General features: G+C 33.8%; 3 protein-coding genes and 1 non-coding gene across 4 annotated transcripts; all 4 read right to left on the bottom strand.

Annotated features, from left to right (window-relative positions):
* Positions 1–8,003: 8,003 nt before the first annotated feature.
* LOC108995542 (cytochrome P450 734A1-like) lies at positions 8,004–11,338 on the bottom strand. The gene is made up of 4 exons (XM_018971120.2): positions 10,850–11,338; positions 10,058–10,302; positions 9,072–9,438; positions 8,004–8,423 (listed from the first exon to the last, which is right to left on the bottom strand). The coding sequence occupies exons 1-4, from the start codon at positions 11,336–11,338 to the stop codon at positions 8,004–8,006; spliced, it is 1,521 nt and encodes a 506-aa protein (XP_018826665.2).
* Positions 11,339–23,655: 12,317 nt separating this feature from the next.
* On the bottom strand, positions 23,656–28,950 carry LOC108995527 (cytochrome P450 734A1-like). Its single transcript, XM_018971105.2, has 4 exons — positions 28,372–28,950; positions 27,599–27,843; positions 25,539–25,899; positions 23,656–24,388 (listed from the first exon to the last, which is right to left on the bottom strand). The coding sequence occupies exons 1-4, from the start codon at positions 28,861–28,863 to the stop codon at positions 23,969–23,971; spliced, it is 1,518 nt and encodes a 505-aa protein (XP_018826650.1). The 5' UTR covers positions 28,864–28,950; the 3' UTR covers positions 23,656–23,968.
* Positions 28,951–56,080: 27,130 nt separating this feature from the next.
* Positions 56,081–59,283, bottom strand: LOC108995564 (zinc finger protein GAI-ASSOCIATED FACTOR 1-like). Its single transcript, XM_018971148.2, has 4 exons — positions 58,658–59,283; positions 58,133–58,529; positions 57,812–58,008; positions 56,081–57,132 (listed from the first exon to the last, which is right to left on the bottom strand). The coding sequence occupies exons 1-4, from the start codon at positions 58,785–58,787 to the stop codon at positions 56,351–56,353; spliced, it is 1,506 nt and encodes a 501-aa protein (XP_018826693.1). The 5' UTR covers positions 58,788–59,283; the 3' UTR covers positions 56,081–56,350.
* A 565-nt stretch (positions 59,284–59,848) lies between these two features.
* Positions 59,849–59,951, bottom strand: LOC118348805. The gene has a single exon (XR_004801812.1). It is a non-coding gene; the product is annotated as a U6 spliceosomal RNA (small nuclear RNA).
* Positions 59,952–72,089: the final 12,138 nt, after the last annotated feature.

A 72,089-nucleotide genomic window follows, 5' to 3' on the forward strand; every position in this document is an offset into this window, starting at 1 on the left:
ATTGAAGTCAATTTTGAAACAAGCATGGAAAATACATCCTGAGATGAAGAATAAAAGTATTAAGTATTTTATTTACATAGGTGACAGTACAATACATTTTTTTTTATAAATTATTCTATACTATTTTTTTTTAAATATTAATCATTTTCAAGGATGCCACCAAAATGATAATGAAGAAATGTGCATCTTCCCCCAAGTCTCGAACTCGTTCACAACTCCCCATCCGCTCTTAAATAAGTTGATACACAAGAGATATACAGTTAGTCAACACCTACCAATAAGGAAATTTTGTTGATAATTAATTATATTTCAATACTTTGGGGCGTGTATTTAATAATCTTAAAAATATTAGCTGATGCCATATTACATCGCGGATGTGGCTTAAGACGTGGCCTTTCTTTGGAAAGAAATAGAAGGCACAAAAAAATCAAGGTCAACATTCCTGATAACTTCACTGGAGGAGTGGATGATAGTGCAACATCGCTTTCCTCCTATGTCGATACACTAGTCTGAACTTATACCCCATTCTATATTTAATCATGGAGAGATATTCCGAATGAGGTTAAGGATCACATTTGGAGTCGTTTACTGGCGAGTTGATATACGAAAGTAAATTTTTTTAGAGATGTTTTGATTTCATATTTTTCACTCAATTCACTTCTTAGGATAAATTTGACCTCAATTTTGGTTGTAGCGAGGATGTGAGAGCTGTGAATGAGTTGATGGCTACATTATTTCAGCGTCACAAGGGATGATGTCATAATCACTTCAAGAAATGAAGTTAAACGATCGGAGGAAGTGTTGTGATCTTTTCACAAGTCCAGATTAACAAGTATTCTATATTTATTCCATATAACTTATTTACATCTATATTGATTTCAAATATTATATTTAACATTGTTAATTTCTCCTACAGCACTTAAGTTCTATCATTGTACATAATAGAATGGCTTTGACAATCCACCATAGCACCAGTTCAAGGTCTTTCGACCGTCTTGCCTATAAAATGGAAATTAATAACTTAATAAAATTTCCTCATTTTTATCAAATTGTTTTACTTAAGTACTTACATTATTTTTTAAAATTACTAATTTGTGATTTTGAATTGTAAAGAGCATTCAAGTCATAAAATTGTAAGAAGAACTTTCCTCTCTCATCTCCCACGAGTAAAGGTTTGCTTTCCTGATTATTGCAGGTTCATTTTTTCTTTATTCCATGGCAGACGATTTGGAAGCATTGTATGGAAGTTGTCTCTAATGGAGCAGGAGCAAGAAGTTATCTTGGTCGACGATGATGTAGTCCAGGAAAACTTAGTTCGTGGTGGGAAGTGCCAGATAGTACAACTACTTACTACTAAAAATTATAACAATGAGGCTTTCAAATGGGTTCTGAGGAAGATTTGGCGTCCAGTCAAGGCTATGCGGTTGCAGGATTTGGGTTCTAAATTCCTTATTGCTGAGTTTGAGGATGTCAAAGATCAGGAGAGGATCTTACGTGATGGCCCATGGTCTTCTGACAAGCAGCTAGTCTTACTGAAGGAATTTGATGGTTTCCTTCAAACCCATATGATTAATCTAACAGAAGAAGGAGGTTAGGCTTTTGCAATCTGAGGTTCCCGATTCTCAAAAAAGGCACTCCACAACGAAATTGAATGAGGTTCCGACGAACAAGGGGAGGAGCATTTCTAAGGATGTTCAGATTTGTGTTCTTCATGAGGTAACAATTGTGTCAACGACAGAGGCTTGGAACCCACAGGGAATTCGATCTCTTCGTGATTTAATCAGGAGAGAAAGGCTCGAACTATTGTTTTTGCAGGAGACGAAGCTTACAACGCGAGGTATGGAAGCTTGTAAATATAATTTGGGCTTTACAAATTTCTTTTCAGTTGATTCTGTGGGGCGTAGTGTGGGCTTGGGTTTGTTGTGGAATTCTAACCTGGGTGTTGAGATTAAGTCATTTTCGAGATATCATATAGATGCTCATATTAAAATGAAGGATTTAAGGGAGTGGAGATTTACGGGTTTGTATGGTCACCCGGAGGCCTCGAGTAGATTTCCTACCTAGAATCTCATTAGAACACTTAATTCCTTTGAGAAAATTCTTGGTTGATAGGGGGAGATTGTAATGAAGTGTTGCATTTATATGAAAAGCGAGGTGGGAGACCATGATCTGTAACTCAGATTGGGGCTTTTAGGGATGTGTTAACAGATTGCAATTTGAGAGATTTGGGTTTTAGAGGACCCAAGTTTACTTGGTGGAATGGGAGAGAAGGTGATGGTAATATCTCTGAGCGTCTTGATAGGTATTTGGGAAATAATTTGTTCTGTCAATTGTTTCCACAAGTTGTGATTAGACATGGGGCTGTTGCATATTCAGATCATATGCCAGTTTTGTTTGAATCCATATGTTATAGGGATATGCAACAAAAAAAGAAATAATTTCGCTTTGAGGCGATGTGGGTGGGAGAGGAGCGGTGTGAGAAAATTATTGAACAAGTTTGGGGCAATAGGGATAGTAGTCCTAGTATGGAAGGGATTCTTAGTCTCATTAAGGGATGTGGGGAAGAATTGACAATATGGAATAGAGTTTCGTTTGGGCATGTCAGGAAAAAACTTACTAAAGCAAGGAATCAGCTTGAGAAAATGCAGTTTGTTGACTCATGTCATCTAGATCCTTGTGGTCTTAGTCATGCTAGAAGGGAAGTTCAATTGTGGCTTGAAAGAGAAGAGGGATCTCTGGTGCAGTGGTTAAAAGAGGGGGACCAGAACACATGGTTTTTCCATTCTAAGGCATCCATCAAGAAGAAAAGAAATTTAATAGGGGTCTTAAGGATGAGAGGGGAATATGGCATGAGGGTGTACAACGTGATGAGCTGGTTGTTGATTTTTTCAAGAATCTTTTTACTAATTCTGTACAGGGTGATCAGAAGGCTATTTTGTGCTTTGTTGATTGAAGGGTAACTGATGAAATGAATGTTGAGCTCACCAAGCCCATTGTAGCAGATGAAGTAAAGTTAGCTTTGAATCAAATGCATCCAACAAAGGCACCTGGGCCTGATGGCATGTCCACTTTGTTTTTCCAATCATACTGCCACATCGTGGGAGATTCCATTACAAATGAAGTGTTGGATTCTCTTAATACAGGTAAGTTGCCATCTTAACTCAATCATACACTTTTGATTCCTATGAAGAAAACTTGTGAGCTTATTTCTGATTATCAACCAATAAGCATGTGCAATGTGGTTTATAAGCTTGTTTCTACGGTCATCGTCAATAGAATGAAGGGTTTTTTACCTGATATCGTGTCAGACTCTCAGTGTGCTTTTGTGGGGGGAAGACTGATTAGTGACAATGTATTGACAGCTTATGAATTAGTGAATTATCTAAGAAATAAATGGTATATGTCTCTTAAATTAGACATGAGTAAGTCGTACGATAGAGTTGAATGGGGTTTCTTAGAGAGAATCATGCTCAAATTGGGGTTTGTAACCAGATTTGTTAATCTAATTATGGAATGTGTTAAAACTGTCACTTTTTCAGTTTTAATCAATGAGAATGCTCACGGTCCCATTTTACCTACAAGGGGCATTAGGCAAGTGGATCCGCTTTCCACTTACATTTTTCTCTTTTGCACTAAAGGTTTAATAGCCTTACTGAGGGATGCTAAGGTAAAGAGGAATTTGATAAGAGTGAAAATTTGTAGAGGGGCTCCAATGGTAACACACCTCCTCTTTGCTAATGATAACATACTTTTTTGTTTAGCTAATGTTGATACAACCAGATTTATTCAAGGTTTGTTAGATAAATATGAAATGGCTTCTGGGCAAAAGGTGAACAAAGGGAAAACATCCATGGTTTTTTCAAAAAATGTTAATGCTATTAAACAAAGAGAGCTGTTGCAATTATGGGGCATCAATAATTTTTAAAAATGTGACAAATATTTAGGGTTGCCAAATTTTGTTGGGAGATCTAAGGCTCAAGCTTTTGAAGGTATTAAGACAAGGGTGTGGACAAATTTACAGAGCTGGAAAAAAAAACTGCTTTCTTAAGGGGGTAGAGAGATTCTTACAAAAGCAGTGGCCTTATCTATTCCCACTTACTCAATGAGCTATTTTAAATTACTTTTGACTTTGTGCCGGGAACTTGAAATAATGATGGCGAGGTTTTTGTGGGGGCAAAGGAGTAATGAGAGAAAAATTCATTGACTAAGTTGGAAGAAATTATGTATGTCAAAATGTAGAGGTGGGATGGGGTTTCGGGATTTACACATGTTTTATATGTCATTATTGGCTAAGCAAGGGTGGAGGTTGTTACAAAATGAGAATTCATTGATGCAAAGAATTTTTAAGCCAAATATTACCCTAACTGTACTTTTTTCCAAGCTTCTTTAGGCCTTAATACTTCCTATGCTTGGAGGGGCATTTTTTAAGCAAGGAGGTGGATTTTGGAAGGGTGCAGGTGGCGAGTGGGAAATGGTGAAACAGTGACTCTTACAGCCTACTTTGGATAGTAGAAATGGGACAATTGTTGATGAAGAACATACATTGGACAGTTTAATAGATGCTACTACTAAAACATGGAATGCACAGTTGGTTAGAGCTCTCTTTAATCCAAGTACAGCTGATGAGACCCTTAAGATTCAATTGTTACCAACTCAGAGTTTGGATAGGTGGATTTGGGATAAGGAAGCAAATGGCAAGTTCTCTATCAAGAGTGCTTAGATGCTAATCTAGAATTTAATGGCCAGCTGTGATAGGGAAACATCTTTGCAGATGCAAGATAGAGCTCTTTGGAGGAGAATCTGGCACTTGAAAGTTCCTAGAAAGATTAGAACTTTTGCTTGGAAGGCTTGCAATGATATATTGCAAACTCTCACTAATCTCAAGAGGAAAAAGATTGAGGTGTAGACTCAATGTGGCAATGTGGTTTTTGCCATGTTCATGAGGAAGATATTAGCCATGCTATGCTTACTTGTTCTACTAATTATACTTTGTGGCAGAAATACCTCCCAATGTTACAAAATTTTCAATCATCATTGAGTTTTATTGAAACTGTGAGAATGGTTATGATCCAAGGCAGTTAAGCTGAGTTAACTATGTTTTTTATTCTATGTTGGAGCTTATGGTACAGGTGAAATAAGTTGCAGATGGAAAACATTTTGATACAACCTGTTCAAGCAGGTGAACATGCTTTATCACTCGCAAAGCTTTCAATGATGTGCGAGCAACAACAGTAAGGGATTTGCATAAGTTTTCTAAGTGGAAAGCTCCCTCAGATGGTTTTCTCAAAGTAAATTTAAATGGTGTAGTTTTTGTTGATCTAAGGAAAGCTAGAGTTGGGATTGTCCTACGAGATACAAGTAGAGGAACTGAGATGGCTGCAAGCAAGAATGAGTTAGAAATGGATGAGGCAACCACAATTGAATCCATTGTTGTGTTGAGAGGGCTACAGCTATGCCTCCCACTTGGTATTCCAAAATTAATAATTGAAAGTGATTGTCTTAATGTGGTTCAGGAGCTGCAATCCACAGAAGATTTGTATGCAAGTGCTGGTAATTTGATCAATGAAGCCAAGAATCAGATGAGGCGTTTCCAAGAAGTCCGAGTTCAACATGTTAACAGGCTGGGGAATGGGGAAGCTCACTCTTTAGCTAGACATGCTTGGAACGTTGTTGATATCAATGTGTGGTGGGAGCAGATCCCTTCTTTTGTTAATCATGCATTATGGTTTGATACCAATTGATGTATTGTTGCTACTTTCAATTGAATGAAGTTATGTTTATAAAAAAAAAAAAAAAAAAAAATTACTAATGTGGTTTTGTTAGAAACGTCATGATCCTAAAAATTTCTCCCTCATTCATGTCTATCCTACTACTCACACTGATTAGCACAGTGAGTAGGTTGCTCATATCACTAAAGATAATTATGTGAGTGAGATTATTTTCTGTGGATAAATTATGCAGCAAGTGAATTCATATTATATATGATTCCTCATTTCTTTTAATATGTTACTTATTGTGTGTTTTCATTGTAATTGCAGGAAAAAAAGATTGAGATCCAATTAGCCTCTAAGGAATCCTCTCCTAGTGACATAGATATATTCATGCAAGTGCTCGAGACCAAGTCTGGTTTGGTAAGAGGTTTGGGACGTTCTTTCAAGCATATCAATTCATCCTCCATGACCTTGACTTTGGAAGTTAATAATCTTACTAAAGATTTAGATGCAACACGCCAAGAAATTGAGCAGATGAAGTCGAGACAGTAGGAGTTGGAGTCTCTCTTATTGCGACAGTCTAATTTAGAAACGCGTTTGCAAGAGCAACAAAGAGACCAGGTGGAGAGAATACGCATTAAAGTCTAAGAGCAAATACAGAGGGAGATGATGGTCTAGATGGAACGTGTTATATCACTTTAGTAAGATCGTGGTGGGCTAGGAAACAAAAAGAAATGAATATATCATTATCATTATTAGAATCTTTTATTGTCTATTTGTGTAACTCTATAAGACATTATTACTTGTTATATTTATGGTGTAATATGAAACAATTTGTATGCTTTTTAATTTTATGAAATTACTATTTCTGACCAAAACATTCTCATCTAAATAAAAAAATGTTCGAACATAACTTCACGTTCGAACATAATACCACCGAATTCCAACAAAAATTTTGAACGTAAGTCACTACGTTCGTACGTTTCCATGCACAAACGATCTAAGCATTTGAATGATAAGAATAGATACGTGCCAACGACAACCCAACATTCGAACGTTAAAGATTGTACATTCAAACGCTTCTCCATTAACATCCGAATGCTACATTCAAACATCTCCAAAAAAACATTCGAACATAAATTTTAATAATGCGAAGCAAAAACAATAAACATCTAATTTTTTATATTTGAATGTTAATCGGTCGGGTTAACGTTTGAACGACAATTTTTACTTGCGAACGTTACTATCTTTGACAGATTTCAACTGTCACAAATTAAAATCACGTTCAAACATTACATCTCACGGAAGACTTCCAACCATCACAAAAAAAAAAAAAAACTTTTTGTGACGATTGAGAAGTAAATCTTCACAAAATACTTTTTGTGATGCCTTTTAGATCCGTCAAAAAAAAGTATTTATAACGGTTTGCTTATTTTTGTGACGGTTTCGTCCATCACAAAAACCGAAATCTGTTGTAGTGATAAGAACTCAAATGAGTAGCAACACGTATGCATAATTTTAATTTGAATTCCAAATTATATCAATACTTTCTTTTTTAATTTGAATTCCAAATTTAGAATTTTAAAATTCTCACCATTGTCAGTAGCTGACACATCAATACATAAGGTTATATAAGTAAAATTATAAATATAGATAGCATTTTTCAACTTAAGTTGTATTAGGTTATGAAAGTGAGCAAATATATATATATATATATATATATATTGTTATTGGCTTTCTTGAAAGTTTGTATTGACTCGTGTGTTTTTCCACAAAAACTATAAAACAAAACATTTTATTGAAAGATGATCTACGGCCATCATGAGGTGGCTGAGAGCCACCCCCATGGTTGGCAGTCGAATCAGGACCACCTCATGATGGCAACCACCACAAGGTGAGTATTAAGGTATTTTTTTATCAAAAATATTTCATACATCATCCATAAAAACTCAAAAAGATATTTTTTTTTCAGTTTTTATCGACGATGTACAAAATATTTAATCTTACTAATTCTCAATAACTCCCACCACTTTTATAGGACTTTAAAAGCGTTATCTCCAAATATTTTCACACTACCATTTACAAATATTCATTTATTTTCAACACATAACATCCAACCTCATGATAAAGCAACAAACAATATTTGAGGAAATAGAAAACAAACACGTACACACAAACATTTCCAAATTGAGCACTGAACATACATTGTGGCATGCGAGCACAGTGCTACAACCTTTAGGCAATTATCCTCCAAAACGGGAGTTGTGCTACTCCAGGTTGAGGCTGCACGTTTTAGGCACTAATCCTCTTAAATAGGAGTTGTGCACCATATTGAGGTTGCAGGGTTATCGACATCATCGGCGCATGAACATAAGTTGGTGACATGGTAAAAGAATATTGTCGGACAATCATAGCAAGTGCCACCTTTGTCTCAACCAGGGCTAGATTCTGACCTGCACAGATTCTAGGTCCTAATCCAAATGGAAAATACGGGGCTAAATGCTTTCGAGACTCTGAAAAATTCAATGGATTGAATTTATGTGCATCCTTTCCCCATATCTCAGTATCATGATGGACAACTGTCATGAGCAAACAGAGTTGCGTTCCTGTTGGAATGTCCAGTTTCCCTAGCTTAACTCGTTTGGTTGTTTGTCGGAACACAAATGCGGCCACAGGGTAGAGGCGAAGTGCTTCATTCAATATTATACCCACCTGTTGAGAAAACAACAAGACATTCACACTATTTCATGGTTGAGCATAGTTTGCCATCCATTTATGCTAAATTATAACTCCTAGTTCTCAGTCATTGTTGGCAGCAGCTTAGTCATATTTTGGTGCATGTGGTGGTTAATGCATAATCAAGAATAAATAAGGATCAAGGAAAATTATCGTATACGCTAAGAGTCTTTCTAATTATCCGTTCAAACATTTTCTTTGATTTACATAGAGATCAACACAGTATGTGAATCCCAATATATATATAGTTAACGTTGTAGTGTAAAAGGACTATATGGTCGACACATTGTGTCATTCTATCTTCTAATTGCAAAAAGTCTTTTCGACGAATTTATTGGGTCCCAATCGAATTACAATGTCTCTGCTTGCATGTAATTGGTAGACTGGTAGAAAGCAATAACTATGACGTTCTATCCAATGCGAGAGCTAGCAAAAACTATATATATATATATATATATATCCTTTATGCATAATAATATAAAATGAATAAATTCTAATTGAAGATGCAAAAATATAGAGTGTTATCGATATGTTCATCAACTTTAAAATGCTTAACAATGAAATGAAAGCTTGTCGATGCTACAACAATGGGCAGCAAATTAAGTGAGGAATATTTGAACTCACTGTCTTAAGGTCGTTTAAATTCTCAGCTGTGGGAGGTAGATTATCACCAAAAACCTTGAAGACTTCCTCTCGTGCCTTACTTTGCCATTCTTGATGTGACGCTAGAAGGACGAGTGCCCAAGTCAAAAGATTAGCACTTGTTTCCTTTCCTGCAACGTAGAAATTCTTACATTCATCTATGACTTCTGACACCTCTAGTTTCTCTTCTTCACCATTGTGATTCTTGTGAGAAGATAGCGAAAGACCAAGTAAATTTCTTGAACTTTCTTTCCCCTTTCTATTATTGCTCTCTATCAACATCTGAATAGATTTTCGTGATTCCTTCTCAAGTCTCCACCTCTCTCTGTTATTTGTATTGGGCAACAACCTACAAATGTATGTGTGTGTATATATATATATATCATTCACTCAAAAATAAGAAATGATAGTTGCAGTCATGAATGAACAAACACCATGCAATCACTTTGAAAAAAGTGAGTAAATACGGGATCCATATAAAAAAATTAATTTTTTTAATAGTGGACCCCCACTCTTTTTCAAAACGATTACATGATACTTGCGCACTCCACAACTATATGTAGCATTACTCCTCAAAAATAATATTATTCTTTATTTGGATTTTCATCATCCTCAATCACACTAGATAATATAATATCACATATATGTGGTTTTTAATTTGATGGTTGACTTATAAAGCCACTTACGATATCTGTCGCATCAATTAGTGTAATTAAAAATAACAAAATCCAGAATAAAGAGTCTTTTTGTTAATTGAAGGTAAGACAAAAAGTCCATATATAGAACAAAACTCATTTGCCAAAATCACTAGACTTGCAAGATAGTACTCCCGAAGTACATGGAGAGACCATCATTCTCATCTAATGATCATGTTCCTCTGCCAGCTTTTTTGGAAAGCTAAGAATTAATGGTGAAGTATATATTAAGCCTATCGTGATGAGAATCTTGAATATGTAGTACTTCATCACCTGAAACCAGGAAGGTAGACGTTTCTATAAGTTTGGGTGATAAGGCGTAGTTGCTGCTCTTGTAACATGAAGATTCTCTTCCCCTCCTCAAAGCTACTTCCAAATGCAGTTCTAGATATTATGTCTGCTGAAAGGTTATGAAGTTCTTTGTGCACTTCCATCTCGAATTCGTCTCTTCCTCCTCTCTCTTCTTCCCACTTTTGGAGCATCTGTCTAGTACTAGCCACAATCTCTGGCACCCAACCCTGCAATATTACCATTGTGGCATCATTGCCAACAAAATTAAACTAATAAAATTTGAGCTGTACTTAAAAAATTATTTTTATTATAAAATATATATGACGTACCATATGAAATTACGTCAATTTATGGATTAACTTTTGTAGAATCTATTTGTAGCTATATCACTTCTTTCTTATAATAACTAGGATTAGATTGAATGACTTATTGGCTCGTTTGGATAGTGAGAGGAGATCGATGGTTTTAGATGAGTTGAATAAAATATTGTTAGAATATAATTTTTTAATATTATTATTGTTTTGAGATTTGAAGTAGTTAAATTATTTGTTATATTTTGTGTGAGAATTTAAAAAAATTGTAATGATAAAATGAGATGAGGTAAGATAATTTTTATATCCGAGTCTTACGCTTCTACAGTTTTTGTTAGAACTCTAACATTAAATGAATATACAAAGCATAAACTACGTTAACTTTCTACAGTTTTAGTTGAAAAAAAAGATGAAATGAAAACGAATACGAATACGAAGAGTAGTATTGGTATTGAAGACTTACCTTAACTTTCTCCATCTTAAAAGCTTGGTTTGCGATTCTTCTGTGAAGGCTCCATCTCTCACCCTTCAATGCAAATATTCCTTGTCCAAAGAACATCTTAACCGGAGGGCTATGCTCCATCCTCTCAAATGATCCACCGGTGTTCATGAAAACCTCCTTGATCATGTCAGGATCGGCGATAGCCAGCCTGGGCTTAGACCCGAACCAATACAGAAACGTCCTCCCATACACAGCCGACCACTCGGAATGGTATGGAGTCAGCCGGTGAAGGATGTCGTGGTCGTCCCAAGACATGGGCTTCAACTGAGCTTCGGCATACATGCGGCGAATCTCCGGCGTGTTTCCAACAACAGGACGGTAGGGAGGACCTCGTATGCCTTGCCTGCGGAAATGGTCTTGGATTCTCCACGGCAACCATAAAACCGAGTGCAGGAGTTTCAAGAGGAGGAAGAAGATCGTCATCACGATCAGGAGGAGAAGCAGGTTCATTTTATGGGGAGCTTGAGAGAGAGAGAGAGAGAGAGAGAGAGAGAGAGAGAGAGAGACGAGTGTTTTTCTTGATCAAGAATGGTGGTGCTGAAACAGATCGGTGATCATAAGATTAAATAAACAGCCGATCGTACTGATTATTAATAAATGCAGGCCGGAGTATAGTGAAAGAAAGTGACACAAAACCATTGAATATGGGGTGCATGACCATCCAATAATGGACAATTAACGGCCGGCATTTTTATTCATTAGGTATTGGATATAAAATGAATTACGAAGACATAAAAGACATTTTTATTCATCTTATCTAATCTCATCTCAATCTCATCTAGTTTGGATAGTGAGATGAGATTAGATAAGATAAGATGGTTTTAGATGAGTTACATAAATTATTAATAGAATATTATTTTTTAATATTATTATTATTTTAAAATTTGAAAAAAGTTAGCTTATTTATTATATTTTTAAAAAAAATTTAAAAAAATTGTAATGATGAGATGAGATGACGTGAAATAATTTCTGTATCCAAACGAACCAGTCAAAAGCGATTGACTGATATACAAAAAGGTGAAAGTAGGTAGGACTCAACTACCCCAAAAAAATGAAAGAGATTTCTATAAAAGAAGATTTCTATGAATCCAGATTTCTCTACATAAAAAAAATCAAAAAAAAAATATTTATTCTCCTCAATTTCACTCTCTCTAGATCCCTACAAGGACGACATACTCTTCAACCTTTCCCCAACTCTATTTTCTCCACTATATTGAAAGCTATATAAGGCCATGAGAAATAATACAATCGCCAAATATAATAGATTTTGCCCTCAAACAATGTAACGTCCCGATCTCGGATGGGCCAGAGAGTTACTAAGTGCAACCTAAATTCATCTCCCAATCACATAATATATATACTGCAAATTCTCAATAAAACATAAAACTCATTGTTTCAAATTAAATACTCTAGTATAATTAATCTAAGACACAACAAAGTCATCAAAAATATCCCAATAATCCTAGTAAACAAAACAAAACAAATCTACTAAATACAGTTCTCCATTCATCAAAGTATCATCTTTGTACTTAATCCACTATACTCATATAGACTTACCCATACTTCCTATTCTTGATCCTCAGCTGAAACATCCAAAACATTTGAAAAATATTGTGGAGATAAGGGATGAGTTATCAATAACTCAGTAAGCAGAGAACATATACTAGTATATAAACATGAGCCTTTCTACAAAGTTCAAAATACAGAGCAAAACATTTTTAATTTCAGAGTGCGGAACCAAAATATGTTCTGAAAATATGAGAGCGACAGTTTGAAAATATTCGTATTAAAAAATCATTTACATAGCATAACTAAATATCATCATCATATCGTATCAGAGCGTCATATCAGAGCAGAGGCCTTGTTTAACCCCCATGGTAGGGTTGTGATGTTCCCACTGGCCAGACCGGGCAGATACAGAAGTGAATCTTCCTCTTATTATTCTCGGAGTCCAGAGTTTGCATACAGGAAAGACATTATAGACAATCACTTTGTTTCCAAAGTAGGTGCACTCAGAGTCATAGAAGTTGGTAGTAACCAAAACGGAGGCCACAGTTTTAACCCCGTGGTAAGATCAAAGCAGAGCAGGGCAGAAACAGTGCCAGATACAGAATCAGAAGGTATGCCAAAGGTTTTCAGATTCCACATCATATCAAACAAAGTACTGAACAGAATCATATCATTTTCATATAATCAAAACAAATTCAGACCATCTTTCGAAATCATTCCAGAAGTTTTAGATTTCATATTCGTTCTTTTGCACAGTTCAGAAACAGAATACCAAAACTTTGCTCGTGTCTACACTAGTCATGACAAAAATATCACTCTCTTTTTCTATTCAGATACAATGAGTGATGCAGAGCAAAATGACCGGGGTTGTTTTTCAATTTTCTTTTCACAATGAAACATGCATATTTTTCATGAAATAAACCTCAATCCACTCATTTTATACAAAGTCTAGAAACCCCATTTACCTAATTCTTATAGTCTAATGTGTATGCCTTGATTCCGACCTCTAGTAATATATCAACACCTAAACTAGAAAATAATAATATTATAAACTATTTCCGATCTATACAAAAAAAAAATAATGGTGTAAACATTTAGTTCATAAACGATGGCCTAACTCTACTTAATATTAAAACAATCTTGTAACTTATTACTATATTCAAATCTTAATTTAACACTTAATAATATATATTAAAAAACTCTTAAAAATTTTCTTAAAAAATAGGTTTATGTAAAAATAAAGAGTTTAATTAACGTGATGTAACTAAGCCCAACAAAACTCAAAGTTGAAAATGAAATAAATCATCCAAACAAAAACCCAAGCTACAACAGCCTAAGTGCATCTTAATTAGATTATGCAAAAGCTAATCTAATGAGGAGTTTGGCCAATAGACCCCAAAAATAGTCTATATTAGACTATGCAACTTCAAAAGCATATGACTTTTTGCTACAGTAATTTGCGATTGGTGCTTATATTTGGCAGTCACTATAGCTAGACCAAATTGATTAAAATATATTTTCAAGTACTAGTTATTTCCTTTACTTTTCATTTGCACCATTTCTCCATTTCTTATTTCGTTCTTTTGTTTTTCTTCTACACCATTTATTTCTTTTCAAAGTTTTTTTTTTTTTTTGCCAGTTGTTGCTAGGTTCAATCTTTCAGATTTAGGATTTGTTTTTTTTAGGGGAAGGGGGGGATTTCAGATTGTGCTTTGTTTAAGTTCTCCCAGGTTTGGGATTTGAGCTGGAAATAAAAAGAAAATTAATGGGTATTCTTTTAGGTAAAAATGTAATAGACATAGGTTTTTTTTTCAATAGTGTTGTATTAAATATTTAGAATGTATTTGCTGCACTCCAGATATATTGCTCTACACTTATATTAATGTATTTCTATGTAGCTCTTAATTTAAAAAAATAATAGAAAATAAAATTGTAAAAAAAATATATTATTAAATTTATAATATTTCATTATTTTGACTAATAGATAGATAATCCAATGTGAAAATAAGTTTTAAGTGGAATAGTCAAATGGAAAATCATGTCATATTATGCAAATTTTATATTTGCATTTGCATAATCTAAGGCTAATGCTCTAGGCCTAAAAGAACATTTTTAAAATCAAAAGTCAGGAAACACGTGACACCAAAGAAAGGTAGTAAGGTCACGAGGCTTCACAAATCTAGGGTATTCTTTGCTTATTTCGGCTGGCTTAGTCTGGGTACTGAAATATTCTCAGGTATTATGAGAATACCTCATTACTATTCATTATTTTATATTACTATTCATTATTTGATTATCACATTTCAACTACTTTTCATTACAATTTAGTACTATTCAATATTCTATCATTACGTTTTCATTACCTTTTCACTATTATTTATAGAATACCTAAGAATACATCACTACCCAAATGCAAGTAAACAGAAGGCATAAAAGAAGAAAAATAAACAACCTTCACTGAAGGAAGGAGGATCGCACAAAATACTCACCCAGAGAAAAATGAACCGTGCGACGAAGCTAGTGCAATGGAACATCTGGTGGCTGGATAGAATCGAGCTCACTATGGCATTTCTTATGGGTGACCGTAAAGTTCTGAGAGAAAAAGTTGTTTGTGCTTTTAGACTGAGAACATCCAAGAGAAAAAGCAAGTGATCGGTTGTTGGGGTGTGGCACTCCTAGCCCTTGGGATTTCAAGGAAACTGAAACGTCAGGACATGCAACATCAGGGTTACCTGCCCCTCGTACTTGACAAATAAGATACAATACACCTACTGATAACTAACAATATGCAGTATATCGCAGCGAAAAGTCAACTTAAGTCAATTTAAAGGAAACATTAGTCATGGTACCGAAACATAAGATCCCAATACTATTGCATAATTCAAAAAGAGTCATCATAGCTGATATGAGTTTCTAAAGAACTTCCAAAAACACGAGACCAAACATTAAAAGCTAAACAGACGATTCTTTCCCAAAAGTGGAATGGGTCAGAACCAAGGTCCCATCGTCAAGCAGACTTAAGAATATTCCCCTAGACGGGCAAATGTCTATGTCCAAACTCAACTCCATGGCTATCTCTTTAGCCTCTACGGCAGAGTTCTTAGCTTGTTCTAAATGTCTTGACACAAAACTCATATCTTGCTTGAGCCTCAATATCTTCTGAGGGTCAAGTGATGAAATATTGACAACGGACTCATTAACAAAAGCTACTATCTTTTTGAGTCGTTGTGCTGACACCTTAAGCACTTTTAGGGTAAATTGACGGTAAGCCTCCACAGTGACCTCGCCCACAATTATTTCACTGATTCCATCTATACTCAATGGTCTTGAAAACTTGGCAAAACTTCTATCATTCCGAGTGAGGAATGATAGTGGGTAAATACAACAGTTAGATTTCAAGAAATCTCAATAAGTAAACAATTAACGTACAGCAGATATTATAAGCATATGCAGCAAACTTAACAATAAATGCATGGACATGAACTTATACATATGCACTTGACCTTTCAAAGATTTCGTATAAAAACATGACATTTCATAACCTTGGCTTTCATAAATATGCTTTCATCATTTCATACTTGTTCATTAACATACTTATGAGCTCGTAGCATTTCTTGACTTATAACATATCATTGGATAGCTCACGGCTCCCCTATGCACCATGTGTTCCCTGCTAGTTATCGCATCAACAATTGGCCGCTTTGACCAAAGTGACTACGTCTTGACTTTCAAATGCGGCAGCTTGCATTTCGCCGCAGGTGTACCTACTAGCTTTAGGTGCGATCTTGCTCCGGTATCCTTTTATTTTAGGTACCATTCGAGATCCGCCGACAGTACTTCGTCGACCCAGGGGTATCCCTCCATTTTTAACACTTCTAAAAGGACAGAGGAGTTCCACTAGGACATTCACTCGTCCCAGCATTTGGGATCGTGATAAAACTTTACTTTTTAAAAAAGACTACTTTCCTTTCAAAAAAGGTTTTCACAATCCCAATGCATGTGACATGACAATGGATCTTAGAACTTTCATAAGACACATGAAATACCAAAATGATTCATCATAACCATGAGATGCCGAAATGTTTCATCATAAAATAAAACATACATACATGCAATACATATCTCGTTACAACTTGAAAATATTAGAACATGCGAACACGTTCCCTTATAACAATTCAAGGCATGCATATCAATCAAAGGCATACATTCAAAGATTTCATGTAAGAGCAGAAACCTTCAAACCCTAATATAACCAAAAATTGTTCTTATAACATAAAACTCAAAGCACCAATTATCTTACTTCATTTATAAGGTTGGCCGAAAACTTTGTGTGGAGAAACATGCAATCCAATCAACTTTTCATGAACTTGGAATCTTCTAATGTATTGAACAAAAATTTTTAACAAGGGAACCTCATGAGTGCCGAGGCATTTTCTTGTGTGTATGGGTGATCCTTTCATGGTCTTAATCTAAGCCGAAATGGTAAAATACAACATTCATATTCAATCAACATGGAACATGCCAAAAACCTACATGACTTCTTACTTCATCTCTTTCCACATTATACACATCTTCCATAAATTATTTCAATCACACTTTTAAACAATCATATCAAAAGATATTCATTGCACATAGAAGAACAATAATATCATAAAGGACCATACAAAACCGAAACAACGAACAAGTTCACAAGCCATATACATAAAATATCCAAGTACAAGTTAGAGGTATACTTACAAAAATCTGAAATATGTGTTTATAGCAAGCAAGCTGAAAATCACATGTAATACTAGTTAGGATCATTACTCAAGAAAACCCTAACCCTTATGTTCATGTGTAGTTAGGATCTTACACCTTTTTCTTTCCAAGAAACTCCAAGTTTTCGGACTCATCCCTCTTTGAATCCGAAACTTGCCTTCAATCAAAACCCTAGCCACAACTCACTAGTGTCGTGACCCTCTTACCTCAAAACACCATATTTTAGAGCATAAAGACAAGTAGAGTTACATTATCCTTTTTGAAGAAACCCTAATCTAACCATGTGAGTGTAGGCATGGTTCATGTGGAATAACCTTTCAAAACACAAGCTAAATCCTTCTAGCTCAAGTGTGTGTGGATGTTAGAGCATAAGTTCTAGATGAACTATGATTAAACCGAATCTCCCTTTCTCTTCATGAAGCCGTGCGTGTGGTATGTGTAAAGCAAAGAGAAGTTAGCTTCTTACCTCCTTAGTCCCTCCTCTTGAAAGTATCCTCACTATCCTTAAGAGAATGTTTGTATGTGGAAGAGAATATTGAAGTGAGTGTTTGGTTGGTGAGAAAATGATAGAAACTTGAGAGGAAATGTGTGGTGACTGAAACTCACAAGAGAAGCATAAAATGGCCGAAGGTTCTAGGGTTTTCGGTTTGTCCCCTTTTATAGACATTCAAGAAACCTTTTGCATAAAACAAGGCTCATGCATGGATGCCAAGTGGAGTGTAGCCCTAGCACCTTTTCCCTCTAGCTCATCATTAGATTGAGTTGGAAACCCTAAGATATCTCCTTGTATGTGGCGTGCTCTTCCTCCAAGCCGAAACTCACTTCCTCTTTCGCCCTCTCTTTTCATGTCTTGGTCCAATCTACCTTATGGCTAAAAGGTCTTTTACTAAACTCAAATCTCCCTCCATCTCTTACAAGTGTGCATGTGTGCCAAGTGGCATGTGAAAAGTGTGTGCATATACATGGGCTGCCGAAACCCTACACTTTCCTAGGAGATCTTCTTTTTCACCATACCTTTGGACAAACAAGTGAATAGTCCTTTTAGGTACAAAGAACCTTGCCCTTGCCATCCACCTCAAGGGGTTTCTTACACAAAATATCCTTCTAGAAGCCCTTAGTCATGTAACCCCCTTCCAATCTTGATCTTGCTCCTTCCCAATAAAAGCTTTTTACCTACCTTCATGCATGGATGACACAAGGCAAAAAGCAACCTTTTTTTTCTTTTTGATTGTTGCCATCCATGGCCGGCTTTCCTAGTTCCACTTTCCCATATTCCTAATCATTTCCTTCTAGGTTCCTTCCCCCATCGTCACATGTGTCAAAGAATTTCTTCCACAAGCAGAGATCTTCATGCATGTGTGACACATGGCAAAAAGTGCTAAATCTTCTTATGGTGGGTGTGTAAGCCAAAACCTAGCTCCTTCTCACTTATCTTCCCTCATTTCCATCTAGATTCATCAAGTCCTATATATAACCTCATTGGATGACAAGTATTATGCATAAACCTCAAGTTGGGCGTGAGCCCTAATTCCATTGGGTTTCAAAAACCCTAATTTTCTACAAGGGCCGAAACTCTCACGGGCTTAAAAGAAAAAAAATTTACACAAAAGGCTAGAAAGTCTTGGTTGTCAATGGGATGTGGAGCACAACTTGGTGGTTTTTGTCTTGACAATGGGATGTGGAGCACAACTTGGTGGTTTGTGTGCTGCTTGGGGCTATTGAAAGTGGAGGAGCGTGTAAGGTTGTGGTTGCTGGACATGGAGGATGGGAGACGGAAGACGTGCAATGGAGGGACCATCCCTATAGATATATATATATATATATATCTGTGTGTGTGTGTGTGTGTGTGTGTGTGAGCAACCTTTCTGTTTTGGGATTGACGTGGAGGAGAGAGTGCAACGTTTCGGGGTGGTTCAAGCTTGAGCGTGGTTGCTTTTCGATGTTTTGAATGTGGAGGATCTTTATGAGGGTTTGTCCTGACGTGCGCTAGTGCGATGCAACCACAGTGCATCACAGGGACAGGGGTGGCAGTGAAAAAGAATCATGCAGAACGAGGGATGGTGGTCACCGGCGTTGTATGGCAAATAGACATAGGGCTCACGTGGTGGTGGGAGGAGCTCAAGGTGTGGAGGGGGAGTGGTTGTTGCATGGTGCTTGCTACCATTGTGGGTGGTGGTTGGCGATGGAAACTTGAGGGTCAACAAGACTAATTTTATTTGAGAGATAAAAGGATGAGGGAGAGCAGTTGTTGAGAGAAATAAGAACATGGGTAACGGAAGGGAAAATTGTTGAGGAAAAGAAGAACGAGGGGAAGTTGTCGGGGTGGGGAGAGAAGAGAGGGAGAAATAAAAATAAAAATATAATTTATATCAGAAACGACGTTGTTTTCCTTAACTCTTGAGCTTCTCTATGGGCCTGGGTCGAGATTGGGCCCCGGTACTGTTACAAACGAGCTGTGGACATAGGATTTTATGTCAAACTTCGTAAATCTATGTCTTTCCATTTATTTACATTTTATATGTCAAAGCACCGTATCAACGCCTAAGCCATCATCGTGGCCATACGACCATATTGCTAGGCACCGACTCAGCCAATAAATTTAATCTAGCTAAATAAGCAGTTGTGTTTAGGGGTGGCAATTCGTGTTCACAGGTCATATAATGTCATAGACATTCGAGTACTATATGTGTCAACTCAAACACGACCCGTTAAGTTAAACAGATTAGATTTATAAATCTTAAAACGACCTATTTAAATAACTAGTAATACGATATGACCTGTTTTAACCTGTTTAATAACTAATTAGAAATGAGTCAACACGGCACAAGCCATTTCAATCTGTTTTAAGTAAATGAGTTGAAGTGAGCCACATAACCCATTTAACCTGATTCACATTGTCTCACATAAAAGTTAAAATCAATATTTATTAGTAGCTACAATATTTCAAAAAAAATAATAAGATTTTCTAATAACAAAAGAAATATCAATATTTTACAGATTTTAACCCATAATAAAACCAATATTATAATCCGAACAATGACAAATAAGAGTATATGTCAAAATCACAATCACAACTATAAAAAATATAAGCATATGTTAAAATCCGACAATAATAAAATTATAATTTTAAAATAAAATTTAAACGAGTAATTGCGGGTTGACCTTTTATTGACCCATTTATTAATTGTGTCTAACAAGTCAAAAAAAGTTGCAAATTGTAGCTAGGGAAAGGAAAAATGATTTTTGATGATTAGTTTTGAAAATAAGGGTTGAAATGAGTTAAAGTAATTAAATAAATGTATCGAGACTTTTTGGAATATTTATGAAACCAACCATTCACCATGCTTGCAACTGCAAATATAGAGAATGCTGAAATTCCAACGAAACCAATGGCCATGGACATGCACTACAACAAAATTGTCTTTTTTTTTTATGGTTTTTATTTTGTGACGAACATAAAACCATCACAAATGATAGTATTTTGTGATGATTTTTCTAACCATCACTAAAAATTGGAAATTTTTAATAATAAAATTGACATTCGAATAATACTTTTGTGATGCTAACACTACATAATATATTCGAATGTAATTAATTTAGCATCATTTTAGATGCCCCTGCATTCAAAACGTAAAGTACAAATGTTCGATGCAGCCGAAGTTCGAACTTATACTAATATGTTGGGACAAATGTGGAAAGCATTCGGAGATTGAAAGAATGACATTAGACTAGAAGATTCGAAATTTATATATATATATATATATATATATTGTTTGTCTTGAACCTCGTTCAAACAAAAAGAATAATTTGTGACTAAGGTGCTACATATAACATTCAAACATGATGTATTAACGTTCAAACAGCTTGTTAGTGTTACATAGTTCGAATTTTTTTTAACAACAATTATGTTATGTAATATAAATAAATAAATAAAAACATACTATTAAATAACTAGTTTTCCCATTACATTATAAAGCTAAATAGATAAGGGTGGAAAAAAAATACACAAACATGTTTTAAAGGAATGCGCAACTCAATATGTAGCTTTTGAAGTCATAAAACACTAAGGCGTATCAACCTTATCAATTAGGATGACTAAACGATTCCTCCAAAGATATTTGGTGTAACAACCCGCAAGAAAATCAATGGATGAATTTCTTTAGAGTTTAGGAACGACATGAAATCCCATAAAGATTTCACGAGTCGAGTGACCGATTAGGTTTTAGTTTGTCAGCATAGTCGGATTTCTATTCGCTATGGTGACAAATTTGTCGTTTATTTATTTGAGGCACTTAGGAGTATGATTTTAAGAAACAAATTGCACCATTAGTCTGAGACGAATATTTAAGATTTTACGATGCAATATTACGTTTCCATTTCCCAAGTGAATAGTACCCAGGAGTGCCGTTTGATTTAATCGAGGCACTTACGAGTCAAATTTTGTTTCCTGCCAGGTTTGTCTGGACGTCTAGCTATGGCAGCCAAACTTAGCCTATGCCGCACAGAGGAGGTGGCAACCCTCATGCCTACCAACATGAGCCCCTGGGTGTACGGAGTTATGCACGCTTCATGCACACAGTGCATGGCATGCGAAGTGCACTCTCCATGCGCAGTATGCACTCATGGGGCGCTCCTCTTTTCTTTCTTTCTTTTTTTGACAAGGCTAACCAAATAAGAATAGGAGACAAAAAGTTAAGGGACTTATCTACTTCTTTGTTGGATACTATCTCGTGAGAGGGGGAATCATCCTTCCCCCATTTCCTTTCAAGAGAATAAGTTGGTACAAACTATTGATGCCTATTTTTGTACTGGCTGAAAAGGAAGGAGGAGCCATCCTTGACCCACTATAGTGGCTCGTGCATCAATACGGCATGATTGAGTACATCAGTGGTAGTAAATAATAAATAACATATAATAAGATAGAGGCACACAGATTTATGAGATTTGACATAAAGCCTACGTCCATGAGGTGTTTGAAGGAAACATTCACTATAATGGGTGATTTTATAGTCTCTCATGGTCTCTCGTTTCTTACAATGCATTAGAGGTCGATGAGCCTTTTGCCTAGAGAAGATAATATCTCTAGAGTCTCTCTGGTTGAGGTAGAAAAAACCTTTTGAGAAAGCCATGAAAGGTCATCCTGAAGTCCTGTCTTTGATGGGAAAACCCCTGTTATTGAGGCTTTCAAAAGTAGTTGTTGATCGGATGCCAGCTTTATGTCCCTTCCACCTTTCTCCTTTACATGCCTGAATCTACTTCCCTTGCTTCAGCCCTTGTCTTGTCTTTCCCTTCTCTTCCCTCTTGGTCTTCATGATGGTCATCCGGTGGATTGAGTCTAGCAAATTTTATCCCTAACACTTATACATTAGGAAGTTTACATATCGACATAGTTTAATATAAACCCTTAGACTATAAAACTCTTTCTAGTATAAATTAAATATAACATATTATATTAAAACACGTCAATGTGTAAAACAATTTATGTAAGATTTCTATGTAGACGGCCTAATACTTTTCTTTCGAAGACCCGATCATGTTTAGAACTTTAGAATGACTTCCTTGATTTATATTTGGGTCAAATATTGCCAGACTCGGATTCAACCTAAACCATTACAGAAGCTCTTCCTTGATTTATGTCGTGGTTGATTGGCTTCGATTGAACTTTCGCGTAGATGCCAAATATTTGCTAAGTCATTGATGATTAGATGGCAGACATGGCCTCGAACTCCTTGCAACCTTTAGAATGAAGACCAAGAAAATCACCAGAAGAAGGAGATGAAGATTCATGCCAAACTCAAAGGGAGAGAGTAAGGATTAATTTCTGTAGAGGTAGGTTGAGAAGGGGGGAGTTGCTTGGATGAGGGCACTGAAAAATATTTTGTTCGTCAATGCCAATGACATCATTTGCTTTGGTCTACATAACGGAAACACGTAATGCTAGCCAGATTCAGGACTCATCAACACCATGAGGCTTGGTTTCTACACAAGTGAGGTAGACATTTGATTAAGTGAGATTTCTAAGAACTCAAATGAGTAGCTACATGTACGCAGAATTTTAAAAAGTTGATATTAAAGTTAAAAAGTTGAATAAAATATTGTTAGAATATATTTTTTAATATTATTGTTGTTTTGGGATTTGAAAAAGTTGAATTGTTTATTTTATTTTGTGTGGGGATTTGGGAAAGTTGTAATGATGAGGTGAGATGAGATGAGATGAGATGAGATGTTTTTGGAAAACAAACAAGGCCTTAAGGTTATATAAGTAAATTTATAAATAGAGATAGCATTTTTCAACTTAAGTTGTATTAGGTTGTGAAAGTGAGCAAAGATTTTTTTTTATTGGCCTTCTTGAAAGTTTGTATTGACTCGTGTTTTTTTTCACAAAAATTATTAAATAAAAAATTTTATTCAAAGATGATCTATGGCCATCACGAGGTGGCTCAAAGCCACCCCCAATAGGTGACTGTTAAGTTATTTTTAATAAAAGATATTTCATACGTCATCCATAAAAACTCAAAAAAATCTTACTAATTCTCAATAACTCCCATCACTTTTATAGGACTTTAAAAACATTATCTCCAAATATTTTCACACAACTATTTACAAATATCCATTTATTTTCAACACATAACATCCAACCTCATGATAAAGCAACAAACTGTATTTGAGGAAATAAAAAACAAACACATACACATAAACATTTCCAAATTGAGCACTAAACATACGTTGTGGCATGCGCGCAATGTGCTACAACCTTTAGGCAGTTATCCTCCAAAATGGGAGTTGTGCTACTCCATGTTGAGGCTACAAGTTTTAGGCACTAATCCTCCTAAACAGGAGTTGTGCACCATATTGAGGTTGGAGGGTCATCAACATTATCGGCGCATGAACATAAGTTGGTGACATGATAAAAGAATATTGTCGGACAATCATTGCAAGTGCCACCTTTGTCTCAACCAGGGCTAGATTCTGACCTGCACAAATTCTAGGTCCTAACCCAAATGGAAAATATGGGGCTAAATGCTTTCGAGACGCTGAAAAATTCAATGGATTGAATTTATGTGCATCCTTTCCCCATATCTTAGTATCATGATGGACAGCTGTTATGAGCAAACAAAGTTGTGTTCCTGTTGGAATGTCGAGTTTCCCTAGCTTAACTCGTTTGGTTGTTTGCCGAAACACGAATGAACCCACGGGGTAGAGGCGAAGTGCTTCATTCAGTATCATACCCACCTGTTGAGAAAACAGAAAGACTTTCACACCATTTCATGGTTGAGCATAGTTTGCCATCCATTTAATGCTAAATCATAACTACTAGTTCTCGGTCATTCTATCTTCTAATTGCAGAAAATCTTTTAGACGAATTTATTCGGGGGTCCCAATCGAATTACAATGTCTCTGCTTGCATGTAATTGGTAGATTGGTAGTAAGCAATAACTATGACTAGGGGTGATTAACGGTCCGGTCGGACCGAACGGACCGACCGGACCGACCGTTTCGGTCCGGACCGGACCGGACCGAGACTTAGACCGGTCCGGTCCGGTCCATATTTTAGAGGACCGAAATCATTCGGTCCGGTCCACGGTCCACAGTTTTTTCGGACCGGACCGGACCGAATGAAAAATTAAAAAAAAAATATATTTTTTATATATATTTTATATATAATAATTGTACAATTAACAATATAAATTTTTAAATATATTATTAATACTTGTTAATATTCTATAAATTAACAATATTTTATATATATCTTCATTTAACCTATCACTATTAACAATATAAAATTTTAAATATACTATTAACACTTGTTAATATTCTATGAATTAATAAATATATAATATCAATTAGTTAATTATATAGTAATTATATAAATTAATAATATAATTTTCATCTAATTTATTATCATTGACCATATAAAATATTTTTTTATTGAGTTTGTTACATAATCCACATTAATAAGTCACTTAGTTTAATTTAGTATTTTAAATAAATTTTTTTATTAATTATTAAAAAAAAAAAAAAGAGGGCGGACCGACTGGACCGGACCGGACCGGACCGTTCGGTCCGGTCCGGTCCGGAAAAATAATGGACCGAAAATTTTCGGTCCATCGCCGGACCGGACCGGTCCGTTTGCAGCCCTAACTATGACGTTCTATCCAATGCAAAAGCTAGCAATAACTATATATATATATATATATATATATATATATATCCTTTATGCATAATAATATAAACTGAATAAATTCTAATTCAAGATGCAAGAATATAGAGTGTTATCGATATGATTATCAATTTTAGATTGCTTAACAATGAAATGAAAGCTTATCGATGCTACAGCCTACAACAATGGGCAGGAAATTAAGTGAGGAATATTTGAACTCACTGTCTTAAGGTCGTTTAAATTCTCAGTTGTGGGATGTTTATTATCTCCAAAAACCTTGAAGACTTCCTCCCGTGCCTTACTTTGCCATTCTTGATGTGATGCTAGAAGGACGAGTGCCCAAGTCAAAAGATTAGCACTTGTTTCCTTTCCTGCAACGTAGAAATTCTTACATTCATCTATGACTTCTGACACCTCTAGTTTCTCTTCTTCACCATTGTGATTCTTGTGAGAAGATAGCAAAAGACCAAGTAAATTTCTTGAACTTTCTTTCCCCTTATTGCTCTCTATCAACATCTGAATAGATTTTCGTGATTCATTCTCAAGCCTCCACCTCTCTCTGTTATTCGTAGTGGGCAAAAACCTACAAATGGAAGTATATATCATTCATTCACAAAAAATAGTGTTCTTTATCTTGATTTTCATCATCGTCAACAACACCAGAGATATAATATATCACATTTTAAGTGGTTTTTAATTTGATGGTTGACTTATAAAGTCACTTATATATGATATATCACATCAATTAGTGAAATTTGAGATAACAAAATCCTGAGTAAAGAGTCGTTTGTTGATTGAAGGAAAATAGTCTGTATGCAGAACAAAATCATTTGTCAAAAGCACTACACTTTCGTGGATAGTACTCCCGGAGTACGTGTAGAGACCATCATTCTAATCTAGTAGGGAATAATAGCAAAACAAACAGAATCTAGAGAACTTGGGTACAAGATAGGTTATAATGCCATGTTTTTTGGAAAGTTAAGAATTAGCGGTGAGCACCGAGCCCGACTCAAACTTGTGTAGGCTCCAATTCGACTTTGACTTTATTGGAATTCAAATCCAAACTCTGACCCCGACTTGTCGGAGAGGAGTCAGATTTGGGTTTTCAACATTGAGCACTTCTTTTTTTTTATATATACATGGGGAATGGGAGATTCGATCATTGTTTCTCTTAGTGAGAAACTAAGGTGTTACCAATTGATCCAAATGATCTTGGCGCACGAGCACTTTTTTTTCAGCATTAAGCACTTCTTTTTGAATTTTTTGTGGGCTTTTAAATTTCAATTTCTCGAAAAATTTAAAAATTAAAACTAAATAATTCACTGGTAATTTACTTCTATACTAACATCTAACTTATTTTTATACTAGACTAATACTATAGTGTCTAATTACATGTTATCATACTATAGTATTGCATCTTATTTTTAGTGTCTAATTATATGTTATTATATTATCATATTACATGTTATTATATTATACTAGTATCTAACTTATTTATAACTTATTTCTAGACTAGACTTATTTCTAGTACGTGTCTAATTACATCTTATTATACTTTAGTAAATTGATGTTATATGTTATTAACTTATTATACTAGACTTATTAATTATTTCTATACTAGTGTCTAATTTATAATTTCTATATAAGAATTATACTATAGTGTCAAATTACATGTTGTTATACATTGGTATTACATGTTATTATACTAATGTCTAATTTATTTCAAACTTAATTATATACTAGACTTTCTAATATCTAATTACATGTTATTCTACTTTAGTAAATTAGTATATACACATTAACTTATTATACTAGACTTATTTAAATATTAGTGTCTAACTTATTTCTGTACTTGATTACATTTGGAAGAAATATTAAATTGTTTACATATATGAAACTATCATTAGTTTATGTATATTATAGTATAAGTATATTATTTTATAATAATTAGCTCATACTAGTATATTATTAAATTTAATTATATAAGTTTTAGTTATATAACTATACTAGTATATATGATCAATATATAAATAAATAAATATTTTTATAACATATGTACAATATTGGAATTGAATTCAAAGTCGAAGTCAAAGTCAAATGCAAAGTCAAAGTCAAATCGGATCAAAATCGAAGTACTCCAACTGAAATATTAAAAAAGAAATCCGACTTCAACTCCATTTTGTCGGAGTCAGAGCGGAGCCGGATTTTTGAATTTTTGCTCAACCCTATTAAGAATGGGGAAGTAAGCCTATGATAAGAGTCTTGAACATGTAGTTGATCACCTGAAACCAGGAGGGTAGACGCTTCTATAAGCTAGGTAGACAAGGCGTAGTTGCTGCTCTTGTAACATGAAGATCCTCTTCCCCTCCTCAAAGCTACTTCCAAATGCAGTTCTAGATATTATGTCTGCAGAAAGGTTTTGAAGTTCTTTGTGCACCTCCATCTCGAATTCGTCTCTTCCTCCTCTCCCTTCTTCCCACTTTTGGAGCATCTGTCTGGTACTAGCCACAATCTCTGGCACCCAACCCTGAAATATTACCATTGTGGCAATGTCCCGAGATATCATTGCTAAGAAAATTAAACTAACAAAATTTGAGTTCTACTTACCCTAAAGTAGTTGATCTCATAGGGTGTTTACACCTTCTTTGTATGATCTAACCTATTATTTATTTCTTGTTTCTTATTAGAGAAATGTTTTAGTCACAAAAATATTTCACAAAAGCAAACTCACAAACTGACGTGAGTTGATACGGTATGTTTGATTGTAAAACTAATTTATTGTAAAATAGATGTGATATATCATATGAAAATTGAAATCATATCATTTTGTGAGTTTACTTTTGTGAAATTTCTTTGTGGCTGCAATACTAATTCTCTTCTTATTATAACTAGGATTATATTGATTGATTTAGAGCTCCTACCGTTTTTGTTGGAACTCTAACACTAAACGAATATACAAAGCAAAAACGAATAGTACTATAATATTTAATGAAATTTAGTTGACCAAAAACGATGAAAACGAAAACGAAGAGTAGTATTGGTATTGAAAAATTACCTTAACGTTCTCCATCTTGAAAGCTTGGTTTGCGATTCTTCTGTGAAGGCTCCATCTTTCACCCCTCAATGCAAATATTCCTTGTCCAAAGAACATCTTAATCGGAGGGTTATGCTCCATCTTCTCAAATGATCCACCGGTGTTCATGAGGATCTCCTTGATCATGTCAGGATCGTCGATAGCCAGCCTTGGCTTAGACCCTAACCAATACAGAAACGTCCTTCCATACACAGCCGACCACTCGGTATAGTAAGGAGCCAGCCGGTGAAGGATGTCATGGTCATCCCAAGACATGGCCTTCGACTGAGCGTCGGCAATCATCTTCCGAATCTCTGGCATGTTTCCGACAACTGGACGGTACGGAGGGCCTCGTATGCATTGCCTGCGGAAATGGTCTTGGATTCTCCACGGCAACCATAAAACTGAGTGCAGGAGTTTCAAGATCAGGAGGAAGAAGATCGTCATCATGATCAGGAGCTGAAGCAGGTTCATTTTTTTTGGAGCTTGATTTGAGAGAGAGAGAGAGAGAGAGATGAGTGTTTTTCTTGAACAAGAATGGTAGTGCAGAAACAGTCCGGTGATGATACGATTAAAAAAAGAGCAGACCGTAGTCATGATTATTAATAATGCAGACCCGCGTATGGGGAAGAAAAGTGACGCAAACAGTTGAATATGGGGTGCATGGCCATCCAATAATGGCCAATTAATGGGCTATTTTATGCGTTAGGTGTGGGATTACCATCACGTATATTTTATACGGTGTCTTATATGTATATTTAATTGATTATTTTGAACATAATATAAATACTCTGTATTTTACTTGACTTTACTTTCGTACAGTTGGACTCAGATCAATAATATCATTTTTTACAATTTCTCTCAACACTCGAGAACCTTCCTCCCATAGGGTTTCATCTTGTTATGGCATCAGAAGTATTTTTCAATGGCGCCAACACCCAACTATATCTCCGAAGATGCTACAAATCCATTATTTCTTCATCTTAGTGACAATCATGGTGTTTTTCTTTTTACTCAGCCTCTCATTGGCGATATCTCATAGCTTTTAAACTCTATTTCCTCTGATATCTCTGCTATTATTTTGTATATTACTACTGCACATATGATTTGACTAGATCTTTAGGAACGTTTCTCTCATAAGAACGGTCATCGTATATTTCAACTACAGAAATCTATTTCTGCTCTCTCTAAAGGGTTGCTTTCGGTGAGTACCTATTTTACTCCCCTAAAAACTCTTTGGGATGAGCTAGCGAATTACAAGTCTGCTCCTGCTTGTTCTTGTGGAGTTGTATGTATGTTGAACTTTTATGTTCAACATGAGCACGTTTTACAGTTTTTAATGGGATTGAATGAGTCTTTTTCATCTTCTCGTGCTCAGATCTTGCTTTTGGAGCCCTTGGCCCCTCTTAACAAAGTATTCTCTCTTGTTTTACAAGAACAATAGCAAGAAATTTCTGTTATTCCTCTTCTATCTATTGATTCACATGTGTTTGTTTCTAAGAGTGATGGATCCAGATATGCTAAATCATTCTTCAAGAAGGAAAGACCAGTGTGCAAACATTATGGAATCACTGGTCATGTTGTTGAAAAATGTTATAAGTTGCATGGATTTCCACCGGGTTATAAACCAAAGCCGAAGCAACAGTCTATAGCTAATCAAGTTGTTCTTAATGACAACCATTCCTCGGCTGCTTCTCATTTCTCTTTAACTGAGGCTCAGTATCAACAGCTTTTGTTCATGCTTCATCCTCCAAACACTTATGATGAATCTTCTCATGTTGTTAATGCAATAACCTCAAATTCATTATTTTCTAGTATGTTTTTTTCTCATAATATGTTATAATAATCACTCTATTTTTTCTTCCACTACATCTGATTCATTTGATTCTAATTGTTGGATTCTTGATACGGGAGCCACAAATCATATGGTTCCTTTGGTCAATTATTTTTCCTCTGTTACTAATACTGTACATTCTTTTGTTAAGCTTCCTAATGGTCAATCTGTGTCTGTTACACAATTGGCTCTGTTCGTATTTCTGAACATCATGTTTTACATGGTGTTCTATGTGTACCTTCATTCACCTTCAAATTAATCTCTATCAACGAGCTTACTCAATCACTCACTTGTTGTTTTTGTTTTCATCTGATGTTTGTTTCATTTAGGATCTGACTCATTGGAAGCTAATTGGAGTGGGTAGATAGCAAGGAGGACTTTCTCTACTACTACAACCAGGCTCTTCTCTTTGTAAACCTAAGTTTTTCTCCTGCTTCATATAATGCATGTTCTTTTAATAATCAGTTTTCACATGCTTGTTGTGTATCATCCAAATGCTCACTGTTTGAGCTTTGTCATAATAGGCTCGATCATCCTTCTACTTCGAGAATGTTGTTTGTGAATAAATTTGTTCCAACATTGACTATACCAAACAATCCTTGTATGATTAGCCCATAATCCAAACAAAACAAAAAATACATTTTCCTAATAATGTTCATATATCTGATGCTCCTTTTTATCTTGTTCATTGTGATGTTTGGGTGCCATTAGTTGTTTCTACTATTGAATGTTACATATTTGTTTTCTATTGTTGATGATTCAACTTGTGCCACATGGGTTTATATTCTTAAATGTAAATCTAAGGTGACACTTCTTATGAAAAAAAAAATCAAAATGATCAAAACTCAGTTTCATCGTAAAAGAAAAAAAAAATCGCATTGACCATGGTGAAGAATTTTCACTTTCCAAATTTCTCAATTCTAAAGGTGTTTTACATCAACAAAGTTGTGTTGAAACTCCACAACAAAATTCTGTTGTGGAGAGAAAGCATCAGCACATACTTAATATAGCCAGAGCTTGGATGTTTCAGTCTCACTTACCTATTAAATTCTGGGGTGATGCTGTTTTAACAGCCACCTACATTATTAATAGGTTACCTACTCCTCTGTTGAAACACAAGTCTCCTTTTGGACTTTTGTTTAAATCTTCTCCTTCCTATGATCATTTAAGTACATTTGGTTGCTTATGTTTTGCCTCCACTCTACAAAGATCTCACACCAAGTTTGATCCTAAAGCCCGTACCTATGTTTTCTTTGGATATCATTTGGGTATCAAAGGATACAAACTTCTTGATCTTCAAACAAATCAATGTTTTGTTTCTAGACATGTTGTTTTTCATGAACATATTTTCTCCTATACTTCTCAAACTTTTTCATCTCCTTTATCTCTTCATTCTAACATGTGTCTTCCCTTTCCTCACGTATCTTCAACATTAGATCTATTGCATGTGCCTTCAACAGTGTCTCCTTCTGATATTTCATTTCCTCCCAACCATAATATTTCTTCATCTAATGATCATTCATCATTCGATCATTCCCCTAATGTTCACCCTCATATTCATCCTGCCACCTCACCAATAATATCTAAAATCCCTCGAAGATCCACTAGAATCAGAGGAACACCTGGTTACTTGCAGAATTTTTACTGCAATTCTTCTTCTTCTACACACTCTACATCAGATCCTACAATAGGTTTCTCTTCTTCTCCTTTCTCACACACAAAGTATGATATTTTTAATTTTCTATCTTATGCTCGTCTCACTTCAGCTCAGAAATCTTTTGCTTTATCAATTACTGCTAATATTGAACCTGAGTTCTATCATCAAGTAGTCAAGCAATCTCATTGGAGAGATGCTGTGAGTGCTGAGATTACAGCCTTGGAAAATAATAATACATGGACTATTACTTTCTTACCTACTAACAAAAAATCCATAAACTGTAAATGGGTTTACAAAATTAAGTATCATGTTGATGGTTCCATAGAGCATTACAATGCAAGGTTGGTTGCCTAGGGTTATACCCAAAAGGAAGGTTTGGATTATTCTAAGACTTTTTCTCCGATAGCTAAAATGGCTACTGTTAGAACACTATTAGTTATTGTTGTTGTCCAAGGTTGGCATCTTATACAACTTGATGTTAATTATGCCTTTTTACATGGGGATTTATCTAAAGAAATGTATATGAAATTGCCTCCTAGATTCCATGTTAAAGGGGGTCCAAGGTTTGCAAGTTGAGAAAATCACTTTATGGTCTGGAACAAGCATCCCGCCAGTGGTTTTCTAAGTTTTCAGCTTCTATTCTTGACTTGGGGTTTGTGCAATCCAAAGCTAATTATTCACTTTTTACCAAGTACAATGGTTCTTTCATTGCACTTCTCTCTTATGTTAATGATATTCTCATAGCTAGTAATGATTTGAAATCTGTGGAGCACTTGAAGTCCTTGCTTGATGATAAGCTCATGCTTAACGACCTCGGTCAGCTCAAATATTTTCTTGGGTTGGAGGTGGCTCAATCTCTAGATGGCATTTCTCTATGTCAAAGAAAATATGCTTTAGAGATTCTTCAAGATGCTGGTTTTCTTGCATCTAAACCTATCTCTTTCCCCATGGAGCAGAATGTGAAGTTGAGTTAAGAATTAGATTTATTGTCTGATCCTACTATCTATTGTAGACTTGTCGGTAGACTTCTCTACCTTACACTCACACAGCCAGACTTGTCTTACCCTATGCATAGGCTCAGTTAGTATATGGCTCAGCCAAGATAGCCTCATCTAACAGCAGCTTATAGAATTTTATAGTATATAAAGAGTACTCATGGTCATGGTCTCTTATTTCCAGCTGCTAACTCTTTAACCATTAAGGTTTTTGCATATTCAAATTGAGCTTCTTATCCTGACAGTCATCGCTCAACAAGTGGTTATTGTGTTTTTCTTGGAGATTCCATGGTTTTCTGGAAGACCAATAAACAATTAACTGTTTTTCGTTCTTCAGCAGAAGCTGAATATCATTCGATGGCATCTACTACCTGTGTCATTATCTGGTTTCTTACTCTTCTATCTTATTTTGGTATATCACATCCTAAAAGTGCTCAATTGTTTTATGACAGTCAAGCGCTTTGCACATAGTTGACAATCTAGTTTTTCATGAAAGGACGAAGCATATTGAGCTGAGCTACTATTTTATTCATCACAAAATTCAGGCTGAGGTCATCAAGACTTTTCATTTGGCTTCTCATCACCAACTTGCTGATGTTCTCACCAAGCCTCTTGGTCATAAACAGTTTCACCATTTAATCACAAAGATAGGAGTACATTCTATTTACTCTCCATCTTGAAATGGGGTATCACATATATTTTATCCACGTGTCTTATGTACATTTAATCGATTATTTTGTACATGATATAAATACTCTATATTTTACTTTACCTTTACTTTACTTTTGTAAAATTGGACTCACATTAAAAATATCATTTTTTACAATTTCTCTCCACACTCGAGGACCTTCCTCCCCTAGGGTTTCAACTTGTTAATTACATCTTCTTCAACCTCTAACCCTATTTTTTTTTCATTATATTGAGAGCTACCATGAGAAACTGTGCATATTAATAGATTTTTCACTCAAAGAACACGTAGACTTATATTTTTATGCCTAAACACGTAAATATATGTTTCTTCCTTTATTTATATTTTATATGCATTATTTATTATTTATTTCATATATGAGTATCCAAACACTGTATTAATGATCAACCCATCATCGTGGGCAATTGACCATATTGTTGGGGACTGGCCCCTCCGGTAAATTGCATGAACATTAAGGGAATGACGTACATAGCTTCATCTATTACGTATCTCTAGTGACCATCAAATTAAAGAATGGTACATACGTACCGTTCTTATTTTATTTAAACAGATAAATTAATAGTTATTGATGAGCTTATATATATACATGTACGCGCGCATATATATATATATATATATATATAAAGAAATAATAAATATTGTTTTTTTCAACCCGATCAGCACATATCAAACACTCAATTAAAATCCAAAAGCCAGGTCATTCAACGATAATATTTTAACGTAGCCAAATAAGCAGTTGTGTTTAAGTTTTGAAAAAAAAAAAGTAAACCTATATTGTGTGTATATCTATATATATATATATATGTATATATATATTCGTATAATTATAATCGAAACCTAAAATGATATTAGTCTATATTAATTACAATATTCTAGTGATTCAAAATGAACCATGATCCCTTGCTTTTTCGTAATCCCAAATTCGCATGTATTCTTCACGCCGACTAGTAGAAAGATTCATCTCAAATAAATCATTATGAACACATAATGAATATTATGAGTAATTCTACATACAACCATGAAAAGCATAAACGTCGCGTAATCGCTTGGAAAAATAGTGAAGTTCCCTTTTAAAAAATTAATTTTTTCCATGTGAGTCTCATGTTTTTTTCACTTTTTTCAAAGCGATTAAGCGGCGGTTGCACAATTCACGATTACAAATATTTTTTCTCGTTGAGAAATATGCACATTCTTCTTTCTAAATGGATTTTTATCAATCACACTAGTTAATGTGTCATATTTTAAATAATTTTTTTAACTTCTTAATTAAATTTAAAGTAATTTTAAATGTGCAACCTCAAATTTATATGATAAAAAAGTATAAGGAAAGTTGTTACTTCTCCAAAAATAACGCCATCAAGTACAGCAGATCAAGCCTCTAAATCTCATAAATCTAATTCTGTATTTTCAAATTCTTGATGTGTAATCTGTATAGCTCATAGGTGTTAATGTATACTTATTAGGCAGTTATATGATAGCCTTATTTTCGAGCTTAACTGAAGCCTTTCAACTTGTATATATATATATACCTGCATTGTAAATGAAATTAGTGAGTCATTACATTCAAAAACATTTCCCATGCTTCTTTATATGGTATTAGACTACCCTCTCTCCATCAAGTAAAATTCTTATCCTTTTCCTCCACCTTCCACACATGGCAAACTCTACTATCACTCCCGTGGCCATCAACTCCAATTAGCAGATTACGACTAGAGTCACCCCAACAAATTATCCCTCTCGGCATGCGTAATTTGAGTCCCTTCTTCTTGGCTATAATCTATATGGCTATGTTGATGGAACAATCACATGCCCACCACGACCCCTGATGCTGCAATCATTGCCGCGTATAATCAGTGCTTTAGACAGGATAAACTAATCCTGAATGCTATTCTCACTTTGGTGACAGATGCTGTGATACCCTTCATAGCAGCCTCAAAAACATCCTCTCAAGCCTGGAGCAAACTGAGCAAGCTATATGCCAGTGGATCCAAAACACGAGTCATGCAACTCAAAGAGGATCTCACTCTCATTCAGCGTGGTTCACGCAATGTTACAGAATTCCTACATTCTGTCAAAACTATTGCAAATGAATTGGCTCTCATTGATGCCCCTCTCTGTGCTGATAATATCACATTATATGTTCTCAATGATCTACACCATGAGTACAAAGAGATTGTAGCACCAATACGTGCCCGAGAATCATAGTTATCCTTTGAAGAACTCCATGATCTTCTCATAGGACATGAGTCCTATCTCAAGAGGCTTGACAACAACAATCAATCCATGGTGATTACTACTAACAACACTCAATGTAAGGATTTCAGTTCCTCAAGAAAACAGTAGTCATCCTTCTCTTCAAACCAGAAAAATGATTCCAAGTCAAAGCTCTGCAACTCTAAACAACAGAGATACACACCAAAGTGCCAATACTGTGAGCAACTTGGCCATGTTGCAAAATACTATCCACAGCTGCAACCTTATAAAGCCTCGGCTAACTGCACAACTACAAATTCCAATCCAGATCAGAGGTGGTTAATCGACTCCGCAGCTTCTCATAACATCAGCTCTCAAGTTTCCAATTTGCAGTTGCACTCGGAGTATACTCGGAGTATGATGGAACAGATGAGGTGCTTATCGAAGATGGTTCAGATTTGAAAATCACTCATTTAAGTTCTCTCACTTTGCCTTTTCCCAAACGAAATTTTCAAGTTCAAGACACACTTTGTGTTCCGAGTATTAACAAAAATCTAATCTCAGTTCATCATTTTACAAAAATACCCGGGCGTAGCACCAAGCCTGTGTTTTTATATTTTTTTTTTAGGGTTAAACGTATGAAAAAGCTCACTTATTTTTTTTTCACTACCAGACTTGAGCCTAGATGTTTTTGAAATGGCCAAACAGCCCAAGCCCGAAAGATCTTGTGTCAGACTTGAGCCTAGATGTTTTTGAAATGGCCAAACCTCCATCTTGCGGGGGCATATAAGGAAAGCTTTTACTTCTCCAAAAATAACGCAGTCAAGCACAGCAGATCAAGCCTCTAAATGTCATAAATTTGATTCTGTATTTTCAAATTCTTGCTGTGTAATCTATACAACTCATAGGTGTTAATGTATACTTATTAGGCAATTATCGGATAGCCTTATTTTCGCGCTTAACTCAAGCCTTTCAACTTGTATATATATACCTGCATTGTAAATGAAATTAGTGTGAGTCATTACATTCAAAAACACTTCATCTGCTTCTCTATAAAAAGTAGCATTGCTCTTTAAAAAAATAAAAGCAACATCATTGCCCTTGAAAAAGAGAAATGATTTAGTCATAAAGAAATCTCATACAAAAGTAAATTTACAAAATGGCATGATTCGATATGGTCCATTAGATTATAAAGTTACTTTTATTATAAAATAGATTTAACATGTTATACGAAATAATGTCAGTTTATAGGTTTATTTTTGTAAAATCTATTTGTAGCGGTAACACTTCTCTTAAAAAATTACCTACCTTCGCTTTCTCCATCTTAAAAGCTAATGGCTTGCGATTCTTCTGTGAAGGCTCCTCCCTCAAACCAATTACTCCTTGTCCAAAGACCATCTTAAGCATAGGGTCAAACTCAATCTTCTCAAACGATCTACCAATGTTCATGAGTTCTGCCTGTATCATCTCAAACTCAATCTTAAGCCTCGATTGAGACCCAAACCAATAATGAAATGTTTTTCCATACACAACAAACCACTCGAGCCAGTCTGTGGAGGACGTCGTGGTTGCCTTAGACATGGCATTCGACTAAGCTTCGGCGTATATCCAGATGATCTCCAGCGCGTTTCCAACAAAAAGACGGTAGGGAGGGCCTCGTATGCCTTGTCTGTAGAAATGGTCTTGGATTCTCGACGGCAACCATAAAAATGAGTGTAGGAGTTTCAAGAGCAAGAAGAAGATGATGATCAAGATCAAGATCAAGATCAGCCAAAGCAGGTTCTTTTTTGGAAGCTCAGTTAGAGAGAGCGATGAGTGTTTTTCTAGGATAGGAATGCAAAGTGCTGAAACAGTTCGGTGATGATAAGAGTACACAAAGAGCATATGGATCGTAGGGATCATTAAGGTAGTACTAGTGGTGCAATATCTAATGCCAGCAGTATTGCGAATGGAAAATGTTTCTCACCGAGAAAAGCTATACTAGCGTGAACTATTGATACAATGTAGGGTTATAGCCTTCCTATGCTCTAGCATTGTCAGTTGCGAATTAGGAAAGTACCGACACAAAAGCACTAAATATGTGGTGGCATGGCCATGCAAGGGCCATTGGGCTTTGCTTTAGGGGATGACGTAACTTATAGCTTGACTTATTTTTTTCTAGTTAACTTAGGCCTTCTTTTGGATAGCGAAGATATTTTTTTATTTTTTTTATTTAATATTTAATTATTATTTAAAATTTAAAATTTTATTATTATTTTATTATTATTATTCATAAAATATTTGAGATTATCTTACTATCTAAATGTAATTAAATTAAAGATGAATGTACTATTCTTATTTTATTAAAAAAAGTCAAATTAAATAAGCAAATATAATTTCTATATCCGGAATCTACCCCACTACACCCTCATACTATTTAGTCTTTTTCGTAGTTTTTTCTTTTGCTTTTGGTCTATATATACTATGGAGATGACTCAATCCACTACCTTGTAGTCACTTACGATCTACATGATGTACCGCTCCACAAGACTTTCCAGTTATTGATCATCCTTTGACAAGCGAGAGAAGATCGACTCGCCATGGAAAGTATTCCGCCACGTGTACGTAGCACTAGCATGAGATCCAACAGCCTTGGATCCTTCAAAGCCAACTAACCTTACCTCTCCCGCTCTGATATGTAGGGACCAATGACCATGTCCGAAATAGCCGTTAAAGGTCGTTTCTCGACGATTTGGACCATTTGCTGCATTCTAACAAAGGATCATGAGAAAAATAAGGGTTGAGATGTACCGTCTTATGGGGGAGGTCCTAGCCCACATCTAGATCCATACTTCAAGAATATAATTGAAATCTCATTAGAATTATTATAAAAAATAATAATAAAAAAAAACACGAACTTCTTCTTCTTAAAAGATATGGGTCAATCTATAATAGGTGATATGGCTCAAGTCTCATACTTCTAGGTTAAATAATGTAACGTTACATGGGAGACACTAGTCACATCTAGGTCCATAATCCAAAAGGATTAGTCAATTGTATAACTGGAGTCCTATTAGAACCATTATAAAAAAGTAAGAACTTCTCACTTCTAAACATTATGAGATCTCATGCACTACTTTTTTTTTTTAATGAATCACATACACTAATTATATACATCAATCATACTCAATACAACGTATCACATTGTGATATATTACATTGTCCATTCATAATAATGCAAGGAAATGAAAATAGGTAGTTAGTCATTTAAAGAAGAAATTTGAAAGCTTGACTCTCTTGTAATGTAAGGAAATTCAATGCATCAAGATGATTTGACTATTTGAAGAGAAAAATGCTGAAGATATGGAAAATAAAAAGTAAAGGGCAATTTCATGGAGCACTCCTAATGTGAAGCCCAGCCCTAAACCCAAGCTCAGTTTTAATTTATTCTGAGCTGGCCCAGTTAGAAGCCCAAAGCAAGAACAAAATCCCGTCCCATACCCTATACTACGTCGTTTTTTCTCTTTCTCCCTCATTTTCCCCCTCTTGCGCCGCCCTCCCCTCCCCCCTCTCTCTTTCTCAGCCCAACTTATCTCTTTCGCATTTGTGCCGCCATAGCCCATGCAGCCGCTGCACCTTGTCTCGGCACCACCCACCCCACTTTGTCGACGAACTCTTCCATCTACCACTTCTGCTACCTTCTACTGCTAACCACCACTCACCGTCACAACATAAGCTTGACCCCTATCGCTCGTGGCACCACATAAAGCCTCTATAGCTTACCTCACATCAAACCACCAAGATCTGTCGTCCAAATCTCACGGTCTAAAAGTCACGCCGCCATCTAGCTAAGCCCATCTTCCACCCATCGAAAACCCATCATCAAGCCCTCTTCTTCCTCTCAATCTCATCCTCAACCCCCGGATCTCTCATTCCCCACCTCTTTGATTTCCATCTCGTGCGGCTTAAAGGATTTTTGCCTAGGGTTCCGCTGCACGTCTCATGATCCACCACCTTCTAGAATTTGCTAGGGGTTGCTCGACCACCCCCTCACCCTTTTCACTTGTACTCGGTCAATCCCCCTCTCAGACCCACCCAAAAATGAGTCTGGATCTCTCTCTCTCTTTCAGGGTTGCACCGCTGCCAACCACTGCATGTCACCGTGGAACCCCCTTCCACACCCTTTATTTTCATTAGATCTACCACCTACTATATTACCAACTCTAGAGTCCCACATCTACCTGAGTATGTCGTTGCCACCATGCACCACCACTGCTGCCGCCATGCTTCGCCACTCCAAGTGCCACCATAGTAAGTCGGGTGTCATTCTAATTTCATGTTGATTTTTAGGCGTTTTCAGATTTAACTAACTGATTTTCCAACTCGCAGCGATGTGCTTGAAAGGGGATTTTCCCCACTTCACAAAGTCCATTGAGCCTCGGCCCAATACCCTGCTCAAAGGCCACCAAGTCTGCATAGGGAGCGAAACATCTACCAGGAAAAGGAGTCAAGTAGTCGACAAGACAGGTTAGCCTGCGGCCGCGTTCAAAACCCAGAGACTAATACAGAGCATAGCAGGAAATGCGGAAGGCCATCGATCCATCGGTATCAAACCATCTACGGCTCACAAGGGATGAACACAAGGCAAGGAAGCCACGCCGCATTAATAGCACCACTACTAGGCTATATGTCACATTTATAGTGTCATCGCAAAGTCACGCCGCATTAAATGACTCTAACAGCAGGAACAACAGAATGGAACAACCTTTGTAAGGACAAGGACGATTTTCACCTCCCCAACCCACGGTATAAAGCAAGCTCCTGGTACGAGAAAGCTCTTTGATCCCTAAACTCTTTCACTTATTTACAAACTTTCAAAAATACTTACTACCTTTGGCATTGGAGACTCTCAGGCCCCAAGGCCACCCCCTCCTAGTTGCATTCTCTTCTGCCTTTTGCAGGCCCCAAGGCCACCCCCTCCACGGTCCAATGCTTTTTCACCCCGGACCGAACTGGACCAGACCGAATGAAAATAAAAAATATATTTTTTTTTAATTTATATATATTAATTATCTAACCTAAGTCTATCACTAACTCACCTTTAAGTAATTATTAATTAATACTAATATTTATAATTTTATGCTAATACTAATATTTATAATAATACTTAGACTCTAATATGGTATAAAATAAAATATACTAATAGTCTAATATAGACTATAGTTATACTTATACTAATATAGTTATAACTTATATTAAATCACTATAACTAATATTACTAATATATAGCTATACTATATTACTAATAGTCTAATACTAATACTATTATATAGTTATACTAATCATAATAAGTTAATAACTAATCACTATAAGTCTATAGAGTATAAATATATCTATTTAGTATCAATGTATTATTATATTCTTTAATGTATTACTAATACTATTAAGAGTTATAGTATAAATTATAATATATGTATAATTTATAAATTTATAATAGTATGGATAATTAAATATTTTATGCTTATTTATAATAGTATGTTAAGTATGTATCTTTCTCAATTATGGACGTAATATGTATGGATAATTAAATTATTTATACTTATTACTTCATATACAAAATGTTAAAAGTTGTATATGGCTCATTATGCATTAACATACTTTAAGTTAGTAATAAGTAATAATTAACATTATCAAGATAATTATAACTAAACTAAATCACTATAGTCTATAACTATAATTATAAATTATAACTAAATCACTATAAGTCTATAAGTCTATTGTCCATATATAGTATTAAATTATTAATATCACTATGAGTCTATGACTAATGACCATATATTATGATACAGTATTAATATCACTATTAAATTATTAATATAGTATATAGTAATAATAGTATTAGTAATAATTTATATCAGTTTATTATTATATAATATATAATATATATTCCACAATGTATTTGTATCAATGTATTATTATATAATATATAGTATTAGTATAACTATATTATTATAATATATATATACACTATAAGTCTATATGTAGTAGTAACAGTAACACTATAATAGTATAATATATAGTATTAGTTTATAAGAGTTATAGGATTATAGCATAATATATGTATAATAGTCTAATAGTATAGTATTAATATCACTAGAACAATATATACCTAATAGGCTCATAGGCTAATATAATGATTTATTAATCATATTACATATACAGAATGTAAAAACTTAAAAGTTTAAAATATTGAAAAATTGAAAATTATCATAGATTCATAGAATCATAAATTATAATACATTGATTCATTGACATTCTCTAAGTTAGTAACAAATTAGCAATTAACATTTAACATCATAAATATAATTATCATTGATTTTTTTTAATGAGTTAATTAAATAATCCACGTTAGATAGTTTATTTAATTTTAATTTTACTAATTTAAATAATTTTTTTAATTAATTTATGTGTCAAAAAGATACAAGTGAAAAACACACATGTGAGCTGCCTTCCCAGAAACGGTGCCATTTAGTACAAAATTGGACCTAAATGGCGCCATTTTAGTCACTGCAAGCAAGAAAAATAATTGGGTTTCATGCAACCCAGTTATTTTTATTCAATTTAACATCCCTAAAACGACGCCGTTTGGGTCCAATTTCGAACCAAACGACATTGTTTCATATAGTGACCCAGCGTCTTCCCCCCTCCCCCAGATTCATTTCAACTTTTCACTTTTTCAATTTTCACTTTTCCTCAATTCTCGCCTCCCCCGTGACTCCGTGAGAAACCCTAAGCGCCACGATTCCCCCTCTTGCCCCTCCATCCCCTCCGTCGCAACAGGCTCGCAGCCGATTGGTAAACATTGCAGTTTGTTTTAAATCTTTGATCTTGGATCCTTGATGTATTTGTTATGTATTTTGTATTTGTTGCAAACTTGAGGGCACAGGGCCACTGGCATCTTGCCGTTTTGATTCTTGTGAATGTTGATGTAATTTTTGTTTATGGTTTTTTATCTTGATGTATTTGTTGAATCTAAAAACCCCACAAAAAAATATAAAACTGTTTGATATGAATTTAAATTCACAACAAATAGTCTCAATATAGAATAGTATTCTTACATGTAATTTGTACTTGTATTTGTTTTTATCTTATTTTCACTACATGGGTATAATAGTTATGAGTCATTTGAATAGAGCCACTTTGTATTCTTAAACATAATAGTATAATAGTTTTGATCTTACATGCCGATTCTCACCCCTACTTATGACACAGAACAGTACTCTTAAGCATTTGAACAAAGCCACTTTGTATCCTCAACTTATACTTTCATGTAAAATTACTTCATATGTTGGCAATTCAGTTGAATTGATCTCATTTGAACAAAGCCCAATGGAATTTATTTAGATTCTGAATTATCATTTATTTTGATCTCATTTGAACAGAGTCCAATGGATTCTTCTACAAATGATATGCAAGAGTCAACACAAGACATGCATCCACCCCCACCCCCACCCCCATCCAATGTAAGTAATAAAACGCTTGGTGGGTCAGAAAGTGGTAGAGTTAGGTCAATGGTTTGGGATCACTTTACAAAAATACCAAAAAATGATCCCACTAAACTTAGGGTTGCTTGTAATTATTGTGATATTTCGTATGCATGTGATACAAAGTCCATGAAGTATCACATTGAGAAGCAATGTAAGAAATGTCTGTTTAAGAAGACGGATAACTCCCAGACAACTCTAGGTTAGAAGGTGAAGGGAGGAAGTGGTAGTGGGGGACTTGTGCCCATTTCATTTAGTGTTGAGGCTTGTCGACAAGCTTAAGCAGAGATGATTATTCTTGATGAGTTGCCCTTTAGACATGCTGAAGGGGACGGTTTTAGGAAGTTTATGCTTGTGGTTTGCCCGAAATGGGTAGAAATTACATCCCGTATGACAGTTGCCAAGGACAATTTTAGTTTGTTTTTTAAGAAAAAATAAAAGTTGAGAAATGTTCTTCGAGGGCAGCGAATTTCCCTCACCACAGATACATGGACATCCATGGAAAACCTAAACTATATGTGCCTCACAGTACACTTTATTGATGATGACTAGAAATTACACAAAATGATTCTTTCATTTTCTTTGGTTGAAAATCACAAGGGTGATACACTTGGTAAGGGCATAGAAATGTGTTTGCATGATTGGGGACGACCAGAAATACTTCCACTCACTCTTCATAATGCAAGTTCTAATAATGGGGTCGTTTCTTTTTTGAAAAAAAAAAACCCCAAGTATAGGAGAGACACTGTCTAGAAACATGAATTCTTGCGTGTTCGATATTGTACCCACATTTTGAACTTAATCGTTCGTGAGGGGTTAAAAGAATATGATGAGTCTATTGCGAAGGTGAGGGGTGTTGTGACGTATGTTAAATCCTCTGCTCAAAGGTGGAGTATATTTAAGAAATGTGTGGGGTTGGAAGATATTGAATCCAAAAGTCAAGTTTACCTAGATGTACCGACTAGGTGGAACTCCACCTATCTTATATTGGAGAGAGCTTCAGAATTTAGAAAGACTTTTGATCAGTTGGAGGAATAAAATTCGTGCTTCCTTGGTAGTATTGGAGATGACAATGTCGATGATGAAGATGTGGTGAATAGGAGAAAGTCAAAGAAGTTAGGGCCTCCCAATGCATCCAGTTGGGAGAAGGTAAAGTTGTTTGTGAGGTTTGTTCAATTATTTCATTAAGCAACTTTACGCTTCTCAAGAGGTGAATATGTAACTTGCAATGTTTTTTTCCTAGAGTTGGTTAGTATTAAAGATGTTATTTACATGGAGTGTGAAGAACGAAACCCCGTGGTGGGATTAATGGCTACAAATATGAAGAAAAAGTTTGAAAAGTATTGGGAGAACTTAAAAAATCATAATATGTTGTTGTATGTTAGGGTTCTTCTTGATTCTCGCTACAAGATGCGATATCTTGATTTTGGGTTGGGACAAATGTATGCACATGATCATACAAAAAAATTTGATTTTAGCTGGAGGGTGAGAAATGCATTTATCCGCATGTATGAGGCATATAGGGAAAATGAAGGAAAGAGTTCTCCTCAGATTCATCGTGCAAGTTCCCCACATGAAGATGTAGATCCTTCAGCTGACAAGATTGCAAGTAGAAAGGCACATTTGATGGCCCAATTTAAGCAACAGTTACAGTCGTAAGACAGTTTGGAAAGAAGGTCAGAGGTTGATAGATATCTTGCTAAAAGCTATGAGGATCAATAGGATAGTTTTGACCTTCTAAATTGGTGGAAGGTAAATTCAGTTAGATATCGTGTACTTTCAAAAGTTGCACGCGATGTACTTGTAATACCGGTATCTACTGTGACCTCTGAATCTACATTTAGCACTGCGGGTCGTGTACTTAACCGTTTCCGAAGTAGTTTAAATCCGATGAGTGCTGAGGGTCTCATATGTATACAAAACTGGCTTCGTTCTTCTTCTACTCCAATAAGCCTTAGGACTTTAATGGATGAAGTGGAAGAATTTGAGAAGCAGTTGGATATGGGTATATAATGCATTTACTTTTGATATCTTTTGTGGTTATTTTGTTTTATCTTCTATATTATGTAACTTTATTTAACTTGTTTTGTTTTAAATTTTTATAGATAGAATTTGTTGGGAACTTTGCTGATTCTGTGGAAGTGTCAAATTCAATGTCTGCCAGCCCTACACCCAATACTGATTAAAGACTAAAAAGGTGAGAAGATTGTTAGTTATGGTTTTTTAATCATGATTAATTGTTGACTAGTAGAAGAAATAAAGACTGGTCTAAAACTTGATTGGAAAATGGTGATTGTTTAAGCAGATTTTTCTGTTAGACTTGGAAGTTTTGACAATCAGTGGAACTTCCATTAAAAGAACCTTGAACCAACCCTTATGATCTTGTTCCTTCTTCAATTAAGATATTATGGGGATTCAATTAATTACTTGTCAGCCATACAAAATTATATTATCTATTGCCATCCAGGTAATTAATTGGAAAATAAAACATATTATAACTGGATATATATATATATATATATATATAATATACACTACGAAATGCATGCCCCCTAGCTAGCTTGGCAAATATATTAAGCAGTACTTTTAACACCCAAGGTGCTAATCCGTAGTATAAATTGATCAAGCATTAGTTCAGACTTCAGATTTATATAATAATTGGATACATATATTGCATGATCTCATTAATTGTTTCTCTTTGTTTTATTACAAGCTTACATGATCACATATATTGGCTTATTTACTTTTATTTTGTATAGAACCATAAATAATAAAAGGTCGTATTTTTTCCATAAGTTCATAACAGCCCAGTTTTTATATGCATAAGTGCATAAGTTGATAACAGCTTTAACCTCTTATTTTTTTATAGGTAAACTGTAAACGTTGAAGACTTAAGTCATGGAGACTTGGAGTAGGTTGTGATTGTGCAGCTGTGCTCTTACAGTGATGGAGTAGGGCTGCAGATTGCAATGCATTGTTATTTGTTTCTTTAATATGACTAATGTAGTAATATTTAACTAATGTTTTTTATATTTGTATTAATATGACTTTTCGGTTTATATGTATTTGTGTTTTGTATTGATATAAATATGAGAGGCTGAGACACAAAGAGTTATGTATTGATCTAATCATGTAAATATGTCTTTATTTTTTTTTTCTTTTTTTATTCAGAATTTGAAATTTGGATATATTGGATGATTACTTATTAGTTATTAGCTATTAATTATTAGAGATTTTACTGATTAGGGATTGTTTTAAATTTCTTTATCTCAATTTTTTTTAATTTTATTACTATGATTGATAATCTTGTTTCAGTTGTTTGGATGGATATAGAAAATTTATATTCTTTTGTAGTACATCCTTTTTATTCAAGTTTATTGTATATAGACAATTTTCTTTTTATAATTATTTTTATTTTCCTTTCAAGTTCTTTTTTGGTATTTTTGGATTTAAAATTAGATAAAATGTTAGTGGACCGAAAAGTTAAAATGACTGTTGGGTTGAAATTTATAGGATTTATGATTGGGCTATTGGCCCATTTGGTACTGTGGGGGACCGAATGGACCGACCGAGACTGGACTGGTTCGGTCCCAATGTCTATTCGGTCCGGTCCAGGGTGGAGAAACCCTGGACCGAATAGGTCCGGTCTGGTCCACAAAACCCCCTGGGCACCGACCCGACCGAACCAAGATCACCCCTAGCTGCTACTACGCAGGCGATCACCGATGCTGCTCCAAATTGTCTATCGTCGTTGGGAGCTCTCGTGTGCATGCAGCATCCGCCGGCTTAGGGTGTCCCTACCGTTGCGAGTCGTGCGAGCTCGTGGTGGGCTGCCACGAGCCACTCGTCACACTATCGTGGGTAACCCATACTATGCATGCCATACACAGTGGGGACGTGAAGTTTATGCAAGCATTGTGCACTTAAGTGCATAGCGTCTACCCATTGCGCATGTATTCTAGATGTATAAAAAAATATTTAAATGCAGTGCGCTTTTAATTTCCATTTCCCGGCAATAGCGCTTTTTATAAAAATAGAAGTGGAAAAGCCGAAGATACTTATCTGGAGAATTTTTATCTGCTCCTTCAAAATGAGCTCCGCATTTTCTTTTGTAATGCGTTTACACTTTGTCGGTCAACTTCGTCACCCATTCCTCCATGATTTTCAGCCCCTTTTTTTTTAGCCTTGCCTCCATGGCTTCCTCTGTGTCTCTTCCGAGTCGCCCGGAATGGGTTGTTGTAGGCATACGAAGGATACAAAGATCTATTACAATCTCACAGACGACGCCAATGTTGATATCATATTTCGCATACTCTTAGGCCAGGCCCCGACAATTCGGGTCTTCAGAGCTGGGCCTCGATCGGTGCTATATATGAGCCCCCAGCAATGGTTCGGTGAGACTGTACAGTGTCATTTTGTACATCATTGGCGATGAACAATATTTAAATGCAGAAAATAAAGATATGAACGCACAGATTTTACATGGTTCGGCACAAGGCCTACGTCCACAGGGGTTTGAGGAGGGGAGATTCCAATATAATAAGTTTGTTTACAGTCTCTCATAGCCTCTCATTTCTCTCTGTACAATGGAAGCTGTAGAGCTATTTACTGGAGATGAAGTTTTCTCTGGAGCTCTCTAGATGAAGAAGAAGTTCCCTCAATCGAAAGAAGTCGAAAGATCCAAAGAATCCCGAATCCATAGGTTTCCACTGCCTTTTATCGCCTTCCCCCCACTTACTTTAAGTCACTTCCATACTTTTTCTCTCTTGACCCCTTACACCTTATATTTTCTTGTTTTATGTCAAATCACCCATTTTTCTCTCCTGACATTGCTTTTCCCTCATTCTCCACTTAGACCTCTATGCTTCTCATTTCTTGTTCCTCACTCTTCTCTATTATTTAATATTCTAGTGAGTCAATGGCTGGACTTATGACATCTATGGGCCAGGGAAAAACCCCTTTAGAGGGTGGTTTCTCACCTTGATAATGACTATAAATATATGAGATTTGCTCAGATGGGGGTTCATCACCATGCTTATATACTTTATATTTGTTCTGAGAGTGATTCATCGCCATGATTATGAATACATGTGTTTTTGCCTAGAGGGTGATTCCTCTCCATGCATAAATATGTGTTAACAGATTTATTTATATGAACCAATGCATGCTTATTCATTACCATTGTCTCTCATGAATAATTTCTTCATGGGTTTTAACCAACTGAGATTTCTTAGAAGTCTCATTGTGGTGGACCCACATGTGCTTTTATTTATCGAAACTAGAGATCTTCATGCAGATTTAGTCCAGGCGGGATTTTCCAACGAAGAAGAACCAGCCTCATCCAAGGTGTAGACATATAGGCCTGTCTTCGATTAGTAATCATTTGTAATCGTTGAAATTATATTTTAGTTAGGTAACAAACCATGTACGATTTGTTGTATTTTTTATGTAAATGATGAACTAATAACGGTGTATAATATTATTTGGGAAAAAATGACGATGACATATGGATATTATTAATGAAGGATATACAAGTACAAATCTCTGATGCATTTAGTATTAGTCTCTGACTAATCCCTTTGTTTATTCCGCTACGAGATATATATATATATATATATATACACACCAAGAGGGGAACTAGTCAGTTGGAAGTAAGTGCAAGTGAATACAATCAGCTGGAAGTAAATGCAGCTGAATGAAATGAAGTAATAAGAGGACCATATAACTGAAAGTAATGATAAGTAAGTAACTCAAAGTAAGTAAATGAAAGTAAGTACGAGGACCAGATAACTGGAAATAAATAATAATGAAAGCAAGACAAGATAACTATAATCAAATAGAAAGCTGGGACCAGATAACTAGATTCAAAAGAAAGTAGATGATAAATGGAAGTAAGTACCAAGTAAGAGAAATAATAGTTGTATATTCAAAGTAAAACAACTTACAAAATCTTATCAGAGTAGCTAGGAAAATAGAGTTACAATATTACAAAGCAATATGAAGCAAGAAGGAAAGGGGATTGAATTCTTAGGAGAGGCTCTATGGCGTTCTAAGAGATGCCCTCCTCTGAAGTTAGGCTCCCCTTTTATAGAAAAAAGAATAGCTTTTACAATTTTTTGTAAACAGTACATGACCAGACATAAAGTAACAGTGTTTGACTTAACCAGGAGGTAAACTTAACAATGAAGCAGAGTAATTGGAATCTTGTCAAGAAAAACACTAGACAAATCAGTAGCTTTTTCAGTAGCAGTAGTTTTTTGTGCTTTTGGTAATTTAGTAGGAATCAATGAGCAATTCAACGGCAATTGCGGGAGAGCAAAATCTGTCGACCTGTGCTAACGAATCAATCATCATATCACCTTGGGGGGTCTTCTAAATCATGTCCAAACATATTATTGTAGGAATCGCTAACATAAGCTTCGGAGGATGCTTCAGACTCAGTATTAGGATTATCATTGTCTTGTAAGGACTTATTCAGCAAATAAATCAAGACTTTTTTTTCTTCAACCCTTGGAGTGTAGATTTCTTCTTTGATTCAGAAGTTTTTTGGACTTGTCAGATTTAATAGAAGTAGCAGGTTGAGCAATTTGTTTTGCAGATTTACCAGAAGAAGTGGCCTGCCTGAGTAATTGGATATTTGGGCAAAGTCAAGGGTTTAATAGTAGCAGAGAATTCTTCAATGCTCTTCAGGTCTAGAGAAGTTTCAGGAAAATCTCTAGCAACATTATCAATAACATCTTGTGTGTGGGGATATCTATCCCACCGTTTAAAGAACTAATTGTGGATCAATATATCATCGTTCCTATCATAACTCCATTTTAGTATCCAGTGAACTTTGTATTTCTTGCAAAAATGGAGAAAGTATGGGAACTTCTGATTGTGTTGATCCATTTTGAAAACATTAGCAAAATATTTAATGGCAACTTGAAGTTTATCAGAAAAGACTTCCGAAATAGGGCCAAATTGATGCCACCATCTTAGGAACCAAAGGAGAAAATCATATTTGAATTTCTTGTCAAGATTAAGGAACCAAGAATGTGTCATGTCTGGATTTGAAATAACATAAATTTGAACAAAGCATCAATGTAATCAAAGTAGCAGTAAGAAATATCAAAGTTAGGAAGTTTTTGGAAGTATATGGATGGGTTCCCCATTTTTCTTTAGTAACTAGATTTAATATATAAACATTGTGGTAGATCAGTTTGGTCTTATCAGTCTTATCGTAAATGGGATTCTATTTGTAAGAGAATAGCAGAGTAATATTGGAGGTTTTTTGTAGAATTTTCAGGAATCCAATGAAAACCAAGTGGAAAATAATCAAAAGTAGTTTTGAAGGGGTCAATGTATATGGACCTATTGGCTTCAATGTAGAGGTATAGAGCTTTTTAACATATTCAATTTTTGAAGCAAGGTAATAGGGAGTAGTAGTAATAGGTTTAGCATAAGGATCATATGGAGTACTAAGAGCAAATGATAATGAAGCGGGTTTAATAGTAGGAATACTACCGAGAGTAGTAGACCTGTTAACAATATGAAGAAGAGTAGCAGGCTCGTGTTTAACAAGTTTGTTATCAGGAATTGGAGGAGTAAGAATCTTGCTTTTGTCTTTTTTCTTACTCATAATTTCTGTAAAATTTCACGAGTAAGGAAATTAGGAATAGAATTTTAGAATCCTTTAATATATTCAATATCAAAATCAAATACACTCAAGTTTCTAACATAAAATATCTTTTTGAAAATACCTTCATTGTGACAAGTTTCTAACGTCAAATAATTTATCTTTTTGAAAATATCTTCTATTGTGACAAGTTTCTGACATAAAATAATTTAGAGTAATACTATACACCATACTTTCATCCTATTTTGATCATACTAAATGAACATAAAATATCTTTTTGAAAATACCTTTATTGTGACAAGTTTCTAACGTAAAATAATTTATCTTTTTGAAAATATCTTCTATTGTGACAAGTTTCTGACATAAAATAATTTAGAGTAATACTATACACCATACTTTCATCCTATTTTGATCATACTAAATGGTATGTGGCACGTTCATCGCCATTAAATGATAAAGAAGTATGCAATAAATGATCATTTAATGATGACAAATGTGTCACGTCATACTCAATGGGATGAAAGTAGGATGGTAATATGGTGCATAAAATTTTCCAATAATTTATTCTGAAAAAAACATAAGTTTGCCAACGATAAAATGAAGATTCTTGTTTCGATTTTAATCACATGGTTGGTGTGCCCTTTTTTTTTTCTTTTCCTCTTTTCTTCTTTTTTTTTTTTTTTTTTGTTTTTTGGTGAGAGGTATGGAACTTTTTAGTATGATTTTGGCTGGTTTTGCATAAAAGAATATAAAATTCATAGGGGATGGGAATAGAATTTTTTCTAGAAGTGATACAACTACAAAAAAAACCTCACAAATTAACATTACTTGATGTTGTACATTAAACCTATTTTATAAAAAAAAAAATTTTACAATCTAATGTATCATATCAAGTCACGTCAATTTGTGCGTTTATTTTTAGAGGACTTTTTATAGTTAAATTTTTTTTTTTTTTTAGAAATGACACTTTGCACCCTATTAGACAATCATATTTGACTCTTATAAATAGAAAAAATATATTTTAATTTTAGAATTTTCAAATTCTCTTAAATGAAAACTTCAAAATTCTTGACTTTTCTTCTAAAAAAATTCTACTTATCATTTTTTACACATATAAATATTTGTATTTAAATAGAAAAATAAAAATAATAAATCACACATTAATATGTAGTGTGGAAATAATATGTAATATTTCTCTTTCTTCTAAGGAAAACTCTACTCTCACTTATAATTTCCACCAATTATTTTTACCGATTTGCTCTTTATTTTATTTTTACATAATAATTAATAAGTATTTTTTTAATTATTTTGTGATTTTATTTTAAATGTAGAAGATATTTATAAAAAATAATTCTTAAAAAATAAGAACAAAATTGCACATTTTGGGAGGAATCTCGGTGATATCCCTACGTTACGTGGGTGCAGCATCACATCACCCTTCTTCCAAATAGATGGTCAAATAAGTTAAGAAAGCACAGAGCAGCAGCTGCAGGGGTGCAGGCTGGCAGCAACCATCATCGGCCCAAAAGCCCACCCACCATAAACTATGGAACCCACAAATCAGATCACGATCATATAACAAGGGTCAAGAGAGGCAGCTGCCAACTCAGCACTTTAAATGCAAATTGGGTCAGTCTCCATCAGGGGCCCCACACATCTGTTCAGTGTTCAACTCCCTGTTTCCATTTGGCTACTGCAACTGCTGGATTATGTTGAATCCAATTTTTATAAAATTATATAAAAAAGAAATTCCAATTTTTACAAATTCATGAATTAAGTACCAAGGGTGAGAATTTAAAAAAAATGGCATGTGAATCACTGTATCGTAAAGTGGGGTCAGTTTGAATTCCAAAATTTCATACTCACGTCAACTCATTTTAATTTATTTTATGTAATTATTATAATTTCTTTAAATTATAATATAAAATATAATAAATAATTTAATTTTTTAAATTTTAAAATAATAATAATATTAAAAAATAATATTTTATTTAACTTTCAATTTTCATCTCAACTTAACTCAGTTCCATATCTAAATACAGTCTTAATTTTGTTTGGGAACATAACTGTTTTTAGATATTAGCATATTATTATTCAAAAACTATTCAGCATCCTCATTGGCTTGGCCAAATAAGGAGATTAGTTAAAATTTAGATAATTTGTACCAAAAATACTCTATATTAAATTGGTCATCTCCAAAATAATTTAAATTTTTACTACAGTGATTAGCTAAATATAGAGAACCACAATTAGTTCACCAAATATTAAAATAATAATTTCTCACTCCAATTAAGTTTAATCTCAATTTTTTTTATTAGCATTAAATGACACTTGAAAATATGATTTTTTTAATATTAATTTAATTAGAATATAATTATTATTAATATTAAATTAATAGAATTATAAAATGTGATACAAATAAATTAAATAAAAAAATTATTAATTTAATAATATTTTATTATTATATAGAGAGTGAATAGCTAATCCAATATAGAGATTGAATTTAAATAGAATAAGCAAATGTAAAAAAGTGTGATATTGACTAAATTTTGAAGATGGATTTAGTCAATCCAAAGAGAATGCTATTATAGATCATATGAGATACTCTTAACTTCCGTTTGGATGGTAAAATGTGATAAGATGGTTTTAAATAAAAAATAAAAATTAAATAAAATATTATCAGAATATTATTTATTATTATTATTATTGTTTTAAAATTTGAAAATATTAAATTATTTATTATATTTTATGTAAAAATTTAAAAAAATTATATTGATAGAATGAGTTGAAATGGTCTCTAAATTCAAATGGAGAATCCAAACGGAAGCTTTGAGAGTGACTTTTTAGTGGTTCATCGACCATGTTGATAAGGTAATTTTTGTTGTCTTCGACGGTTTGGCCACCGTCACATTACGCTTTGCAACACTGGTGCACTTTTGCTCACCTTCTAGGGGTGTCGAGGACTTTTGCTCGCCCTCCTTGGGCTGACTACTTTTGCTCATCTCCCGGACGAGCACTTTTGCCTTACTTTCTGTGTGCGAACATTTTTTATACGTCAATTTCTTTCTTATTTGTTTTCCTTGACATTTTAATTTAGTCTTCGTATTATAAGAAAATTACTTATTTACAACCAGTTAATTCTAACAAAATGATCATTTTTAATCAAAATTACTTATGAATAATCTTTTCGTTACAATAAATTGATCATAAAAACTCATTTTTCTTGTAGTGTCGTTTGGATATTGAGTTGAAATAAATTGAGATAATAGTGTGAATTTGATAGAATCTACATAAAATAAGTTGAGATGTATTTAGATGTTAAAAGGACTTTAAATATATTAATGAGAAGTTGAAAAAAATTGTTACTTCCACGTGTAAAAATGTGTTGAGTTAAAAAGGTTGTAAATCTCACGTATAAAAAAGTTTTGATTTGAGATGGGTTTAATAATTTGAAAATTAGGTAATTAGATGTTAGATTCAATTTAAAATTAGACTGAACGTAATTCTAAATAGGAATTTAATCTCGTTTGGTTATGCAGATAAGATAAGATGAAATATTTTGTTAAAAATTAAAAAAATATTATTATAATATAAATAAATAATTTTTATTTTAAGATTTGAAAAGTTAAATTATTTATTATATTTTATATAAAAATTTAAAATAATTATATAAGGTAAATGAAATAGTTTGTTTTGATAACCAGCCTATATGTAAAGCAAACTGAGCACAACTTGCATGTGCCCACCTGATAATTGTCAGAAAAATATATATGCATTTAAGAGCTAGAGTCGGGCGTAGCCCACTCTACTTTACCGCATTTGATTTTTGAGTTTTTTTTTTTTTTTAATATATTTAAATACTTTTAAAAAATTAAAAAAAAATTCAATACACTTAAAATGATAAAATTATTTTCTTAATTATTAAATAAAAAAAATTATCAAGCGATCAAATCGAGGGTATAAATGAAAAGGTAAAGTAGTGTTTTCTTTTTAGAACTATTATAATCCTAGCTCAGTCATCAAGTGTTCTTATTTAAATTCATAAATCATCTCAATTCACTTTATATTTATTATTATAATTTTTTTAAATTTTTACACAAAATATAATAAATAATTTAATTTTTTTAAATCTAAAAATAACTTTATTAAATCTTCACATAAAATATAATAAATAATTTAATTTTTTAAATTTTAAAATAATAATAATATTAATAAATAATATTTTAAAAATATTTTATACTACTATTTATAAATCATTTCTAACTCATATCTGAATTACTTAACTTCGCTGAGAGCATTCTTTTCGGAGTTTGTGACTGAACTCCTGGCTCTTTTTTTAACTTCGCTGCGAGCTAGTAGATAATAGATATCATTGGTCTGTTATTTTTTTATATATATTTAAATATTTTTAATAAAATAAAAAATATAATATTATTAAAAATTATATTTCTTAATTATTAAATAAAAAAATAAAAAATTCCAACAATAATCACGAAAAGAATATCATTTTCCTTATAATCGTGAACCACTTCCAGATTTTTATAAGATGGCTTAGGTATCCGGACAGACCGACAGGGTTTTATAACGATACTATCTCCTTGTCTGTGGCTGTCATCGCAGCATGATAACGATACTGTTATCTTCTCATCATTTTATTATTTTATAATGTATTTAAAATTTTTATTTTTTTAAATTTTTTTAATATTTTTATTTAAAAAATTAAAAAATATATAATTTTATTAATAATCATTTCTTTAATTATCAAATAAAAAATTTAAAAATATTAAATAAATAAATAAATGATAAGAAGTAATAAATTTATCATTATTTTATATTAAAATTCTGCTAATATATAGCATAGTATCGTATCTTCCACGACATGCATTTCCAACTATGCTACGTACGTACGTATCTTTGACTTACCCCCGACAACAAAAACCTCTCCGCCTTCTCTCGTTCACTTCTTAAATTTTGTTCAGTGGCTGTGTTGAGTGTTCAAGTATCTAATCGTTTTTAAAAAAAATTAAATTTATTATTAAAAAATTATTTTTTTATATAAATCTCGTAGTTATTATTTTTTTACACTAACAATTACAATTATATATATTTAAAAAAAAAAAAAAGAAACAAGCGAGACTGCAGGCTACATTATTCTCAAAGACTCAACTAAATTATATATTATAAGCAGAAATTACGGGTGACTAACCGATCCATCACAAAAATATCCGGGGAACGGAGCTGCAACTGCAATAGAAAGCCGACCGGTGCACTCTCGCAGAGCAATGAATGACCCAGCTTAATTTGCCTAACTGCATGCTACTCCGTTACCAGAATATTTTTGTGATATATATATATATACATATTAATTCAACACCGGTTTCTCACTTTTACAGAGACTAGCGTACTTCTGTCTCGAAGTATGTTTCGAGAGTTCAAGAGTTGTTGTTTTGGGTGTTGCGTAATGATGCAGCTGCAGCTGTAACTGCAACATCAAAGCCACTGCCAAAGGAAGTAAGCAGAGCAGAAAGACCCCCAGTGGAGGTGCCACCCCCATCTCTGCCCAGCCCCAAAAGATCCCGCGTCATTGGCTGGCTCCCAAACGGCGAAGATGAGCTGCCGCCGCCCATCATCACATGATCTGTCAAACCAGAACTCCCTCCGCCAGAGGGAAGTCTAAGCCCAAGTCCTTCAGTCATCGATGGAGAGCTGCACTCCGTCTTGATCACATGGCCATTCCACCCCGCAGCGCTGCCATCTTGACCGGAAGAAGATGATGTTGCCAACCCAAAACCCCGAAGTAAAGATGCGTTCGATGCCGCAGCGCCCATTTGAGCCGCCTTTTGTAGTAATGCCGTTGCAGACATCGCGGGCTGCGGGGAAGGAGCATAGTGGCGATAGTCTTGATTGGGAGTCGCGAATATGGATGAGGAGCCATTGTTGGAGAGATAGAGGGATGTGGAGAGAGAAAGGGACGCGGGTTCAATAGGGTTAGCAGTACTGGGGCAATCTGAGCGGGAAAAGGCGCAGATAACATTGGAGAATGAGGAAGGCTGCTGGGTGATTGTAGTGACGGTTGAAGGTGCAAATATACTTGCAATTACGCCAGCGCCGGAGCTGGAAGATGATCGGGCGGTCGTGGATGCTGTGGCGTTTAGATATGCCGCTGTTGCTGTTGCTGTTGCAGGAGAAACTCCGATTGGGTTTTCTGACAGTTCTGAGATCAAGAAAGAAAGTAAGATCAGAACTCGCCACAAAGAATAGTGGAGAAAAAGAAAAAGAAAAAGAAAAATGATCACATGCCATATATACGCCACTGCATATAGTGGATCAGAAAGGCAATAATAAAAAGATTCATGATGCGGTAAGAAAAAGAAGAAACGAAAAAAAAAAAAAAAATTAAATAAGACGACACTTTTCCAAGTAATTCTTTCGCTTTATATTTTGTTCAAGTTCCCCAAATGGCAACACCAAGTTTAACAGGCTTATTATAATAACTGAAAGCAGAAGCAATCATGGCGTCCTTTCTTTCTTTCAAGCACCTCCTTATTACTGATTTCGATCTTTGAGCTCCCTCGCCAAACGTGCGCGCGAGAACAACCCATTAATTAACCCTTGACTTAACAGTCAACAAGCTACACTAATTATCTAGCACACATTCGAGTTTAGCCTGATATTGAAGTTACTGCATTTGGTTAAATAAACAGACAAGATCACTTTGATCGGAGGCATAAAAAACACATTATTCTTCTACCAAAAGAGAGAGAAAAGCAAAATCTAAAAACAATAGCAGTTGAAACCCGACGCAGAAGGCAATTAATAGAAAAATCTTCAAACTTTTGGGCTGCGAGAACGATGCGTATATATAGACCAGTATGTTTAATTATTATAACTACCTGAACTCTGAATGGACAAAGCTGGAGACGCCACAGTCGTTGTCGGAGTAAGAGGCGGCGGCGGTGGCGGCGACGAAGCCACAACATGACCAGCGTTCGTATTTGGCCCTGAGCTAGGAATCTCTAGGGGTTGGGTCCTCGCACTCTCCTCCGCCAATGCGTCGCAAAAAGCTCTGTGCGTGATAAAGCTATCCCTCCTAATTCATAGCAAAACCAAACAAATGGAAGTCAGCAAACGCCGTCTCCGAGAGAGAGAGAAATAAAAAAGGAAAATTTTTCTCATGGACCAAACGGGGGAAACGAATGAAAAGAATCGGGAACCTAGAGAATATGGTCCCGCAGTCGCATTTATACTCTCGGGTACCACAGGTCTTCATGTGCGCCTTCCAATCGGACTGAACGGCGTACTTCTTCGAGCACCTCTCGCACTTCCATTTTTTCTCACCGTGCTTTCTGCAGAAGTGCTTTTTTATGCCAGTGAGGTCTCCGAGTGCTCTCCCCGGGCTGTGGTGAACGCAGGAAGGTTCTGGACACACGTAGACTCGCTTCCGAACCTCTTTGCTTGTTCTCTGCTTGAGCTTCCATGGCAGGTTATGGCCTCGTCGGTGAAGCTGAAGGTTCTGGTCGCGCTGAAACCCTTTGTTGCAGATCTCACACACAAACCGGTTCGTCGCCAGCAGAGCCTTTGGGGATAAAGCGATCACCTCAGCCTCTGGATCTGCAGCAATAGATGTGAGCAGGGATCAATACTTCTCTTAACGTTGATAGCTGGTACCTTTCGAAGATCTCGACAAAAAGGAAAAAAAAAAAAATCATATTTGAAGTTTTTGGGTTTTGAAATCTTACCGGGCATTCCAGGTAGGTTTCGCTTTTTCTTAAGTGGTGGTGCTGCTGGCAAGGGCGTCGTTTGTTCATAACCAGACACTTCTCGAGAAGCTGTAGAGACTGTCGGTGAGGAATTCTCCAACTCCACCATTCTTCTACAACGAATCAAACACACAGAGATGGCTATAATACTCTCCTCGTTGTAGGGTTTTCAATACCGGAGATAGTCAAAGCTTCGATTCAAAGCTCGTCTCTCAAGAGAAATGAAGAACCCTTTTACCCTCTGGTTAAAAACGATCTCTCAAAAACTTACTCCGCTATTCAAAGATCATGGCAGATCACAGCACCGAACGAAAAACCTAGTGTCCGAAACGACGAAAAAACTCTTGATTGTTTAGCAGAAACTCTTGCGAGAAAATTCTGAATCAAAAACTATGGTCCGTGTAGAGTAGTACTTGGTTGGAGATAAACCCAGAACTTAACGACAAACCGAGTCAAATCGGTCGGCAGGTCGTGGATAGAGCAGAGCACGGAGGTCCCAATCGGCGGCCGCTTCACAGTTCACACTTATCTATCTATCTGTCTATCGATGCACATAGAGAAGGAAGATTTGAACGAACAGTGGGGAAAAGTAATAAAAACCAGCAGAAGCTTATTTATTAACCATGGTTCAGTTTATGAGGATGTACTATTTTAACTAGAGTTGGAGATAAACCCGAGTCCCGAGTCTAATCTTCCGGGGCTGGTAGCATGATCTCATCGTACACGTGTTGGAATAAGCGGTTCGATGACCTTTGTCGGATGAAGTCGGACTAGGCGGTTTGTCGTCTTGCGAAAGCTCATTTATATTTATTTTATTTTTAATTGCTTTCCATAAGCAGCGAAAAAGGGAATTTGTTTCTTTCTTTTTTGGGTACATAATCTCTCCCATTACTTTAAAGCTTTTCCACCTCGGATACGCGTTTAACCCGGACTAAATTTGACTAATGGTTAATTCATTATGGTTAAAAAAGTTTTAAATTTATAAAAAATATATTTTTTTTATTAACTTTATTTAAATTTTAAAAATAAATTTAATGAAATTAATATCAATGCTCTAATCTTGCTCCTCGTACTCATGCAAGTTTTGCACCTTCTATTTTAGAAATAATAACATCCATGATTAAAATATAAATTTTTATATATTTATCTTTTTTTCTTAAATGAATTGTGCGGGATTTGGATCATTTTTCTACTTGTGCGTGTCATCCTTACACAGGGGCTATACTAATCTTCTCTATATTGTTCTAATTTTATCGAATATCTCTAAAAGGACGTGTGTGCAGGATTTACACACCTTAAAATTAAATCTAATATTATTTTTTTTATTAATATTAGATGCATGTACAATATCTATAAGTTTCGTCTAGATATTACGAAAAAGAGAAACCTTAAAATCGGATGTAGTATAAAATTGAGATTTACGTCCTCCAATCAGAGAGAGACACATCAGTAGTATCTTAAGCTTACGGTAGACCTAGATGACAAATAATACCAACGTTGTTTTCCCTCACTCTCACTCTCACTCTCACTCTCTCTCTCCTCACTCTTAGCAAACTCTCTCTCTGCAAGCACCCTCTCTCTCCTCAATCCTGATTCTTCATCGATCTCTCTCTCTCCTTAACCCTCGAATCTATGTTGGTCTCTCTCTCTCTCAATCCTGAATCTTCGTTGGTCTCTCTCTCCTCAACCTCAATTCTCCATCGATCTCTATCTCTCTCTCCTCAACCCCGAAGCTCTCTCAAGCCTCGATCCATCGCACTATCCTCTAGCCCCGACTATGTCACTCTCCTCAAGTCACCTATCTATTGGTGGCTTTGTATCCTTAGCCTCTTTGTTTCGAGGTTTTCCAGATGACTGACGAGTTGTGCTTGAGAGGAAGGAGAGAGAGAGAGAGAGTGAGTGAGTGAGTGGGGAGAGAGCTTGAGCAACGGGCTTTTACATTTCCATACACTTTCTATTTGCTTCACTACAATTGCATCCACGATAACAAAATTAAATAAGATAATGATAGTCTTACTATCTTTTTACTACTTTTTTTCTTAACATTTTTAATCATTAAAAAAATTAAAAAAATATACAACTTTAATAATAATTATTTATTTAATTATTAAATAAAAAAAAATAAATAAATAATAAACCTATCTTTATCCAATTAAATGACTGATGTGGTTGTGTCTCATCAGATGGCGTAAATCTCAGTTTTACACCACCGGCGGCCCGAAGATGCTCTCTTTGAAAAAAGTATAATCCATTTCTTTCAAGAAAGTAAGTTTCTTTTATGAGTCCGATTTTTACTGAAATGAACAGTATAAGGCTTGCACACAAATAAGTGACTTATAAAAAGTGATTTGTAGCTTAAAAAGTGACTTATACAAAAAATTGACTTAATTATATTATTTTATATAATAATTTGTAAAAAGTGATTTGTATAATAAATTCATATATTATTTTTATATAATAATTATATAAGTTAATGATATAATTTTTATTTAATTTATTATCATTGATTATATAAAATATAAAATAATATATGTTATCAATTAATAATAAATCATAAATCATGTGGTAATTTATATTATTATATGTAAATAGTTAATACATTATATATTCATAAATATTCTACTATTTATACTTAATTAAAATAATTAGGTATTTTTTTAATATCTAAGTTGCAAGCAAGTATAAATAATCTACGTACAATGAAATTATTTGATATTCATTAACCATATGTAAAATGTATGACATTATTAATAATTATGCATATTAAAGAGTAAGATCCTAAGTTAATAAGTAGTAACTATAAACATCATAAATATAATTATCGTAAAATATTTTTTTATTGAGTTAATTACATAATCTACATTAATAATTCACTTAATTTTAATTTAATAATTTAAATAATTTTTTATTAATTTATTTGAAAAAAAAGATGAAATAAAATTAAAAATAATTGGGCTGGACCTAATGGACTGATAGCTACCTGTCCGAAAAAAATGATAAACCAAAAATTTCAGTCCATCACTCTCGGACCGATTTACACCCCTAACCCTTACACTTTTTTTTGTAAAATAGCTTTAACGAATCAGATAAAACTACATCAATTTGTGAGATTGCTTTTATGTAATTCATTTGTGGATGTAACAATACTCTTTTATCAATTCAATTAAATGATTTGGATATAATTGTCTCTTATATGATCTAAATACAGCTTTACAAAGATTTATGCCTCGTTTATTTTTACAGATGAGATGAGATTAAAATTAAAAATTAAATAAAATATTGTTAGAATATATTTTTTAATCTAATTATTTTTGCACAATACGCAAATTCAACAAAAATAGAACATGAAATCGATCTATTGGGTTAAATTAGAGAAATGATTTAATTACAAATAGATGTCATAAGTCAAGCAGCTTTGATTAATAATACCGTAAATGATTTTCATGAGTATACTAATGATTTCCAAAAAGGAGTGGTACGCATAGGCATAGATATAATAAAAAGTAGTTTTTAATATATAATTGAGAGTCTAATTTGGACTATGACACAACACATCACATTGTAATAATTTCTTGTTTGAAAAGATTAAAGGTGAACTCTTTACATAACCCTACATATGGATATGGACACTGACAGCTAATGATTTTTTTATTTTTATTTTTTGGGCGAAGGCTTAGCAAAAGCACGATACAGATAGGTACGGATATTTTCGACTTCATACATAGAGCATTGGCATTGATTTATGTATATCCATATCTAAAGTCATATTTAGATAATATGATCTTAAAATCATCCATATTGATTTATGCATATCTATAAATTTGACTACCTATGAACAGTTGTTATCTAAATTTAGATAACAACTATTCACCCTACATATTATATTTTAATAATTAATTCTCTCTCCTCCCACTCTCTCTCACACAATTCTTTCATTTTCTCACTCCTTCAATAACAAAAAAAACATTCACTTGCACATTCATTTTATTATTATAATATATTATATATATTTTTTTCATTTTATTATATTTTTAATATATTATTATTAAAAAATTATATTTTTTATTATTATATTTGTATTATTAATGTCAAATGTATGTAGTGGATGTTAATTGTAAAATATATATAAAAAAATGGATTTTAGCAAAAAAGTAATAATAATAAAATAATAATATTTTATTATTATTTTGTTTCAAATATGCATAAGCCAATGTGGAAATTTTGCTTGAATGACAAAGTGGATATGTAAAAGAGGTAATTTTGCATATGCATATGCATAAACCAATACTAATGCTCTTAGGGGACTTAAAAGATTAGATCTGATCTTAATTCATCTTATCTTATTTAATTATTATAATTTTTTTAAATTTATATATAAAATAAAATAAATAATTAAAATTTTTTAAATCTCAAAATAATAATAATATTAAAAATAAATATTTTAATAATATTTTATTTAATTTTTAATTTTTTCTCAATTCAATGTCCAAATCTCACTTTAAAGTTTGGATTAAAAAACACTTTATCTAATTATTATAATTTTTTACATTTTCACATAAAGTATAATAAAAAATTTAATTTTTTCAAATATCAAAATAATATTAATATTAAAAAATAATATTCTAATAATATTTTATTTAACTTTCAATTTTATCTCAACTCACTATCCAAATCTTATCTTAAAATTTGGGTTAAAAAAAACCTTTTAACTCATTTTATCTAACTATTACAACTTTTTTAAATTTTAATATAAAATGTAATAAAAAATTTAACATTTTTTAAATTTTAAAATAATAATAATATTAATAAATAATATTATAATAATATTTTATTTAATTTTTATCTTTAACTCATTATCAAAATTTCTCATTTTATCATAAAAGATAATTGATATTTGAAATCGTACGATGCGTAACCCGTTACGTATTTTATTTTAAAAAAAATAAATAAATACGTCATACTCATTAAAAAAAAAAAAAAAAAAAACTATTCTTTAATAATAACTCTCACTGTTTTTATTAGGCGGCTCTTACGCATTCTAACGTAACATTCCTCATCATAAAATCATCGACTGGATTGGTCCCGCTGCTGACGTTGACGCCTCGGATGCGTTTTGGCGTCACATGCTTGAAAATGATACTTAAGAAAAAAAAAAAAATATATATATATATATATATATATATATATATTATGAGCGTACAATTATTTTCTAGGTGTTATTTTGAATATTTTCTAACAATCCGACCATTATTTAGTATAACATAGTTTAATTGTGGTAGCTACAATTTTTTTTTTATAAAATATTATTTAATAATAATAAATATATCACATCTTCTATAATAAAATAAACTAATAATAATAATATGTCACATGTATAGATTTTATACATTACACTCTCATCTCGCTTTCATTTCACTACATAAAATATGACATATTTATCATCATTAAATGATTCTTAAATAATAAAAAATAAAAGATCATTTAATAGTGATAAATATATCACATCTTATATAATAATATAAAAATAAGATGATAGTGTGGTGAATATAATTTTTTTTTATAAAAATATACTAACAAATTGATATAGTATTATAAAATATATTATATAATATATTTTAAAATAAAATTAATTTTATAATCTAATATATCATATCAAATTATGTTAATTTATAAATTTATTTTTAAAAAATTAATTAAAATATTTCTCTAATTTATTTAGTTTCATTTAATTTATTATGATTGATTATTAGAGAGAGATGCATGTGCTACTGTGCATTCTGCAGGTAGTCAGTAGTCTTCTTATACATCCAAAGTCACTTTTCTTTTTTCTTTTCATTTTTTATTTTTTTACGAGGGAAATGTTATTTGCTATAACATTTTGTTTGAATTAATTTCATAAACTGTTCGGTACATTTTTCAACCCCTTGGAACTTCCGGGAGCTTGGGCCTGAGTTTGGTTTGGGCTTTATTATTGAGTTTCTCCCTCAACATAAACTGTAATTTACATCGAATTTTTCTATACAACTTCTATCATATCTTATATTTTATATTTATTTTAGTTTATTTTTTTAAATTATTTCAAATTTTATATTCATTATTCATATAATAAATATTTGATAAAAATTAAAAAAAATATAGAGTGTGGAGTGTAAAGAAATTATGAAGATTTATTCATTTACATCACAAGCTATAAGAACCATCCATTTACATCTCGAGCTATTACTTCTGACAATATTGAATGAATGAATTTTATACGTCAGTCATTATTTATTTTTATATTTTATATTTATAATTTTTATTGTAAGATGTGTGAATATTTTTTATAAAATATAGAGTAATAAATAGTGATTGATGAGAAAATTTTTTCTAGTCAACGTCCCTCTATCATGATCTATGTTTATAAGTTTTTTTTTTCCTCCGTGTATATGAAAGGAAAATAATATTTTAGACCACAAACCAAATTTACATATAAAATTATCATTTTTTGTATGCTTTCTTAATCTCTATCTAATCATCAAAATTGCTTCACAAATATTATTTCTCGTAAATTTTAGACTGTGTTTAGTAAGTAAAATAGTCTGATAGACTACTTTACTACTATCCATTACTTTTTTATTACTATTTACCGATCATCTGAAATCACATTAACATTCAAACGCAATCTTATCAGCTAAATATAGTTAAAGAAATTGGTTTTTCTACCGAATCAGAGTAGCACACTGTTCGTTGTGAATAAGACGGGTGAGGTCAAATATTCATACAATGAAAATGGAATCTCCTTTTTATTCATGAATATGATAAATTTGACCTGTGACAGTGAAACTTGTGATGGAGCTTTGCAAAATGAGCAATGCTCATGTTGGTTTGGGAGAATGGATAGTTCAGGATGCTTTGTTTTTTGTTTTTTTGGAGAGTGCTTGGGGGAAAAACTTACTAAACACAAGATAAAAGGTAATGCCAGGCTAAACTTGCGCTTGCGGGGTAATGTGGGTGTTTTGCAAGACGAAGGGAAGATCCAACTTGATAAAGAAAAATATGATAATTGTAAAGGATTTTTTTTTTAAAAAAAAATAGAAGATTATAAATTGACGTAATTTAATATGATAATACAGATTGATATAATATATCATCTGTACTTTATAATAAGATTGAGAAAATCATATTTTCAAATTTACTTATTTGACATATCAATACATAAAAAATATATGTATGTAAATTTTTAGGGCTCGTTTAGATATTGAGATGAGATGATATGATTTTAGATGAATTAAATAAAATATCGTTAGAATATTATTTTTTAATATCATTATTATTTTGAGAATTGAAAAGGTTGAATTGTTTACTATATTTTATGTAAAAATTTAAAAAAATTGTAATGATGAGATGAAATAATTTCTGAATTCAAATAAATCCAGATTATTCTAATTTTATAATAAAAAAGTTATATATTTACACAGAATTACAAAGACTTTTCACTTAATAAAACTTAAAAACCCAAAACCATTTATATATTAAAAAAAGAATTAGAGATTTATTTTTTATTTTTTACAAAGGATCAAAAGTCAAAACCTATGGATAGGATGGGATATAATCATGTTTTTCAGAGAAATGGTGGATAAACTTTTGAATCACATTGATTGAAACAAAAGCATTTAGAGGGTGGGGGGGGCAAAACAGGATCTACCAAAAAAATAGATCAATATTTAAATATTTGTTAGTGCTCACCTATCACTAACATGTGAAAAGTTCAAAACACGTCAAGCTAGAAAATTGATTGGCTCAACTCAAAGCCAGATTAAAAAAAAAAAAAAAGAAGAGAGGATTTTAGAGGTAAAAGTCTTCCAACTTGTTTAAAACGATAAAGCAGTAATAATGTATCTTGACTTTAATATTCTGAAAAATGAAGGCAGGCTGGTTGTGTTTTGTGCTGACATTTGGAGCTCAGTTTTTGGGTGTGTTTTCATGTCCTAATTCTGTTATGTCAAGTCCAACATTCAATTATTCGAATAAAACGTATTAAGTTAAACATATCAAATTTTAACTTAATCTATTTAGATAACAGGTCGTGTCATGTCATTTATTTTGATCCGTTTAATAATTAATTAGAAATATATTAATACGATGTAACTTATTTAAACTCATTTCTTTTATGTAAATAGATTGAACTAAAACAAATAACTCATTTGACCTTATTAATATAATTTCACATAGAAGTTAAAATCTATATTTATTAATAAGCACAATATCTTTAAAAATATATATCAATATTTTTCAAATTTTAACATATAATTAAACAAATATTACAGACCATACAATAACAAATATGAGCATAAGTCTAAAATTACAATACCAACAATAAAAGTAATAAAAACATAAGCATATTAAGAAATACCAATATTATAACTTAACAATAAAAAAATTTTAATTTTGAAATAAATTCTAAACACATCAAAACTGATTGATTTTGTGTTAAACAAGTTGACTCGTTATTAACTCCTTTATAAATTGTGTCTTAACGGGTCTGATCCAAACCCATTAACATCAAACTTAAACCCTCTAATTTCATCTCATATTCGTGTTAGATTCACGAGTTATGCCACATATTATCACTTCTATTTTTTCTATCACTGATGAGTGATAATACACTCAACGCATTTTTTCAATATATTTCATAATATTATTTTAATATGAGAATATATTATTTTATAAAAATATTCTTCATTTAAACTATAATAATATAAAATATTATAAAAAATTTACTATATAAATCATTTTCCCTTCACTGATTGAAGTGTAAGATTATACAAAAATAAAGCTGGAAGATGGGCTGTGCTGCACAATGTCAAAAAGGCCAAAAAAAAATAGGGACAGGACCCAAGAGTAATCATCACCAGTTTGATTGTTGCTGCAAAAAGGTCCACCTAGAATCTTGATAGGTAAATTCCCACTTCCACCCACCTTTTTTTTTTTCTTTTTTTTTTTTAATCTTTGAACTTTATAGAAAAGGTTGCCTTTAAGAGTCATCCTTGCAATGATGATATAAAGAAAAGAAGATTTTAGGGTTTTGATGTTTCCTTCATACATGTTAATGCCATGTGCCAATGGCTAGAAAGAGTTGCCTTGGTATTGAGTCAGCTTTCATGTTTGAAAACCATAGTTTTTTAAGGCCATCGTTTTTTTCAAAAGTTTCTCAATTTTTCTTTTAATCTCGATGTAAATGTTGTTTTGAAAAAAGTATATCTTTCATTAAAATGCATTACCTCAAGTTTTTTAACAAATAAGAACCTCATATTTTGAAATATAACTTTTACAAAACTTTCAAGACTCGTTTGGATTTAGAGATGAGTTGAGATGGTTTTAAATGAGTTGAATAAAATATTATTAGTTTTTTAAATATTATTATTGTTTTGAGATTTGAAAAAGTCGAATTGTTTATTATATTTTGTGTGAAAATTTAAAAAAGTTATAATGATGAAATGCAATAATTTCTATATCCAAACGATTCCTAAAAAAACACTCACAAAAATCTTACATTGAAACATCCTTTATACTCACTGTATGCTTTGGTAGAATTCATTCATTTGTAGAGAGAGAGAGAGAGAGAGAGTGTCAAGCTTCTCTGAGTTGTTCTCTTTAACAGTACTAGTGAAAACAAAAGGAGCAAATCTGGATCCCTTGCAGAAAAGAAGAGAGATACTCCTGAAGAAAAGTATTGAGTATATAAAAATAGATGCTTGCATATTACTCGAATGTAGAAGTTGAAATTGCTTATAAATTGGTGTGAAAGGCCTTTTTTCAAATGACCTCTTGGGCTTGTAGATATCAAAGGTCAAATGGGTTTGCTTTTCTACATTTTCTTGGCACAAATTTGAAGACAATTTGACATCCTATACAAAGTCAATACACAAAATCATTCCATGACCCCGTATCGAGTACAAAATCCATTGACCAGAGCTCTTTCATTCAAACTTGTATTGAGCCTTTCCTGTCATTCAAAAATAGGATTTATCCATGGCTACAATTCCAGTCTGAACTCAAATTATGACACTTTGAAAGAGCACCAATGCCAGTAACCTTGCACACTGATCAAAACACATACAAAGGGAACTCAATACGGATAACGAGACAGTGCCATGCCAGACAATAAAGTGCAGCATGCAATGAAACTCAGAATATGCTATCAGCACAAGTACAGTTGCTTTAAATAAACCCTGCGTGCATGTGATTATCAATTTGCAGAAAGGTTCTTGACTTTGTCAGGTTAATTTATTGTTTAGGAAAGAAAACTAGTATGTATAGAATATAACTGCTGAGGTTGGAAAACTCAAACTTAAACTTGGCACTCAAGGAATATTATGTGCCATATGTATTCGAAATGGTGTTAATAAGGAATCAATGAGTATTGGTATTTCCAGATATAATAAAAGAATCGACATATTACGCCTAGTCGATTGGAGTTGAGAAAATCCTGCCCCTTTTGTTACAAGCATACAATTCATGGAGAGATGAAGAAATAGATCGAACTGATCCGATTGTCGGTATGTCACCCTTACAAGGTCCTCTGAATTGTTTTAGTTAGATCGGCTTTATGAAAGTTCAACCTTCAATCGGAATACGGATGAGATAAAAAAAAAGTGCCATCATTGAGGCAAACGATGCAATAGGTTCAGTTAGAGCAAAGCATAAGGTATTATCCAAAGAAGGACAAGTTCAGTCTAGATTATATTGATAAGAAAATTACCAACACTGATGGGGAAAAAAAGCAAGAGCATGCTTCAAGTATTATATAACTCCTAAATATCATGTACATCCTTCAATGATGCTTCAAATCTTTCCTGCCCAAGACAAAGGAAAAGTCCTGCATTATGGTCTTTTGACAGTGAAAGAGGTAGGTAACCTTTTATGTCAAATGTGTGATAACCAAAGCAACTTACCTCGAACATGCCATGCTTTCTAGTTTACCTAAGAGTGGATACTGTAAATATAGGTTTGAAGTTGAGTCTCTGTCTGTCACTGTTAAGCTAAAGAAAATATCAAGTTCTTGAAAAACCAAATCTATTTTCTTTGGAAAATTAAACTGTCAATTTTTCTCTTACATTTAGGTCATGTCTTCTCCTTCTCAAGCAATGCTCACAACAAAAACAACAATGAAGGGTCATAGATGATTGTGCTCTAATGTTCATATTTGCTCTTGGCAAAATCCCTTCCAAATCATTTCACATTTTGCAGAAGTATCAATCATGTTTCCTAGTCTAGTCATGGGAGTTTTTCTCAGTATCTGCAGAATTTAGTAACTTCTGGTGTACCTTTAAAGTTCAATTGTATAGTTCAGAAATCCCAAGCACTTTTTCTCCAATATTATGTCATACCATTGCAACCTTAGGAGTTAGGAAGAGAAATGGTTCACCATACAAATGAACCAACTCTTTCTGGGATTTTTTTAATGAACAAGAATATTTAGGAAACACATTGTGTCTAACAAATTAGATTTAAAAAATGTTCACAAGAAAGTAAATTATAGCCATGGGAAACAGCTCTGATTGAATATTACCTCACCATTCTCTGGATGCTACTCAGCAGTAATATCCTTGACCATATCTTCTTGATTTCCAAGCAGTACACACTCACTGCAATAAATAACGTACTAATCTTTTTAGTCATTGGTAAACATTTGACCAATTGTCAGCTGCATCATATGAGTTTTGCAATAAGAGCTCACACTCTCTGATGGGACTAAGGTGCTACTGAGTCACTAAAAAATATATGAGTTATCAACAAAATCAAGTCCAATGTTGCAGTTCTGCACACATACATGTCAAGGCCAGGGGTAATTCATCTTCAAATCTTTAACTACACATAATCACACCTAAGATCTAGTTTGACAACAGGTATGTAGTAAATTGACAAATACTGATGAGTTCTTGTAAATGACGTGTTTCACACCACCAACCGTACGGATGACCTGTAGTAATGAAGGAGCGGCACTGGTTGTCTTGAGTGGACTCCGATGCTTAAGACAGTAACAATATAAAGATAAGTGTATATAAAAATGAAGATGATCCTATTTGTTACCTTTTGTAGGTTATTTATAGAAGGATCTGGAAGAATCAGGATGATCACTCACTCTAATCTTTTCCTAAACGGGAGGGAAGATAACTCCCGTTTCGTCGGGGATACCCCCCTCAGGATAATGATCTCCACTTGTGGATTGATATTCCAACTTTGTAGTGGTCATCTGCCATGAAGTTATGCTCCTTGGGCTTTCCAGACGCGGCCCCCTGGCCTTAATGCTTAGGCTAAAGGCTCTAGGCTTGCTTCCCAGTCGTGGGCTTGGACAGCCAGGGGATCCAAATGTTCCCTCCAATTCTGAAGTACAAATTGGTTGCAAAGTTTAAGAAAGATCTTTGATAAATATAATGTCCTCAAACAAGTCAACAAGATGGCCAAGCACAATTTCAACCAGATATTCTAACAACGATGACCTCATTTTGGGACCTCTAATTTTTTTTATAGTCATGAACACTTCCCAGAGTAAACAATTGAACCCATTAGGACTGGAACAAGAATTGTTCTCATTTCAAACAATTCACTTAACGCTTGTGCGCTAGACACAGATAAGCCACTCATGCATATAAACTAGTTTTTCTTTCTGAAAGCTTTTTGCTGCATACTCAGGAGCCCAAATCACCCCCTTCAGGGCACTTAACCCATGATCATAACGTATGAACTTAAGTAAACACACTGTTCCTGAGACACTCAGCTTGGTTTATTAACTTGCAGCCCCAGAATTCTTATGAAATAGAATCATTTGCGAGTTACATGTTGACTATAGATATTCATATTCCAGTCCTCTTCTTGCCCTGACAAACACAATTAATCAATAGATTCGAGTACCAGAATAGTTTATCATAAAAAGAGCAAGGGAAAAGGCATTTACTAAGAAATATACAGGGCCTTTTTCATTTGCTCGTCAAGCTTTCGTGTAGCTCTTTCAACTGCCACTTATCATGCCTAATTATCTGTTTTCGCTTGGTTTCAGGAATGAACTCCTTCTGTTACAACCAACCTATACAAGAGGCAAGCCAAAACCAGCTGGCCTCTTTACTAACCCGAGGTGTAAGAATGCTGTGGAAATTTGGGTGGATCTATTGAATGAAATCCTGTAGACAGGGCTGTGGGGGTTATGAGCCAGTCGGATGTGGGAAGCTCAGGCAATCCATTGCAGTAACAATGTAGCATATATCCTGGGGGCTAGGTGGCATTAACAAAGCCCAATCGACAAAGATGCCTTCTGAAAATTTGATTACCAGGGCACAGAAAGGTTGGAACTTTTACAAAAGCCTTAAAAGAGTAGGTGCAAGAGTTGTAGCACTTGGTCCTGCACAAAAAAGATCAAATGAAGGCAAAAATT

The sequence above is a fragment of the Juglans regia genome, chromosome 6 (assembly GCF_001411555.2).
Source record: "Juglans regia cultivar Chandler chromosome 6, Walnut 2.0, whole genome shotgun sequence".
Lineage (NCBI taxonomy): Eukaryota > Viridiplantae > Streptophyta > Magnoliopsida > Fagales > Juglandaceae > Juglans > Juglans regia.

Excerpts from the sequence above, each read along its gene's own strand:
- LOC108995542 (XM_018971120.2), bottom strand. The coding sequence starts at position 11,338 with ATGAACCTGCTTCTCCTCCTGATCGTGATGACGATCTTCTTCCTCCTC. Across the intron at positions 10,303-10,849 it reads TTAAGATGGAGAAAGTTAAG|GGTTGGGTGCCAGAGATTGT; the intron begins GTAAGTCTTCAA and ends GTAATATTGCAG. Across the intron at positions 9,439-10,057 it reads GTCTACCTTCCTGGTTTCAG|GTTGTTGCCCAATACAAATA; the intron begins GTGATGAAGTAC and ends ATACATTTGTAG.
- LOC108995527 (XM_018971105.2), bottom strand. The coding sequence starts at position 28,863 with ATGAACCTGCTTCAGCTCCTGATCATGATGACGATCTTCTTCCTCCTG. Across the intron at positions 27,844-28,371 it reads TCAAGATGGAGAACGTTAAG|GGTTGGGTGCCAGAGATTGT; the intron begins GTAATTTTTCAA and ends GTAATATTTCAG. Across the intron at positions 24,389-25,538 it reads ATTTAAACGACCTTAAGACA|GTGGGTATGATACTGAATGA; the intron begins GTGAGTTCAAAT and ends TTTTCTCAACAG.
- LOC108995564 (XM_018971148.2), bottom strand. The coding sequence starts at position 58,787 with ATGGTGGAGTTGGAGAATTCCTCACCGACAGTCTCTACAGCTTCTCGA. Across the intron at positions 58,530-58,657 it reads AAACCTACCTGGAATGCCCG|ATCCAGAGGCTGAGGTGATC; the intron begins GTAAGATTTCAA and ends CTATTGCTGCAG. Across the intron at positions 57,133-57,811 it reads TTTGTCCATTCAGAGTTCAG|AACTGTCAGAAAACCCAATC; the intron begins GTAGTTATAATA and ends TCTTGATCTCAG.